Here is a 72,089-nt window from a genome sequence, read left to right on the forward strand (position 1 = left end):
CCATTCTTTTCAATGGTTATCCATAGATTGTTAGGATTCACACAATCATAAAAGTCTATAAATAGTACAAAATAGGACTCTACTGTAATATTACTACATGGCTAGCTTAACCAATGTCAAAACAAAACTCAGTTTCAGCCAATAATAGGAACTGATGAAATTTCCTTACTACTTACTTTAAAAATTGTACCAAACATGATCTGGAGATGATAGGCCCTGAAACCACCCTATCCAAGATCTTGTCAGCATTTCATGGGGCAGGGGTGGTGGGGTGGAGCATTTGATCAGGACAGATACGCTAATTTGTGGTAGGGAAAGAATTTTCATAGGACTATGTACTGGAGAACAATTTAAAAGCTGAATTTTTACCCTATACAGTGTTCCCAGTATGACCCTTGGAAAATGTTCCCCCAAACTGACTGAATTTTTTAAAAGTGCAGAGTGCCTTTATTAATTATGTATCCCTACTATAGCAAAACCAAAATGTATTGTCTCAGTCTAGGAGGATAGATGGTTGAGGTCAGACACCAACTCTAGGGGAAATTTTTGTCTCTCTGCTCGCTCTGGGAAAAGGACCTTTTTTGTCCTTTTCACATGAGTGGGCTTGGCGTGTCAGGGAGACTTCCAGGTGCCTGGATCTTCGGATTCTAGAATCTTCCCTGATTCCAGGCCTTGAAGCTAAGGAACATGCTCCCTTCCAGGCTCTTTGATCTGGGTGGTAGAAAGTCTCTCTTTCTCTGGTTGATTCTCGCTACTTCTACCCCTTGTAAGATATAAGGTGATGGAGGCCTGTCCCACCTTGTAAGATATAAGGTGATGGAGGCCTGTCCCGGGGAACCTCCTCTACTTTGATCAGGGTTGTGTTCTGAGTGGGGATGTGACAATCGGCCCTAATGGTGCCCCATTAGCCTAACAGATATCACAGAGCCTTCTTTTATGTAATCAAGTGTCACCTCATTTACCAGGCAGAAATTGATTTATAGCATATAGAAAAATTACATCAGATCGAAAAATGAAGGACCCCCACACCACAGTTGGAATCATGGCCTACACCTAGACAAATTGACACTTACAGTCAGGATGAAGGGGAGGATACAGTGCAATATGGGGCAAGGCCTGCATATAGACCAATATTTGACTTACATAGACCATTGCCTTCGAGCTCAAGGTTCAGAAGGATACTGAAGGACAAATACATTGTCTGCATGAATCCTTCCAAGTCCACAGGTTCATAAATGTGGATTCCAGGAGAATTGAAACTCTTCCTCGCTAGTAATTAAACTGCCTTTTGGACTACTTGGAGTTAGAAAATTCAGCAAGTATCAGTTCTATTCTGTACTCTTGTGGACGGGTTCTTTCCTGGCTGTTATGTAGTGTCTCTCAATTGCCCCTGTGAGAGAGTCTTAAAGAAAAAACTTGCTCAACTTTGCATTTCCTGGAGTGAGAATGTCAGGCTTCCCTACTGAAAGAAGCCAAAAAGGAACTACTCCCTTGAATAATATCTGCTCATCCCAACCTACTGATGGCCGTGTACAGCATTACCGCCATCATATTTCTCTAGAGGAAGAAGAGAGATGTCCTACTCCTGTATGCAGAGAACATAGAGCTGCTTCAATCTGTCTGGGCAATCAATTCATTCAATCAGTGCCGCTTTTCTGTGTCTACACATTTCTGTTGCCTCCAAAAGGTAGGCACTTCTGCTAGAAGGAAAGTGGGTTGAAGGAACCAAATAATCCAGGATCAGGTAGTCCTTGCAACAAAAGGAGCTTTTCACAGAACTTTCATAGAGAGGATCAGGAAATTCCCAGAAGAAAATTCAGATTGGTTGACATTTGGAAAATCATACTTAAATAAGGGCACAAGACAGTGTTAGGACTCCTTAACCATTATTTTATGAATCCTGGAGTAGAAGTCATCATACAGATGCTCTATGGATGTGTTGAGGTCCAGCCTGAGAAACTGCTTTTTCTGGGAGCACATTGTGATAAGCAGATGAAGCACGGAAAATGTCACAAGCATTTTAAAAAGAGATCATTGATTCAACTTCCCCTTATATGTTTATTTTGTGTTATGAAACAACACCAACAATGATGTCACTATTATTATAATGCTCGGATGTGGCAAAATAAAAATGGCTAATGCTAGTGGTTTCACGATTGAATTGTCAATCACAATTGACTTGTGAATTACAACTGATTGACTATGTGGTCTCTAATTTTTATTTATTTGAAGTGTTTTCTTAGGTATCTAGAAGCTATAACTCATTGGTACAGAGATAATTTTATAGGGAAGGTAATAGAAATTTTTAGAAAATGGAAAGGAAATATGTAGATAAAGGGGGGAAATGACCTACCCTGTATTTACTCTCTGGAAAGAAGTAAAACCTTTAAAATGAAGAAGTGAGGCCATCGAAAAGTCAGTGTACGTAAGAGCTTTTACATTTGAAAGCTTAAAAAAATACACCCTGAAATTTTGGTTATGTAGCTATTATGAGCTACTAGATTATTTGAGGTTTTCTCATCGTTGGCTGTATTTGTATTTGTCTATTTTCCATGTGAATAAATGAGTAATTGATAAGGTGGCACCCATAAAGTAAACTTGTAGAGTCATTTTCATTAAAAAACAGAGCTAATCTTACCGCAGCATCTCATTGGCAGAACAGAGAAATATTGCAACTCACCACAATAAAGTAAATATTTCTACAAGATAAATATCCATTTAAAAATGAAAACTGCTGAACCGTGGAAAGGGGAAGCCACTAACCGTTTTGATACATGTTTCTGCCAGGTTCTAGTCAAACCACAGCGTTGTCCTGTCAAGTTATGGGGCATCCAAAACCTGCACACGGAGGCCTGCTCCTGGGACACCAGGGTCTACAAAGAGGATGACATTTCAAAAGCAGTCCTGTCAGCTGTGTGATTTGTTCCTGAAGCAGAGGCAACAGGACACGACTTTTCCTCTTGTGTCAGCAGTTGTTGGGTTTCCTGTATTTTCAGGTAGTTTACTGTCATTTTGCTCATGAACCCCTTCTCTCTTTTTCTCTTCTTATGCCTTTTCCTTAGCCACCTTCCCCTGGCGCTTCCGACCCCACTTCCTCTGGTGGAGAGAATAAAGGAAATGTCCACTTCTGTCTCAATCTTTCTCAAGACACTGTCGTTACTGTGACACGAGTTATCACATGCGAGGAAATGACTCATAATTGCCTTGGAAAGACTAACAGCTACAGTCTTGGAAATAGAAGTTCAGCAAATAAACTTCAAGTCAGAACATAATTTCCAATACAATATAACTTAATAAATGATGCAGGCAAGCCTGGGGGAGGGTGGAACAAGTATGACATATAGGTTATGTGTGTAAAAATACAGTAAGTCTTAAGATAATTCAATCAATGTAGACCTACAATTTATTTCCTTATGGTCTATAAAGTGGGAGAATTCTGTCCAAATGGCAGTAAATATGATTGAGTAAAAAGAAGAAAATCAGAATAATAGTGTTTAACTTTTAGAGAAAACAAGTTTAAAGGCCTGAAATTGTTTATATACAAGTAAATGCCAGACTGATTAACTTTTATTTGAAATGAATGAGGAAGACATCTTGTTTATTTTTTATTTATTATGATGTGGACTTACTAAAACTGAATTTTATTTAATATCCTCTAATTTGGACGTTACCGAATCAGGTTAGTCTTCACCTTCATTAGTCAAAAATAATGAAGTTTTACTACATAAAATAATGTACTCATCAAAGGAATGAGTGTTACTTTGACTTACCCATATCTGCTATTCACTTATAAAACTTATAGATGCAAAGTTTAAAGTAGATTTTAAAAACATTTATATACTTCTCAAAAATAAGACACCATTTGTCTGAATATGTTTAAAGTATACTTGACCTTAGGAGAGTTGGAGCAATAAAGAAAGGTGAAGTGTGTAAGTCTGTGTGTGTGTGCTTGTGTTTCCTTCTTTAAAAAATTCCAGGTAAGATCTCCTCATGTCATTCTCTACCATGAACAGCCTCCCATTACACAGTCTGAGAGCCAGACTATTGGATTATATTTTTATAAAATAAAATAGACAAAGTCACCACATGTCCCTAATGAAAGCTTAGAGAGGGGGTCAATCAACAACCCTATGAATTATACTGATAAATGAATAGGAGAAATACCTCTTTTGTGTCTCTGTAGCCCAACAGAAAAAAAGCAGAACATTCATTAGAATAATTTTTTAATATATGGAAGGTGATTTCTAGCGGAGATTGAATTACGTGGCAAGAGCACTTTATAAGCCATTAAAGAGTTGGCTCTGGGGAAGATATGTCATAAAATAGGATGTTTTCTTTTTAGTTGTTATGCCCAGAAAAGCCCGTTCATACAGCATCAACAATGAGAGTCACAGCAGAAGGATTTTCATATTGGTGACTGAGGCAACATTTGAAACCAGTGATTGTCCTTTGTCACATCTGAGAGGGAAGGAAGATATTAATATGCACCATTGGAAGAGGAACCACATGGCCACCTTACGCAGATATGGCTTTTGACTCTGTACTCTTACTGCTTTTAGGAAATATCTTTCTTGGTTTCACAGCGCATAAAACTGGTAAAGGGATGAGTTGGTGAAGAGTTAATTGCTACAGAGACATAGCCCTAATTTTCAAGAATAAGAGCTAGAAAAATGAACACTAAAAATATTTTCTTTACAGCTGTCTGAATTATGTAACCAAATCTTATTGTCAGATTGTCACACTAGAGTGGGTTGTGTGTTGTTACTATGTTAGAAGCCGTACTACCAGCATTCCAAATACCAGCAGGTTTCAGAAGAATTTCTAGACTAAGACAAACAGGGAAAAACAGATAATCTGGGAAGCTGGCCGACAGGAAGAAGAACCCAACCTCAGGATTGCAGAGACTGATTAAAAACTTGTGACCTACAGAGGACCCATTCTTGCTAAAATCTTGAAGCACTTACTGATGAACAGCGAGGGTGATAGCCTACAGGATGGATTATCCCGGAACATAAAAGAAACAAAAAAAATCCTCACAACTAGACTAATAATAAAGAGAGAAAACATTAATGTTGCAAAGGAGTTTGATGTCCCTGAATCCATGATCAACACACATGGAATTAGCAGTTATAAGATAATCCCACATATTGTATTGAGAAAATCTACTGCAAAAGACCTCTGTAAGTGTTAAAATGCAAACACGTCCCCCATTACCAACAAAGTGGACAGCCACCCCGCCTCCCCAGAAGAATTCATCTCAGAGGGTGCGGAGTGGGACGCATCTGATCAGAGCGCACAGGAGCAAACAAAGGGGGAGGAACAAAGAGTGAAGCACATCCTGGCCCACCAAACCCCAAGGACAATATTTCTGCTCAGAGCAGCCAATGCACAGAGAGGACCATAGGGCCGGTCCCACCATGAGACATGATGTCCTTCACTGACCCAAAGCCCTATGGGGCACAACATTGGAGACACACTTCGGGGATTGGGCCAGATCTGACCCCACCACACTGAGGTGAAACACTAAGGGTTTACAAGAGAACAGCAGAGCAATGAAGTCTCCAGGGAACACCAAAAATAGACTGTGGGGCCAAGGCATAACACCCCATCAGGAAAACATTCATAAAGGTCAACAAACAGACTTTGAACTATTTATAGGCTTTTCTTTTTTTTGGGGTAATTGGATTTTTTGCTTGTATGTTTTTTGTTGTTGCAGGTTTTTGTTTTATTTTCTATTGTTGCTTTGTTTTGTTCAGTCTTGTGTTTGTGCATATTATTATCTCTGCATGTCTATCTGGATAAGATAGGAGGGATCAACAAGCCAGAGGAGAAAAGAACCAGACAAGAGTTCTGGGGGGATATGGGAGAGGGAGACTTGAGGAAAAGGAAGTGGGTGTTAACAAACTCAAGGACAAGGGAACAACACGTGATTGAAAATTGATGGCAAAGAGAGTATAGAAAGTCTGGTAGGTCTTGATCAAGGGCAATGTATCTGATAGGAATTACTGAAACTCAAATAAAGGCTGCACCTGATAGTGGGAGAAAAAGAGAGTTAAAGGAAATAGAGGAACGAAGTAGGAGGCAAAGGGCATTTATAGAGGTCTAAATACAGATATGTACACATGTAAATATATTTATATATGATGATAGGGAGATAGAGCTATGCACATATATTTATAGGTTTGGTATTAAGGAAGCAGATGGACAGTGGGCCTCTACTCAAGTACTCCCTCAACACAAATACACTCTGTTCTAATAATCCGGCATTCTAAGATGCTCATCTTCCCAACAGGATTGCTGTAGACAAATGGGTGCATAAGCAAATGTGGTGAAGAAAGCTGATGGTGCCTGGCTATCAAAAGACATAGTGTCTGGGGTCTTAAAGGCTTGAAGATAAACAAGCGGCCTTCTAATCCAGAAGCAACAAAAGCCCAGGTGGAAAAACACACCAGCCTATGTGATCATGAGGTGTCAATGGGATCAGGTACCAGGCATCAAAGACCCAGAGCGGGAGGGGGGAGAGGGGAGGGAGGGAAAAAAAAAAAAGAGGACCTGATGCAAAGAGCTTAAGTGGAGAGCAAATGCTTTGAGAATGATTGGGTCAGGGAATGTATGGATGTGCTTTATACAATTGATGTATGCATATGTATGGAGTGTGGTAAGAGTTGTATGAGTCCCTAATAAAATGTAAAGATATAAAAGAGGAGAAAAAAATGATTGGGGCAAAGAATGTACAGATGTGCTTTATACAATTGATGTATGTATATGTATGAACTGTGATAAGAGTTGTATGAGCCCCTAATATTGTTAAAAAACAAAGACCCAGAGCAAAAAACAAACAAACATATCAATGTGAATGAGGCGAGGGAGTGTGGAGTGGAGCCCCAAAGCTACTTTGCAGGTAATTGGACATCCCCTTTCAGAATGATCATGGGGAGAAGACGGGCTATTCAGGGTGCAATATAGAACCGATGAAACATACACACTTCCTCTGGTTCTTTAATGCTTCCTCCCACTCCTGCTATCATGACCCTAATTCTACCTTATGAATCTGGCTAGACCAGAGCATGTACATGGGCACAGATAAGAGCTGGAACCACAGGGAATCCAGGACAGATGAACTCCTCAGGACCAATATTGAGAGTAGCCATACCAGGAGGATAAGGGGAATGTGGAGGCAGAAAGAGGGACTGGTCGCAATGAACTACCTATAACCCCCTCCCAGGGGGATGGATAACTGATAAGTGGGTAAAGGGAGACATCGGACAATGTGAGACATGGAAAAATAATAATAATTTATAAGTTATCAAGGGTTCATGAGGGAGGGAGGGGGAAAATGAGGAGCTGATACCAAGGGCTCAAGTAGTAAGAAAATGTTTTGAAAATGATGATGGCAACAAATGTACAAACGTGCTTGGCACAATAAATGTATGTATGGAATGTGGTAAGAGGCCCAATAAAATGATTATTTTAAAAGGTAAAAATAAAATGGTGTTATGGGGGGTGGGGGAAATTATTTTCCTTACTACTCCTAAATTACAAGCATAAACACACACACAAGTGAACCATGCAGTTTCAAGTTAATGGATTCCCTAATATGGGAAAACCACTCAACAACAACAAAAAATGCAAACGTGTCACTTTAAGGTCTTGGGGACTTGTCCCAAGCCACAGTAATTTCATTCACTTCCTATGCATGGAAAAGCTGGACCTCGAAGAAGGAACAGCAAAGAACAATGAATGCGTTTGAACTGTGTTGGTGAAGAGCCTGAGATAAACTGAAGAACTGCTGGAAAAGTGAACGAGGGTCATCTGTCTTAGAGGAAGTACAGGTGGACGAGACCGGGGAAGAGGACCTGGGGAGACAGTAGTGCATTTTCTGTGCAGGGACCCCCTGGGAGAGGACATTATGCTGGATAACGGAGGACCTGTGCAAAAGACGGCCCTCCTTGACGATTCGCACCTTGGCTGCTAACAATGGGCTCAAACCTCGGAACAGATGCCAGCGTGCTGCAGACAAGACTGGCCAGGGTTTTCCTCTGTTGCGCAAGGGGCCTCTATGAACTGGAGCCAACTCAAGAACGCCCAAGAACAACAACAAATCATGTGGAAAACTTACTCGCAGTCCTTAAAGGTTAAGCGTACCTTATTATCAAATTAGAAATGAGAATTCAACTTGATACCTTATTATCAAATGAAAAAGCAGAGTGTCTAAGTGGGGCGTAGTCATCTCTGAATGTCGGTCTCATTCATACATATGATATGTAGTACTCTGAAAATATGTACTATGCTTAGAGAATTCATAGGGATTCCCTCGTTTTGGTGGGAATGAAATGAAGAGTGCATGAATTGATGAGGAAGGACAAGGAGGGGTTACCAAGAAATTAGTTCGAGGACACCCTTTGGGAGCAAGCATGAACCACAGACTGCTCTCAACTTGCTCGCCGGCGAATCCGGCAGGACAGAGAGGACAGTATTAACTCGCTCCAGCAGTCAGTCCAGCTTTGTGCAGGGACAAGACCCTTTGCTACAGTATCTCCTGGTTGCTGATTGTTGCAGGTTCTTTGAGTTTTCATGAATTTTCACAAATTCGGTATAATGCTGTGAAGATTAAAATGAATCCAGAATAGGAAAAATAAAAATCCAAAACACTGAAACTCAATCAAGTACCATTGGTGCCAGAGTATGAGAAAATAAAGGGTTTACTTTGAGTGGCTAGAAGAATGTTTGAGAACCCAGGCCTTGAGTATATAGGTACCCACCTCCTCCAAGGACAGCATTTAGAAACCTTTAAGTCGTAGACAACCAGATTATGTTGATTCTAGTTTTTGGTATTGTTTTGTTTTTAATTAAAAATATGTTCAATGGAGCTTCCCACTACATGATCCTCTATAGCAGAAGGAAAATTCCAGAATGGCAGAACTCTGAATAAAAATAATTAGCAAAGTCAGGAAAGAAAAGTCAAATGGAAATCTTTATATTTCTCAATAGTTCCTTTGCAAATGAAAGTAGCATATATTTTGCACCTCTCAACAAAAAGGTAAATAATGCTTTTTTTAAAAAAGAAGAAGAAATTAGTTCTTATTGCTTCCTGTGCAAAGTCAGCTAGCTGGTACCCAAAATATGTTCTCCACCTATCACCAGGCAATGTTGTAAAGAGTTTTCCTGGGGAGTAGCTGGCTAGCAGGATCTAGGTTTATAAGCTCCATTACTAAAGTGATGGAGGGATGTCATTTCCAGTGGCTGAGCCTTATATTCCACTCCTCTCATCAACCTCTAGTCGAACACATAGAACTAGGTTAAGTTTAAGAAGCTTCTGCAGCAGGTGAAGGAGTTAAAGTTGAAGTAAGACTTGGAAGAGAGCCACATGTTAACTAGGAGCGGGTACATTGGACTTTGTATAAGCAGTACATTCACTTCAACAATATCAGTTTGCTTGGGATAGTGTCTAAGTATATCTCAATCAGTGTCTAAAGCATCTTTTACTTGAAACTATATTTGGCTTGACTCTGAATTAAATGCTGAAAATCCATTGTCCCTGAAATCAGAAAGGATTTTCTCAGCGGCACAGTGACGTGTCCTGACACTGGTGGTCCAATTCCTATTTCTCTGAATTGAGCACGACTTAACACTCTAGCTATTCCCACACACCAAATCATAATTTTTTTCTTGTTGAAATGTCAAAAATTGTTCAGAATTTGTATTTAGTAGTAGCAAGTTAGAGTGTATAGAGAAAGCTGTTGGTTGTGGAATCTTATTAATATTTCTTCTCTATCATTGACCCTTTGACATTTTGTTTTCTCTAAAGTTGCTATAATGAAACTGGACCAAACAAAAAAGGAAAAGATGTGCTACTGTGTAATAATATCAATATCCAATGGCAGCTATGTTAACATGTCAGACTATTAAAGATATAGAAGTCAATACTTAGGAAAATGACTCTGCTTTCCATCAACATGTTTTTTTTATTTCCACAAGATTATAATAATAATAATAATCTGATTTTATTTATTCTGTGAAATGACAGCAGTCAGCTATTGGAATAGAAATGCTTTGGATTAGAGGAAGATTGGGACTATGCATTTGTAATTCAAACCAAATTCCATTGACAACACCTCACCCTCTAATCTCCCTTCTTTACTTCCTGTGGTCATTGCCCTTTCTTATCCCAGATAAACCAAAGCCAAAGTACGGGATGCCTCATTTTATTATACTTTACAAATATTAAATTATTTATAAATTGAAGGTTTGAGGTAAACTTGGATACAAGAAAGTCTATAGGTATCATTTTTCCCACTTATATATGCTGTTTTTACGTCACATTTTGTTAATTTTCATATTTCAAACTTTCCATAATTCCATTGCACGCCTGATAGATTGCATTGTAGTGTAAACATAACATTTCTGTGCAGTGGGAAGCAAACAGGAAAAGAAATGCATGTCAGTCTGGGTTTTGCTGAGAAGCAAAAAGGAGAGAGAGAGAGAGAGGTGGAAAGAATTTCTATCAAGAAAGTGGCTCAAACAGTTACGGAAGTAGTTCATTCCAGTCTGGTTTAAGTCTGTGGGCCAGATGTTAATCTGCAGGCTTTTCCTGACTCATCTAACTGTCAGGGTTAATGAATTGGGAAACAAGAAGATGAAGTAAGAGGCAGGAGGACAAAGCAGGAAGCGATAGTAAGTGGACCACGGATGGCTGGTGGATGCAGAGGTGGATGAATCCAAGGTTGGCAGGACAGAAGGCAGACTCTGATGGCTCACAGGAATGTGGTGGGCCCTTGGCTCAAGTCCGAAGGATGAAAGGTCAATGAGCTGGATGCCAGGAAATGAGAAAGTTCTCCACAGCATCTATTTATCGATATGAAGTAAGCCAAGAATGTCACCTGAATAAGGGATTGCAAGCTACCCTAATCTTTCCACAATGGCTTGGATGCTCATGGGAGATTCCACCAAGGAATTCTCCATATTAGGTTAGGACACATGATCCAGGAGGCCCAAAGGACGAAGAATCCTGCCCTGGCCAAATTGACATAAAACCTAACCATCACACTCACTTTATTTCGATGGTGGCCTAGAACCTAATCCGCAATATGTCTGAGCTATGCCTGTACAAAAACAGACTGATTCCTCTTTTCAAACCTTCCCTTAAAAATCCTCTCACTTTTCCTCATATGGCTAATTATAGTAACTTGCATTTATATCTGGAAGTACTGAAAGGTGAGCATTGGACTGCTAACCTAAAAGCCAATGGTTCAAATCCACTAGCCACTGCACTGAAGAAGATTGAGGCTATCTGCTCCACAGCAGATTTCCAACAGCAGCAACCTCCAAAAATAGAAGCTACTTAATGCCACTGAATTTCATTCATGTCAAAATAAAATAGAAAAATGAAGGTGGGGTGGGAAAATAGTAAATATTATCATCCTGAGTATAGATGGAAATAACAAACACTATATATATATATATATATATATATATATATATAAGCTTGGCTGTTATATATTATTAATAATATTGTGTGGTTATCAAATCAAATCTTTGCATTTCCTTTTCCTTCTCTGAATATTTTTAAGATCCAGTATTCAACAGGGAAAATATTAGAGAGGCATTCCCTAAAGATAATAACTACAAAATTGGAGTGTAATCTTGGATTTGATTTATTTCTTGTGGAGTCTCTGATTCCTAAATCCTCAGATGATAATCATTGCTTCCAATAGTCCTCTCTTTCTACTGGAATTGTTCAAATGTTCACAGTTGACAGGGAGAACTGGTGTTACTTGATATAGTAAATAATAACATACTTTTACATTTTACTTTGTTCTATGCATATAGTTCTTCCATCATTTTTTTACTGTAGCTTACCCAGAATATCAGCAGAAAAAAGTTCTTAAAGGCATTCACAGTTACATTTCGCCCTAATTACAGATTTCTTCAGCAGTATCTTCTAAAACGCTAAACTTTTTGAAATGGATGTTTTTGAGGTACATTGAGGTGACAGCTATAACAGTGCATAGGACTTTGAAGTGTTTAAAAATTCTTCCCCATAAGATAAGCCTGAAGCAGAATTTCAGGCAAAGGCTGTAATTGCCTGAAAGTGGGCTATTTTCCATGAGTTTCTTCCATTGTATCCACATATACAGCACTTCCCTATTCCAATCTTCACTTTTTCCACAATGTCTTCCCTCCATCAAATAATCTAGAAGCACTAGCACCGAGAAGGGAGATATGTTTGAATAAGAATCAGCCAAGCAATCAATTTTCATTATCTATTAGATGTATTTATCATGCTTTATAAGGAATAGGATGATTACTGGTTGACCATCTCTAGGAAAATGAGTCTTCATGAAAACATTATTATAGAACAGTGCATGCTCAATCTTTTGTTAAAATCCCACTGCAAAATAAAAGAATGAAAATTGCGTATTGTTAAAATGTTAGCAGAGAGTCAAGCATAGTCATGGATATTTTAACAGCTTTATTGATGTCTACTTTGCATGTTCAAAAATCCATTTGAAATACAACATTCAATAATTTTAGTAACTTTACCAAGTGGTGCAATTTTTATCCTAAATCACTTTTAGGACATTGATATTCCCCAAGAAGATACCTCACACTCGTTTCTGGATAATTTCAGTTTCACTCCCAGGATTAGATATCACGGAGCTACTTTCTGTCCCCATAAATTTGCTTTATCTGAACATTTAATGTCAATAGGACCTACGATATATGGTCTCTTGTGTCCAACTTGTATCATTTTGGGGTACATCCAGCAGTGGATCAGCCGGTGCCACTGGTCCAACAGAACCAACACTTCATTCTTCATTGAGTTCATCCAGTGGGTGGTTACATTGGTCCTTGTAATTGGGTTTCTGTCTGAGGGGAGCTGGCCTGCAGCTGCCCGGTATGGAAATCACAAATTTACATTCCTTATTCTTTTTTAATACGTACCTCCTTATTGTTCTTATTTAAGTATTAACTATATGAAATAAAACTCCCTTTCCGTATATCACTTTTTATACTTAAAACAGTCATTCAAGCATTGGACCTGTGGTTCAATTATTGTAATTCCTCATTGGGCGCATCCATAGCTGTATGTGTCCGTACTTCATCTTCCTTTATTGCTGTCATGGTATTCTATTAAATGACAGCGATTTTTAGAGTTATTTGGTCAGGTGCCCTTGAAAGTCAGACAGATTAGTAAGTGAAGTACGCCCTGTTTCCTCCCACAATTAACACAGACAGTTAAATGTTTTAAAAACTTAAAATTCATTGGCTTGTGGGACAACACAGTTTATTCGTGCAATAATTCCATATTGAGATTCTACTACATACATACTACATTGTTTTGTGGGACTCGCTGAACAAATACCAGGAAATTAAGAGTGATGTGGATTATCTGCGTGAATGGCCCCAATTATGATCATTTAGGGGAAACGGCTTTAAAAAATAATTAAACAAAGACATATGTAATTTATTAAAATTGAAATCCATGCTACTAGAGAAAGGTAGAAAAGGTGATAGTGGTGCTGTTGTGATAGAACTCTCCACTTCCATGAAGAAAATCCAAGTTGAATTCTTGGCAAGCGTATCTCATGGGAAGCCTAACATGTTTCAGGGGACTTTCTAGATGAAGGCAGTTTAGAAAAAAATGCCAAGAGACCAAATTCATAAATCAACCAGTAAAAACCCCAAGGGTCATAATGGTCCAATTCACAACTGTTCATGGGGATGGTGGTTAGTGCCAAGGTGTTGGCAGTTAACAACAGAAAAGTACAAGATGCCACAGAAACAATTAATACATATATTCAGTCAAGTCCCAGGCATAAGGAATGGTTTCTCTTTGGGGATAATGTTTACTCTGTAATCTGCAATCAAAGATATTTGGATAGGTCTACTTACAGAAAAAAAATAAGAGTGCTCTGCTCAAAGTGAGAACAGGGCTTGAGAAAGTGACAATGAACATGTTCTAGAATGTGAAAGGATGTGTTAGGGATTGGGAGCTGGGCAGGCTGTGCAATCTCTCACAGCCATTTGGAAGGACTGGGACTTTTCCTTGAAGTTAAAAGGCGCCATTAAAGTACCTGATGTGAATGATGTGATTGTGTTTGTGTGTTTGTGTTTTTGTTTGCTTGTCTGTTTCCATGGCTCTGACTTCTGTGTGGAGAAGAGATAATTGAACAACCTCAATATTGTAACAGACTAGTAAAAAGAGATCACTTCTAAGGGGTTTTGTGTATTCTTTTTCATCTGAAATTTGCGAATCCCCCAGCCTTAGAACATTGTCTGCCACATGTTAAGAACTCTATAAATAACTTTCATATGAATGAAATAAGTGATAATAGGTCTCATCCCTGAATTTAAGAACTTATTTCCTTATAAATTAAAATGGATGGATTAAATTCTGAAGCATTTTCAAGTTTCAAATGTCCAGAAAGGTGACTAAGCCTGAATTTGGCCAGGGAATACATAATTCTCCATGACATGGCCTGAGGAGATATATTGTTGGGTTTTCAAAACCAACTTGCTTTTGTTAGTTACAATCCAACTGGTTCCCACAGTTGGCAACCTGAGTAGAATGATGAAGTTCTAGAAGCCCTCATTACTCTATGCCAAGGAATTAGGATGCCATCTACCTGGCTCTGACCAGAAGAGATCCATCTTTGTACCCTTCCAAAGAGAGGTCACCTCAGAATGTGGAACTTATCCAAAAGACCATTAGGATCACATTCAAGTAACATTGTCCTGAAGATCACTCAATAATGAGCATAGCGGTCTATTGACAGGCAACTGCCAGAAATTTAAGCTGGGTTCAAAATAGGACATGGGACAGGAATATCATTGCTGATATCAGATAGATCTTGGCTAAAGCAAATGCCTACTTGTATTCTATTGATTATGCAAAAGCTGTTGGCTGTGTAGCTACCCTTGAAACAAATGAGAGTTACGGAGCCTTCCATTGTGATCACGTGGACCCTGTACCTGGATCAAGAGGCTGCTATGGAAGCAAAACAAGGGAACACGGCATCGGTTAAAATCAGGAAAGGTTTGCATCAGGTTGTATCCTCTCACCATATTTATTCAAGCTGGATGCTGAGCAAATAATCAGTGAAATCGGACTGGAAGAAGAAGAACACAGCTCTACAAATGACATAACCTTGCTTGTTGGAAGTGAAAATAACTTGAAGTACTTGATGAAGACCAAGGAGTGCAGCCTTCAATACGGACTATAATGTAATGTAAAGAAATTCAAAAGCCTCACAACTCAGTCAATAGGTAACATCATGAGAAATGGAGAAAAGATTGAAGAACTCCAGGAGTTTACCTTGCCCATGGAAGCAGCAGTGAAGAAATCCAAGGTTTCGTTTCATTGGGTAAATCTGATGCCGGAGAGCTTTTCAAAATGTTGAAGAGCAGGAATGTCACTGTCAAGACTTACTTGTGGCTTACCTAAGCCCCTGTGTTTTCAATTTTTATATGCTTGCCAAAGTTGGGCATTGAATTAGGAAGACCAAAGAATAATGAACACATTTACATGACGGTGCTGTCAAAAGAACACACACACATCAATCTTGGAAGAAATCCAGCCAGCATGTTCCTTAGAAGTGAGGAAGACAAGACTTTGTCTCATGTACGTGAGACATGTTGTCAGGAGAGACCAGTCCCTGCACAACAGCACCATTCTTGGTAAAATAGAACTGCAGCAAAAGAGGGAAACTCCTTTATTAGATGGGTTAACCGCGGGTGCGGCAATGAGCTAAAACACAGCAACAATTGTGAGGCTCGAACAGGCCTGGGGAGTGTTTCATTCTGTTAGACACAGGGTCTCTATGAATTGGAGTCCACTCGACAGCAACTTAGCAATCTAGGTACCACAGAAAAAATGTTGCCCAGTTCTGTGCCATCTTCATGATCATTTGTGTGTTCGGATTTATTGCCCCGGCTATTGTGCCAAGGCTATCTCTTTGAGAGTTTGTACTGAGCATTAGTTTCCCTGATTCCCTTTTCTAGCAGTTGGTCCAAAGTAAGCCAGTCAAAATCTTGACATTGTCACTTCTAATGAGTAATATATTTATATGTCTGCAAGACTGATGAATTCTTCGGGTATATTTACTATTCTTTGTCAACACCACAGTTTTAAGGCATCTACCTCATGTCAGATTCACGTTAATGTTATGCTCCATTAGAATCACAAGCCCCTTCACATCATGAAACAAAACAGAAAGCTGAACCAGTGGCCATTTGAAGAAGAATAAAAGACCCAATGCCATTATGGGGACCCTACAGGACAGAGTGGAGCTGCCCCAGTGGTTTCCCAAGGTAGTAATTCTTCAACACCATCAGGGCGCCTTTGAAGAAGAGTACACAAAACCAGCTAGGGATGTGTGTACATGTGTGTGAGTGTGTGTGGTGTGTGTGTCAAAACCTTTCTGGGCTTCTGACTCTTGCTACTGGTAAAATTTATAGAGGAATGTTATTACATCACTGCTGCTCAACACCTGCCGAGTGATGTCTTCCTTCATCAACCTTGAAATTGGTTCTTTCATCTCCCAACTGCAAAATGCAAAAGCATTTCCCTCTGTTCTGGGCAAGAAACAGATCCTGCAGCCCACCACTGCTGACATATTTACCAGGAGCACTAGCTATCCCGTCTTCTGTTGTGGGAAGAAAAAAAAAAAAACTCTCTTGTCTAAAAGACTCCAAAGCAGAGCGCTAACATCTTGAGAAGGCAAGCATACAATGACCTTTTTTTTTTAGTATCAAGTTTTGTCTTTTTTTAAATTTGTTTTTATCTCTGTCTAGAAGCACCTCCTTTTGAAGTACATAGGAATTATTTGAGAATTTATTGGCTAACTACATGCCCCTGTTCATCAAAAGTGTGGATTAAGTCTAGAGCAGCACAGAATGTCCCTTTGGATTTTCACTAGTGGATTACTGGTGCTGATGAACATTTGGGGCAGACCAAGAAACCAAATAAATCAATAATAAATCAATCAATCAATAAATAGATGAGAGAGAGAGAGGTTTATTAAACTCATTTCTAAGAACCTGTTAAAATTAAACGGAATCATTTAATGATTGAATGTGCTTGTTTACATTTCAAAGCTGATTAACTTAAATTTAATCTTTGTTTTTTTTTCTGTCACCATGGAAGTGCTCTGTCCTTATTTTAATTAGACACATTAATAAGATTTTAAGACAACTCTGCACAGAATATTTCAAATTCAAGTGATTGTACCCAAAATGGATCAGGTGACAGTCACATATCATAATGGGCTAACTGAAAGCTAGTGGAAGCTTTCGTGTGGTTACCATTATAATTTTTTAGTTTTTTTGTATTATTTATCTTTAATGTATGTATGCAAATTTTTTCAAAAATCATTTAGAAATCTTAATCCATTTTATCTTTCATTCAGATTGGTAGAACGTACCATAGCTCCCAGAAGCAGCTTAAGATTCGCATTTGAATTTCATACACTGAACCTTTTGCTCCTACGGGAGCGAAAGAAGGCTGCGTCCGTATCCATGACCCCATTCTAAGTGGATATTCATTTCCTATCTGTCTGAACAGAACATAAAAGAGAGTTTGCTGCTGATGTTTTGATAGGCAGACTCCAGCATTCAACAAGTACTCAGAAGACCTTGAACTGTAAGCCATGATTGGCCGATTCTAGATTTAGAGGGGTGGGGTATTCTTTGGCTCAAATTTTAGACGGCTAGGAAAACCATGGAAAGTCATATTTGTTATCTGCATAGTCTTACATATGACCAGTGGCTAATGCCAACATCCATGTGTTGTTTCGTAGAGAAAAGGATGATATATAACAAGTGTTTCCGTATCTAAAGTTTTTAGGCTTGTCTTGAGTCTTAAAATGTCCTAAGTTCCTTTTACTAGTGATACCATTGCATGTGTTCCTGTCCTGTCCGTACATCTGGGGGTCACCTGTGCTTCTACACCTGCATACCAGAACTGGAATATTTACAAATTGGTAGCATATTTCAGAGTGAACTAGAAGGTTCCTTTGAGAGAAGCATTATATAAAATATGACTCTGATTTTAAAAGGTCCAATTTGTTTTAAGTATTCACCAGCATTAAACAGAGACACAAAATTGAACCTACCTAGCCTGCATATTAGCTTATAATGACTCAAGGGGAAATCAGCTTCCCCAGATGGTTTCCCAAGGAAAAGAGGAAATAAAAATAAAACAGTTTTAAAACCAGGTAACTAATTACTATAAACAAATTATTTGTAAACAGTTTCTCTCCTTCAAACAAAGAAATCCGTTTAGCTGAACTGAACAGGCACATTCATTGCTAACCCATGACAGAACCAAGTTCCTAGAAGAATAGTCCTATCTTATGGATTCATCGCGTAGTGATGCATAAGATGCCAAGCTGGACAGAGATCAAGAAACTGATGTTTGCACAAGCTAATTGGAATGGCCAGGCTTTGAGGATGCTGGGATGGGGTTTGTATCACTTTCTGAAGAACAGAGGCTATTGTCTGAATTCTGAGTGTGATTCTGGCTCGCAAATGGCTAGATTCTTCTCCTTTCTGGTAGCTTCGTGTTTTCAGGAGGCTGTTGCCTCTGTCGTCCCTCCCTTGCTTGAAGAGTGTTTTGAATCCACACGAAATGCATTTGGAGAAATTTTCTGAACTTTGTGTCTCACTCTTCACGGCTTTGCTTGCAATGGTAATCAAGGCTTGGAGTTATTTTTTGAGTAAATTCAGCCATGTGTTTTCTTCAAACGCAGCTGTAGATTCTCTGGGTTCATTTGACCTGCTTCTTTTTTGTTGTTGTTATTTAGTGCTAATAGCAGTTAGACACGGAAGGTTTTATTGTCTGTGAGACATGAAGTTAATGCTTTCCTCCAGTTCTCATCTAATCACCCCAAAACTCCTACGAAGTGGGTGTTCTCCCCATTCTAAGAGAGAAGAAGACTCAGATTTCCAGAGGGTAAGAACCTCCCAAATTTCACAGTTAAACTCAAAATACTCATTGCTGTCAGTTTGATTGCAACCCACCCATAGCAAGAGTAGATAACAGAGGAGAACTTGGGGTTTCTGAGACCTGGACATCTGTATGGGGGAAGTCAGCACATCTTTCTCCCATAGAGACTGGTAGGTTTGAACCGCTGACCTCGAGCAGTTAACAAGTCAATGAGTAGCTGACTATACCACCAAGGCTTCTTACATTTAATTGTTTGTGACTAAAAAACCAAAATTTACTGCCAGCATTCAGACTCTGAGCCACAGTGACATGATGGGACAGATTAGAACGGCTTGCCACACTTTCTGAGGCAGTAAATCTTCCCTGGAGTAGACAATCTCATATTTCTCCTGAGGCTGGTGGGCAAACTACTGCCCTTCCTCTTTGAACCCCTGTGCGCAACCCGGCACACCACCCCGGGACTCCTGGTTCATTAGCGAGGGATGGCAAAATGGATTCGTGTCTACCTGAGCTCAGACTCTTGGTTCTCAATACACACATTTTAGAAAATAATACATGATCATGATCCTCATTTCTTTTTTCTCCTTTCCCTTTCTTTTTTTAGGGGATTGGGAGGGCTTTAAAAACATCTCTTCCATTTAAATATTTTGTTTTCTTTCTTTTAAAAAAATCATTTTATTTCGGTCTCATACAACTTTCTTCACAATCAATCCATCCATCCATTGTGTCAAGAACATTTGTACATGTGTTGCCATCATCATTCCCAAAACATTTTCTTTCTACTTGAACCCTTCGTTTCAGCTCCTCATTTTCCCCTCCCTCTCCCCAGGAATATTTGTATACCGTAGCTTTTCTGCTATGCCCCTTTTGCATTTTTAAGCTTACCTCACCAGTCTCATGTTTTACTTGTCCTTTTGTGACTGGCTTACTTCTTTTCTCATAATTTCCTCCAGCTATTCCCATGTGGCAATGTGTTTCATGCGTTCATCACTGCCTTTTAGGGATGCATAGTACTCCATTGTATGGATGTACCACAGTTTTTAATCCATTCATCCATGGAAGGAAATTTGTGTTGTTTCCAACTCCTTACAATTGAGAACGGTGCCGCGATGAACATTGGAGCACAAATGTCTGGCCATGGTTTGCTTCTTGTGTCTTCTGGGTATATGCCCAGTAGGGGGATTGCTGGTAGCTCAATTTCCATCTGTTTTCGATATCGCCAAATTGAGTTCCACAGTGGTTGTACATACCCACAGGTCCACCAGCAGTGGGTGAGAGTTCCTATTACACCATAGCCCCTCCAACACTTGTTGTTTCCTGATTTTTTGAATTGGGCTGTCTGTGAAGGTGTTAGGTGGTATCTCCTTGTTTTAATTTGCATTTATCTTATGGCTAATAATCAGGAACATTTTCTCATATGTTAATGGCCATTCGGAGATCTGCCCTTATGAAACTTCTGTTCAGGTTTTGTTTTAGGCAGTGTTTTTCCGTCTATTTTATTTTCTTACTATTGTAAGCCTTTTTTTTACTTCGTTTTTTTGGTTTTTATGTCATCAGTATAAGAAATCTAGGATGGATAGAACTATAGAGACAGTAACTGGATTAATGGTTCCTTGCAGATACAGCTGGGAGGATGGGGAGAAATGTAGACCAGAAAAGAAAAAAAACTTCTAAGATTGATTGTGGTAATGATTGTACAACTCTTCTTAATATGATTGAACTATTGATTATGTACCAAAAAAACTGTTTATAAACGAAATAAACATGTTAAAATGTGGGCTTAGTAAAAATAATTAAAACTTTAAAAATCCTACTTCTTATAGAAATGAGATATTGGTTACTCGGAGTGAAAAGGATTCTCACTACAGCAAAAGACATTCAAATAGATTTATTCTAAGCAGTTTCCCTATATGCACGCAGAGTACCCATGTTGATTAAAACAAAGAACACACACCCGTGGCTCAAATTAGACTCCCTATATAACAGATGAAGATGGATAATAGAAGATCAGCTACTGGCTAATCTCCCCATGATTGGTTGGATCCCCCTTTCTCCCTTTTACAGAGATAAATTGATATCAGGTAACCAGGTACCACCTACCTACAGCCATGATACCTTTAAAATCTAAATTAAGCAAACCTGGCTTCCAAATGGAGATAAAAGATTAAAAACTTTGGGTGAAAAAAAAGTCACTGGCAGGATTGAGGCATTGATATTTGATTTCATGAGTAAGAAAGATTTTACATCCTTAACATCAAAGTAGGCTATCTCTGAATACTTTTTCTAGTTGACATGCCAAAGGCCAAAATACGGATACCCAGGTCAGGGTGGACTCTGTTCTTTTCCACTATGATAATCAGCATTGGCATCAACAATCATATGTATCTCGTTTGGAAATTTAGTTTGGGTAGTTGCTTTGTTTGCTAAGTAATGCCTAATTCACACTAGATTTCTTCAAGAAATAATCTTTTAAAATATAGCCCTTCCGGGGGTCATCTTTTTTTTCCGTCTTTTTAAAAATCTTTTAATTGGGGCTCATAAGGCTCTTATCACAATCCGTACATACATCAATTGAGCCAAGCACCCTTATACATTCGTTGCACTCATCATTCTCATAATTCACCTTCCACTTGGGTTCCTGGAATCAGCTCGGTTTCCCTTTTTTTGAATCTGGGGGTCATCTTTTATACATAACTGATTCTTCTGGGAGCTGATTCAAGCAATGAATAATATGGTAGTCTAAAAAATAGATGCCTGGCAGTGAATTCCAGTTGTGATGCAAACTTTCTCTATGATGCTGCACACCCTGCATAACTATAAAACCAGAAAAGCTAAACCCACTGCCATGGATTCAATGAGGACCCCTAGCGACCCGTGGTGGCTTTCCTGAGACTGCAACTGTTTACGGAAGTAGAAAGTCCAGCCTTTTTCCCGCGGGGATGCCAGTGGTTTCGAACTGCAGAGCATGCAGATCACAGCCCAACCTGTAACCACCACACCACCAGGTCTCTTTGTGCTTAACTAGCAGGAACCAATTTTCTCTGTGTGGAACACTGAGAATCGCTTCCACCTGAAGTTGCTGGGGGAGAGATGAAAGGAGAGTGTATGCAAATGTTAACCTCCCTTGGCACTGCATGGTCTTCCACCAACCTGCCTCCTCTCCTTTGTTCTTCCCTAGACCACTACTTTCCTCTTCATGTCTCCTTTCTCTTGAATTTCCTTCTCCTCCTCTTCCTCTTTCTTCTCCTACCTTCTCCCTCCCTTTCTCAATCTCTGCTTTCATCTCACCTCATTATATTTCACCTGTAGGGGAAGGCAAGAAAAGTGGTTTCTTAGTTCTGTGGAACTAACTTCTTATTACATTTGTAGTGTCACATATATTTCAGTAGACATGTTAAAGTTTGGGGAATAATCTTTAAATTCCTACTAAGTGATTGGTCCTCCCATCCCCATGTATTATCTGTCACATTTGGAAAAATCTTTCTGCGTGGACAAACTCTGATTCCAGCTACTTATTTTCATTAGGATTGTGTCTTATCTGTTACCAGAGATTTTAAGGTGACTCTGAAATATGCAGCTTATGTGAAATTTCCCGATTTGTATGTTAGCAAAAAACTTTGGGTTTTAGGAAACACCATGTGGATAAACAAAAATGGATCTGATGGAATACATAAAACAAAATGAAAACAAAATAGTTTTATTTTTATTATTCGTGTTTCTAATAGTATAACTTTTTAAAAACTTTTGATGGCAGGCAATAGAAAAAAAGCATATATTGCTTTGTACTAATAACCAATTTATAATGTTTATATTACCTTTCCGAACATTATACTGCTCATCATATTATGCCCAAACAGAAATATAGAGGGACAATATTCAAACGTCCCTGCCATCAAGTTGATTCCGACTCATAGTCACCTAGACGACAGAGTTGAACTGCCCTAGGGTTTCTGAGACAGCCTACCTCTCGTCTTTCTCCCATGGAGTGGCTGGGTTGTCAAACTACTAACCTTGTGGTTAGCAGCCCAACGTGCACTTCATTGGACCATCAGGGCTCCCCAGAGGGACAACTGAGTGGTCAAATACTACTGCTAAACCCACTGGATGGGACACAATGGGAGCAAGCCAGAGCGACACCCAGCGGAGCATAAGACTCAGGTCATAGTTGTTCCTGTGTTGGAATGGTAGAGTTCCACAAATTACAGAACCAAAATAGTCTTTGCTAGTCAAGGATAAAAGAATTTCTTTAATGAGATAAAGAATACTTATGTAAAACTTGACGCTAAACATAACCCAGAACGGTAAACTTTTGAAATCCTCTTGAAGGTAAAAATCAGGAAAGGTTACTGTCTACCACCTTTCTATTCCAGGTGGACCAGCAAGTGTGAGGCTTCTTCAACCTCCCTTTCTCCTCAGTTTTTCTGAGGTCCGTAATAGGGTACATCGACTTTTCAGTTCTGGTTTTCATAAAAGCTTTAATTTGAATAAAAGCTTTCCTCAATCAAAACTAAAAACACAAAAACTTTCAAAACTACTGCTCTGCATGACTGTTATATTATGAAAATGCTTGTCCTTTCCTTTGGGAAAATTTCCCCCATTATTTTTGTGCTCTTTGAGCTCTCTCTCTCTCTCTCTCTCTCCTCTTGCTCTTGCATGTGTATAATAGGCTGGATTCTCTAGAGAAACAAAATGTATATAGAAATGGAGTATACATATAAACAAACAGATATATCGCAAGAAATGGCTCACACAGTTGTAAAGAGTTCAGGTCTGTGGGTCAGATATAAACTGAAAGTTTCTCCTGATCCTTGTAGCAGCAGCGACTGATGAATTGGAAGCAAGAAGATGACGGTGTAGGGCTACACACTGGTGGATGATGAACTGAATGAATTGAAAGCCGAACCGAATGAATTCAAGTTTAGAAATACACTAAAGGCTGCTGGTGATCTACCAGGAGGTTGGCTAACCAGATGCAGGATCCAAATCCAGTAGGAGGAGGAAAGCTAGCTTCCATATTCAGTTTATGCTAGGCTACACCCTGAATGAAACCTCTTTCCTTGTAGCAAGACTGAAGCTAGATGAAGGAGGCATGGCTCTGCAAAAGATCTCACCATGGACTTGACCCCAAATGTTAGAGTGTCTGATGGGGGACTTGGGCCACCCAAGATGACACGAAACCTATCACAATTCTTTGTAGCCATCAAATGTTACATTGAGAACCCAAATAATTTTATAAGTCAACAAAACTTCTAAAACTACCTTGTAAATTATTTCATTCTGTTTTACATAGTCACTATGATAACACTTAACAACAATATAAATACACTAAATCTAATACTGCCTATTTGTTATCATTGGGAGATCCAGGACCATTTCCACCTTTTCCTGGCTTTTTTTAAGGGGAGGAATATATAGATAATAAATGAATGTCTCCGTTACCTTTCGTGACCCTTATTCTTTGTGCGCTAAGATCCTCAACTGATGGACTGAGGCTCACACATATGATGGAAAGTCATCTCTTTCATTGAAGGGCATCAGAGTTAAAACATTAGTCACATTTAAATGGCTTAAAACTACCTTTGAATTAATGCAGGGCTAAACTACAGGGCGCCATAACCTAGTCAAGTTCACATATAAAATTAGTCATCACTAGTTAGTTATCAATGATTACTTATCAATGAGGTTGTATTCTACTGTCACACAGACCAACTCTACTATGATGTGGAAGGAGTTTGCAGTGGGGCGGTGAAAACCAAGGACCATCTTGGAGGTTGACTCGCGCATCCACCAAGGGGGATTCCTTTCATATTTCAGCTCATTTTGCCTTGGACATCGCTGGCAAAATTCTGAACTAAAACAGATGGATCCACAAAATCTATTAAAATACATGTCACAGTCAGGTAACCATTTTCATAAATTTTTAATGACTTTTCAATGGCAAATAGGGCAATATTTATTTATATCTTATAGTTAAGTGCATATAACCATGTTTAAAAGTTCTTTTCTTTTAAGAAGGATACATTTGACATTAGATTTTAAATGATTTTTTTAGTTGGCATTACATGTCACTCATTAAATAAGCATATGTATTTTAAATTTTTTATTCTTGCAAATAAGATGCAATCTGCATTGTCTGGTATGCAAAGTTTTGTCACATTGCAATCTAAATGAAACAAGTTAAATCCCAATTTATTTTTGAGTGAGCTAACTCACCCTAAGCATATACGATAGCCCAGCTACTGACTAGACCATAATTAAGTGCTAATCGCATGGGTGTGCTGTTTTGTGAGGCAGTAAACCAGTTTCCTGAGTGGATAAACAAGGAATTTGAAAGCTGAGTAGCTTAACATATCGAGAAACTGTAATTTTCATGTAGAAAAAGAGCAGACCTACGCTGGTTTTGCTATTAGAGTAAGAGTGAGCATTCTTAAAAAGTGAAAGAATGGGACATTTTCAAAACTGTCTAAGGAGAGGGAGCAATCTTGGCTGTGTGGAGTGTTTTATGTCCTCCCAGTCTCTACATTGAGCGCACTTTTGTAGAAGTCAAAAATAATGTATATGTTTTACTTCTAAAGCTCTTCCAGAGTCGCATTTAAACGCATGAGTTGGAGAACGAAAATGAGATAGTCAACTGGTCCATTGCCAGTCCCCCAAACCCACTCAGACAAATCATTTTATTAATCAATGAAAGGTGACTCCAAGAGGCTACATAACTTGTCAAAGGCCACGTATCTAACACGTAACAGTGGTTACATTATAAATTCTTTATTCCAACAGACGAAATTGAACCATAGTTATATACAAACAATCTGATCCTGGGAGATTAACCTCTGTATGGTTCAATTTGTTCATCAACAAACCAATAAAATGATCCTAATTACAGTCATAAATTCTGCAAATATGGAACAAGTGATGGAGAGAGAATGTCCTCAGAGTTTTTAGTGTAGGAAGGAAGTGATGGAAGTAACATGTGTTATGTGCAGCCCTGGTGGCGCTGCTGGGTAAGCAACGGATTGCTATCCTGGAAGTTGGCAGTTCGAACCCACCAGCAGCCCTGGGGGAGAAAACGGAACGTATTTTCTCACACACAGATTTGCACCCTGGGAAGCCCTATACCTCAGAACCCCGGTCTCAACCGCATCAGGACTCGATATCATCGGTTTTCCACATGAAATGGTGAGAAAACTTTGCATCAGAGCGCAAACAAAACATAAGAATCTGACCCGACGCACGTGATTCTTGTAACCAAAAGCACGTGATTCTTGTAAACAAAAGCAGTTCGTGTTTCGATCACTCGCCGTTAGTTGGCGTTTGTTAGTACATTGTTTAAACCTTTTTCAGCTGTGTTCCAAGTGTTTTGCTATAATGTTCTTAGTTTCTGTGACTTTTTGTACCGGTTTTTAAATAAAAAACATGGGTCCTAAGAAAGAGTTATCATCATGATAAGGAGGAACTGGTTAACCAAGTATCCATATTGTTGATGATAATTTAGAAAACAGTTAAGGAAATGCCAACAGCAGACCACATTAGAGTCGTTAAACGGATTTTTCTTTTTTTTTTTTCCCCCCAGAGAAAGCCAGCCAGGTCCTAGGGAAAAAAGGCAAAGAAGGGGAAAAACTCCTGAGAAGCAGCTCCCAGTCGACTTGAGGGAAGGGGATTCTGCTTCCAAACAATGACTCTCTCCATCCCTCCTCTCCACCTCTGAGTCTGCAGATCCAGATCCTCATCAGTCTCAAGGTAAGGGCCACACTGGAGTTGCTACAAACTCTTTTAATGTTGTGTTTCTTATTTAAATTGTATTATTTAACTCTGAGCTTACTTACTTTGAAATTCCTGTGTAATGTTTTGTATAAAGAGGCAAGGTTAGAGTCAAAACGTGGTGGTCGAGAATGGATTAGTCCATTTTCAGCTAGTTCTTGGGAAAAATTGATCACAGCTCAAAGCTTCTTCTAGAATGGATTAGCGCTGAGGTCTGGGCACTTGAAGTTGCAATTGATTCAATGGAGTTGGGTCTGAGTTTTTGTTTGAAATGGATGTTGTGAGCTCACAGATTCCATATCCAATTTCGTATAGTCCGTCCAGACCTGGAGATTATAGAGAACTTTATATATTATGGTGAGGAATGGCCAGAGGACAGATGTTGAATTGGGAATCTTAAGGAATAGCTAAGGAAATGTATGTAAAGAATATGGCACATACCCTGTCCATGGTAAACACTTCATAAATAATAGCTGCTATTTTTAATTTTACTATTGCCATAAGTCGACTTTCAATCTGCAATTGGAAATCAATGGAACTTACCTCTGATCTCCAGTGTCCTTTTCAGACAGTGAAAAGAATAATTGACCCGAGAGGGGTTTCTACTGATCAATATTTATTGCACACCTACTTCTTTGCCGTATCCTTGACTTCTCTAGGCACCGTGGTTACCAAAAGAAGAAAGTGGGCAAGGGCTGGCCTCCTATTCTGTTGGGGAGAAATCTATGAAACATAAATCAAACCAAACCATTTAGTTGTAAAAGTGCCAGGGAGCAAAGAAACCAAAGGGGGTCATGCAAATGGGGGGGGGTGACAGAGTGATGGGGAAATGTGAAGGGAGGAGTCCTCCTCTTTGTGTGACTGGCCTTTGTTAGAGGTCCTTCAAAGAGGTTTTTCTAAGAAAATGACTCTAGGCGGAGTTCTGAGGACAAGAGGAAGGCGGCCAGGAGAAGAGCTAGATGGATTTCTAGGTAGAGCAGGCTGGTTGGACGCCAGCCTGACGAGAAATGAAGACTTCTTTCCAACAAGTCAGAGGATAAAAGAGAAATACCATATATGCAGTAGTCTACTCATTTGCAATGTGTTAAATATACCCTTGTAGTAGTTTAAACTACCATTCAGTTCTGGGCTTTTTGTAGCTTGCATCTGGGTAAAAGAGAATGAGGTGCATACGATAGCAGTGTGACTATATATATATATAATAGAATGAATATATATATTTCATTCTATTTGGCATACCTGGGAGGAATGTTCTTTTTTGATTCCACAACTTATGTATGGGACACATATCCACATATCGTTGGATATTTGAACACAATGTGGAGGTGTAAAGCACTTTTTAAAATGTATTTACCAATCAAAGTCAAATGTAATTTCCTTAATTTTTCTGTCCAAGCCTAGTTAGATGGCTGGAACTCCATGCTTTGTTTAGTTTCTCCTTTAAAGTAAGGTCAAGAAGTTTTGAAACTCTATGTGGATCCTGAATTGTTGAATATTAACAAAAATAATACATTTTGGCCACACACACAAAAAAGAGAAAATGAAAATGTCAATACAATTCCATTTCCTTTACTAAAAATAACTGAACAAATTAAGACATCCAAACTCAAGGAAAAATACATAAGACATACTGTTAAACAGAAGACAATACTAACTCAATGCTGAGGAAATTTTCTAGTGATTCCCCCATTAATGTGTGTTAACATACTATATGTGAGGAAAGTCTAGTTCGAGGGGGCCACCCCACAGTGGAAAACCTCCGCAGGGTGGAGCTTTCGTAATTCACATTTTCCCACTAGGTGAACATTCAGCAACTCGCTCTGAGGGAGTGTACCCAGTGGCATTGCCTGGGAAGGTTCTCTCTCGTCACAGTGAATTTTTTCATGAAAGTAGTTTGGCTTGAACCTTGTTTTTTTGTGAAGGTCAATTTAAGAGAACAGCATGCAGTTGTGAAATTTTGTTTGCTGCTGGGGAAAATGCCACAGAAACTTCTGTGATGTTGAACACAGCTTACAAGGACAGCGCTGTGGGAAAAACTCAAGTGAATGAGTGGTTTCCATATTTGAAAAAAGGTGAAATGTCTATTGAGGACAAACCTCATTGGATTTTGTTCCACCAGGTCAGACTGTTAATCAAGCTTTCTATTTAGAGGTTCTGAAAAGATTGCATAACCACGTGTGACAAAAACCACGTGCCCCATTTGTGGCAGAGGGGGGATGGTTTTCCAACCACGACATAGCTCCTGCTCACACAGCCATCTCAGTGAGCCAGGTTTTGGAAAAAAAATAGCATGCCTGTCTTGCTCCATGCGCCTAACTCATCTAACCTCACTCCCTGCGACTTCTTTTAGTTTCCGTGAATAGAGAGGGACATGAAAGGATAGAGATTTGATGACATAGAAGAGATGTAGAAAAATGAGGGAGGTGGTCCGCTATCCAAACAGATGAGTTTGAAAAATGTTTCCAAGAATGGAATCGCAGATTTGACAAATGTTTTAAGTGTTACTAGAGAACATGTTGAAGGAGATAAGGTCTTTTCTATAAAAAAATAAGTAAATAGCTTTGTAGTGCCAAAATTCAATGAATCACTCTAACAATTTCAACTCTGTTGCTGTTTCTTTGAGTCAGTACGATTCATGGATGCATGTGTGGTAAAGAATTGCACGCTTCCTGGTCCTGAACCATCTCCACAACCATTGCTGTGTTTGAGCCCAACATCGCACACATTGTGTCAGCCCATCTTGTGCCTATGTTTCACTAAGCCTCTCTTTTATGAAAGAAGCCCCAGTGTTGCCCTTGGGTAATCCTACGCCTGCTGACCGCAACGTGATCGGTTCAAATCCACTAGTTTATCTGTGGGAGAAAGATGCTGATGTCTCTAGCAAAGACTTAAAAGCCAAGCTTGTGAAGGGCAACACAGAGTTGCTATGAGTCGGAACCGACCCAATGGCAGTGGGTTTGGTTCTCCTCTAATTTACAAACTATAATGATGTTCTTCTTCGGAGACCGTGTTCAGGAGACTTGCATAACTTATCAGAATTTGTGTTTTCAAATAGCCTCAGAGGAAATAAAACTCAATAGACTTTCATCCACACTAAGGAGGAATATTGTTCAGCGCTATAGTGCAAACACCGGAAGTGTTTAAATCCACACACACAGTGTATGGTGTGTGACTCGCAGTACAAGTTGAAGACTTCAGAAGAAACTCCACTCTGTTGGCGTCATCTGACTACTGGGTTGTGCGGGGGTAGCTTCTTGGTGGTTACAAGGTTGTGTCACCAATATCTCAAATGCCATCAGGGTCACCCAAGGTGGACACGTTTCAACCAGGCTTCCAAACAAAGACTTAATGAAAAAGGGTTCAGTGATTATATATCTGAAAATTAGTTTTTATAAAAACCCTTAGAACACAGCACACTATTTTCCGATTATTTGCATACGAGCACCTAACCCGAAAGGGACTTCATAGACACAGTGAATGGGCACAGCAGTGAACACACGCGCACTGATTACGGAGACCGTGAGCGCTAGGCAAAGGCTTGTTTTTCGTACACAGGGTTGTCATGAGTCGGAGCCAACTTGATGACAACCGAGCACACATGTGCCGTCAGTAGTTAGTAATCTTCCATGTGTTTGGAGAGATTTTGTACACACGTGTAACGATTAACTATATGAACTTTGGAGACTAAAGAGCCTGAGGTTTAATCCTGGTTTGCCTTTTACATATTTCTATCACTGATACAGTACTATCTCAGTTTGCCCACTTCAAAATGAGTGTAAGGCAGAAAGGGGTTGTTATGGGAACTAAAAAAAAAAAAAAAATCCATGAAAGTAACTCTTTACCGGAGCAGAAAGCGTCAGCTTTTCCCCACAGAGTGGCTGATGAGTTGAACTGCTAACCCTGCTGTTGCAGCTGCGTGCAGTCGATCTCCTGTGCCCTCGATCTCCTGTGCCCCCGGCCTCCATCGTGTTTAGAACTGAAGGGCCAGTCCAAAGTCACACCAGCCATGTGATGACAGAGATGGGATAGGAGCTTAGAACAAATGACATGGTGTTCCTACGTAACATGTCCATTTTATTTACCAATGTATTTCTTTGGTTTCAACAAAATGCAACAAAGCAGAAACGGTGGGGGGGGGTGTTTGTTTGTTTGTTTGTTTTGCTGTGGTGAATGGAGTTAATAGGGAACTTATTTTTTGAATTATCATCTTTCACATTGGCTAGCCAGCTTTTCCCAGGTTACAGTTAAACAGGAAGCTAAATATATATATATCGATAGTAGGCTTGCCAAGGGAGATTCAGTTTAGTCTAATTGGCCAAACACTTTACATTTATTTCTACTAAACATACTTTTGATATGGAGAGATTTATTGCTTCTCTTTTACCATCTAGAAGATAAACACAGGCTGAGATCAGAAGGGACTTCTTGTTCATGAGGGAGATTTCTAGATTGCCCGTTTTTATTTGTATTCCTAACTTGCACAGGGCTCTACCCTGGACCAATTCATTAGGCCTCAAGTACATATACATCTAAGATTTTACTTTATTTTTACATCTTTCTTGGGACAACTGACCTGCGTCTTTGTTTGCTTCTATTTCCCTCTTTTTTGTTAACTGCATTTGTTTAAACCAAGGGCGTAATGGGGCATTTGTATTGCTTAATAAAATTGCCAGAAACTGGCCTCTGCTCACATTAAGTGTGAATGTGTCCCAAGTCATTCTGGGGGTACTTTGAATCCATACTAAAGAACTAGCTGCCATGGTGGACTTCGGACACCACAAGGAACGATCCAATTGGAGCTTCCATTCAATCATAACTGAAAATAGTGCTGCATGAAAATAAGCTCATTTACCAATTAGTAGTTGGGCAATCAGAAGTCTAATGGCACAGTGGATAAGCCCTCAGCCACTAACTGAAAGGTCAACAGTTTGAACCCACCCATTGCTCTGTGAGAGAAAGATTTAGCAGTATTCTTCCATAAAGAGAATAATTGTAGAAACCGTAAAATCATCTCCGAATCTGCCTGACAGCAGTGGGAAGTTTGGTTTGGATTTCAGTTGGTTAATACCAGGCAGTTCTGTTGTGATAGGGAGTCTCAGTGCCTCATGACTCCATGACTTTTAATATGAAGTCTCTTGATACTGTCTTCTAGATCAGTTCTGTATGTGCCCCATAGCCTAATTTTTATTACTTTATACTTTTCATATGGCTTTAATATTCAGCCTCATGCTGTGATAGATCTTTGGTAGGATCCCTTGTTTCCCTAAGGCTCTTGTCCCACTGTATTTCTACTATCTTCTACACCTATTTTATACACAATATTGGATTTTCATAGTGGCTTCTTTATGTTGGTCTCATCTTCCCGTGAATGATGTGGCCTAGAAATGGATTCAGACCTAATATCCCCAAAATGTTTGATCTAGCTAATGTGAATTACTATGTTCTTCATGGAACCTAGTATTTATTTTTTTAAATAAAAGTTATTATCATGATTATATCTGAAAATCCACTTGTACAGTTAAGGCTTACAAAAGACTAAGGTGCAAAGGGAAGTTGTTTTTAGAAAGGAGTCTTTTAAATACTTTTTCTGCTTATTTAATTTTTTCTAAATTGCTTCTTCCCCAATTCAAAATGGTCATCATATAGAAACACAGAGGTTAGGAGATGAAGTTGTTTGTTCCTTACAACTTCTGATGCCCCTTCTTTTTCAAATGTATGGTTTTCTCTTAGGTGTCCAGTGACCACAAAAACATTTGTTGTATCAGTGTCTTGGTTTGTTAATTCTGCTCTAAGAAAAATAGCACAAATAGGGGCTTTCATGACAAACAAACAAATTCTTACAGTTCTGAGAGATTTTAGAGTCTCAGCCATGTTGATTCCCTCTCCGTGAGTCTAGTGACTAGTTTCTAGTGACTACAGGAAGTTCTCAGCATTCCTTGACTAGTGGAGGATAGGCATATGTTGTCTGTCTTTTCCCTGTGTGTGTGCCTCAATTTATTTTTTCCTTTTCATAAGACAGTTCTCAGACACAATTGGGATTAGAGCCTGCTTTCTTCTGGCATAACATAATCAATTTAAGGAAGGAAATTTCCTACCCATAAACAGGGCCACCTTAGCAGGGGTGGAGGCCAAGTCCTCAACAAAACTTTTGGGAGCTGCATAATTCAATCTACAACAATCCCACTTTATAATAGGAGTATTTAAATAAGTTTTTGTTTTTCCAAACCTTAAACACATACACACACACACACACACACACACACACACTCATAGAAAGAGAAAGATTGAGAGTGGGCACACTTTTAAAAAGCTAACAGTGTTTACTAGAGAACCTGTGATTTGGAATCAACTCGATGGCAATGCATTTCTGATATTTGCTTTGTTTTTTGATTGTTTGCTGGAATGACTAACGAACAGAAATATGAAATCTGCATTAAATGTCTAGCCTATTTTATGAGTCTTTTGTACTGAAAATAAAAATAGCAAATAGTTTCTAAATTGCTTGTATTTCCTAAAACATTAGTGAGAATTTGTGATTAATTTTATTATACATTTTAGGTAAGATGGAAACTCTTGTATTAGTGAAAATTACCCCCCAAAAAATCATTTTAGCTTTTGATTGGTAAAAATGTTCATAAAGTGACTAAAAATATATTTTCTACATATGTTGGAAATTAAGACTTTTACTCAGGACTGTTGATATAGCTTAAACAGTGTACATAGGGAGTTTATTGTCTCATTTAGTCAAAAGCAGATAGGCATGTCTACATTTTAGAGACAACTTGGTCCACAAGCTAGATTCTTCCCCCATTCAGACTGTTTCTTTCAAATGGAATGGTAGGGAATGCTTTGTATGATTGTATTCTGGGATTGAGACAACTGATCTAGGTGCGAACATATGTCAAAACAGATCAAAGAGCAAACGTAAAATATCATTTTATTGGGCATTGTACAACTCTTATCACAATCCATACATGCATCCATTGTGTCAAACACATTTGTACATTTGTTTCCCTCATCATTCTCAAAACGTTTGCTTTCCACTTGAACCCTTGGTATCAGCTCCTCATTTTTCCCCTTCCTTCCTTCTCCCCTCTCCCCCATGTACCTTTGATAATTTATAATTTCATGTGGACTTTGTTATTTCTCAGTTAGTTGGCCGCTTGTTTATCTTGAAGCTATAGGACCCCAGGCTTTATATCTTTTGATAGCCGGGCACCATCAGCTTTCTTCACCACATTTGCCAAATAGCACACTTTAAATGTGTGTAATTTATGGTACTTCACACCCTTTAAAAGGAAATGCTGTTATGATTAGAGATAATGTTATATGCACGCTATAGGATTGATGTTTGTCATGAAAAAAAAAGTCAGGGAACAACATTAAGTTTTTGAAATTGTTTAGAGGAAAATTTACAAAGTTCTAGTCTTTAGGGTTTTTTTTTTATATCAACTTACCATGTATACTTGAGTATAAGCTGAACTGAATATCAGCCAAGGCATCTAATTTTACCACAAAACTGCATTAAAAATGTGCTGAAAAAAACCTCAGCTTATACACAAGCATATATGTATTAACAATCTGTCATCAAGGTTTTAAAAAATATTAGGAAGTGTTTTGGATGAAAAATTTCCATTTATTTTCCCAAATTAAGCTAAGTTGATAAAGGGATGGTTGGAGTTCAAGAGGCTAACACTAATCATGCAAATATATCCAATGATTCAAACAACTAAATTATAAATTTAAAACTATATTGCTTAAGAGCCTTTTAAAACTGATAACACTATGTTTTGAGCAACAAATAATCTTTGTTGAGAAATGGATAGATGCAAAGTAGAAAAACATATAGTAACATACTCTTTTTAGTCCTTTTCCTGACTTGATAGGTAGTCATAAAATACAGTTAACAATGTAATCTGAGGTGGGTGGTGGGGACGACCATTCAACCATTATAATTTTTCATACTTTCTTTCCATTGTCTCCTCCTTGGAAAAGCTCCAAGTAATTCTCTGGTAAAGGCACAGAGAGGAAGGAAAATACATAGAAGAGAACTAATTTTTTTTTAAATCTATTACAAGTCTGACACTTAAGCCCTGATATATATTGTCTTCGAATAAGCTCTGAGCCTCATTTCCCCATTTTATAATCAGAAACTGAGGTTTAGAGAAATGAATCCAAGTATCCTTATTTAATCAATATAATAAATGTTACATATTTCAAACTTCAAAGTTCCTGTTCTTTTTCTTACACCACTTTGTTTAGAATTTTCAATCTCTGGCAAAATAAAGAAAAGGAACAACATTTATAATCTTTGTTTAATTCTACAGTTCCGTGAAAACATGTCCAATCAAGAAGCCCCACTTTTCTGTATTGATAACCTGCCCCTTTCTTTTCCCTCTTGCCTTCTCCTTTTTATCTCCAGGTAGACTATAACGATCATAAGTAAATTTATCATTAGAATTTCAAACAGAAACTCTTCTGTTTTTAAAATTATTATTGAGGTACCCTACTACAGTTTTCAAAGGGGTTTTGGGCAAGGATTAAATCACCTCCTAAAATTTCCGTGTTGTAAGGCAATAAGAATTAATATTTTGTGAGTTGTTTCACCCAATTTGACCATATCATTCAAAGTGCTATCTGTTGATTATATTTCCTCTTCACAACAGCCCTTGAGATGATTATTTCATTCTATTTTGCGTATGAGAAAAACAAAACCTAGAGAGTTGATAGGCTCATTAATTGGCAGATTCTAATTCAGAATTAACCATAGCCTAGAGTCTTTCCACTCTAATAAAAAGGCAAAAATGCATGTATTATATTTATGAAAGATTGTATTCCTGGGGACTTTGATTTATAGCATGTTTGATTTTACAAATGTATGATATTGTCTTGGTTTATGCCAGTTCTTGACTAGGTTTTTGGATAAAAAAATAGGACTAAAGATTGTTTCTAATAAGCGCCTTGAAAGCAAAGATCGTAACATTTAATCTTATGTACTTTGGACATGTTACCAAGAGAGACTAATCATTGGCAAAGGTCTTGGGACAATGGTTGGTAAAGGGTCAGTGAAAGAGAGAAATATCATCAATTAGATAGTTAGACACAGTGCCGGAACAAAAGGCTCCAGTGTAACCGTAATTGTGAGAATGGTGGAGGACAAGGCAGTGTCCGTAGAGTAGTTAATGATATAGAACTGACTCAAAACCTAATAACACGATTTCCCACTCTTCAGATTGAGCCTTTACTTATTTTACTACACAAAGGTTATTTTTAAGCAGTTTTATTGACATGTAATTAATGTGTTATATAAGTCAATAGTTCAAATATATTAAAAAGAGTTGCAAAATCACCACTACAATCAATTTTAGAAATTTTTCTACTTTTTTTACCCCATCTAATTCATTCTCCATTTCTACCCAGTCTTTGCCATAATCCAAAGAAACCATTAATCTTGTTACTCTCTCTATGGATTTCTGTATCCTGTATTTCCTATAAAGAAAATCATACAAAAACAATAACAAAATTAGACCACCACCCCCAAATCTCACTTTAAAAAGAGCAGAATGTTCTAAAAACTTAAAACAATTAAAATAGGTGATCTGACGGCGTAGTGGTTAAGGATCGGGCAGCTAACTGTGATGTCAGCAGTTCAAAACCACCAGTTGCTCTAGGGGAGAAAGAGTGGGCTTTCGACTCTTGTAAATAGTCTCAGAAACTCACCAGGGCAGTTCTACCCTGTCTTGCAGCAAGGTTAGAACTCAACATGAACTCAATGGTACTGTTTTTTTGTTTTGTTTTTTGGAGGATAAATTTTAAAATGGGTCAAAAGAGAAAACGTCGGAAGGGCAAGATATGACAAAATAATAATTTATAAATTATCAAGGGCTTGTGAGGGATTGGGGAGTGGGGAGGGAGGGTGGAAAAAGAGGACCTGATGGCAGGGACGTAAGTGGAGAACAAATGTTTTGAAAATGATGAGGGCTTTGAATGTACAGATGTGTGTATTGATTGTGATGAGTTGTATGAACCCTTAATAAAACAATTTTTTAAAAGATGTTAAAATTTAACACAAGGACATCTGTAGCAATTCACTTTGTGATGCACTCTGTCTGAGAGCAAGGTCATTCACATCCTTTGTCGATGTTCCAAGGGAATTTAATGGAATCCTTGTAGGGACTCTGCAAATGGACGTCAGGCTTTCACCGTCATCTCTAGCCTTCTCCAAACAGAAGTTAAGCTCTAAAACAATTCCTTCCTCTGATCTTGGATTTTATTTACAATCCTAGGATCACACAGGCTGGTATACTTATTTTATTGGGCTTAGCTGACTCCTCATTTAGATGACGGCTTGTTTTTTTTAAGATAGGCTGTTAAGACCCCAAGATACTCTTCTTTCTAATAGCTGGACACCATCGGATTTCTTCACCACACTTTGTTTTAGTGCCTATATCTTCAGGGAATCCCTTCAAGAGGCTAACTATAGAGCAGAGCCACATCAGAAGAACTGATTGGTCTTAGATTAAGGTTTGTGATTTAGTTCAAGCTCAAAATATCTAATATCATGTATATAGTGTGTGTGTGTGTGTGTGTGTGTGTGTGTGAATATTCCCATTTCACTTTAGTAGCAGCATTATCAGCTTTTTGAGAGACAATGTAAGTAACTTCCCTGAAGCCTTTGGTAATTTTAACAATAGCCCTATTACACTGGTCACTGGTGCTTCTCATAATAGTGTTAGTGGTACATTGTTGCTGGGTGCTTTGCACCATCCTCCCAGTGGTTGCTGGGCTTGAGTCCATTGCTGCAGGCACTGTGTCCATCATCCCCTTGACGCCCTTCCTCTTTCATGCTGCCCCTCTACATTACCAAGCCTGAGGTCCTTCTCCAGGGACTGCCAATGGTATAGAATTTAAATGACGACTGAGCTAAGAGGAATGTGAAAAATATGGAATGCCTCTGGAATGTGTGCCGTGCTCGCACAGGGGTCTCGATAATCTTCTCCTGTATGGGTCCAGTTTTAGGTGCGCTCTCGAAGAGAGCGTGAGTCTAATCTAAATACATCAACTACTAACAAGGTCTACATATCCAGGAGGAGTAGGCAAGTGTCTGTTTTGGGAAAATTATTTAGTATAAAATTACATATTGTATTCATTTATCTGTCCACTTTCCACTTGTTCTGATTTTGACCTTCTATTAAACAGCTTTCTGAGTGATGAGGGCCTAGGTTTAATCATTTCTTTGTACTATTCATCTTAAAAATGAAAAGTGTGTTGATCAAACGCATACAAAATAGTTTTAAACATTTTTATGATTCAAGTAGTATTTGTAAATATTCACTTCAAACGGGGTGTCTGGTGGTGAAGCATTGATGTTTCCTTAGTACTAATATTAACTTACATATTTTCTACAATTTTAAACAATACCAGTAACTCATAGATGAGAACTAATAAAAAAGGAAAATTTGATTAGATTTCTGCAAATTCTGGCTGGTACTTTATAAGAACTTTGTAATTGTTTTCAAACAATCCTACCCTCTCCAACATGAAGATAAATTATAGACAAAGCTAAACAAAGCTAAGCTAGTGATATTCAACGTTCCTTTCTGGTAGTTTAATTCCACAATTAAATATTTTTCTTACGAGTTCAGTTTCTTACCCCTTGTTGAAATGCAAACATGCCAAGAATTTAACACCTTCAACTTGGTCAGTCCAATATCTACTCAAAGTCAATACATGCCCGCCTTTTGATACAAGTTCTCTTATAAATTGAGCAGTTAGGAGAGTCTGTATGCTGATGGGTGGGTAATAGGGAATGGAAGGGGAGGGGCTTCAAGGAACCAGAATGTTCCTTTTTTTTTAATTTCAGAGTTTATTATGAAATTAATTTTTGCTTATAAATTATAATTTTAAATGTTTGCAAAGACCCAAACTATAGCTTACAGTCCTTATGACATTTGAGTGTTTGTTGGTCTGAATTCTGGTTCTTACATACTTCTTCATTTTGGGAAAATACATCCAACTATACCCTTTAGATATGTGCTCTTTAGGCATGTGTACATTATATAGCCAAATAATGAGACAAAATAATAAATTATGGCAATACACTACCCACCATTATAAGTTAATACTAATAAGTCAGTCCATTTTTGGTTTGTTTTTAATAAGGCCTGTCTCAGAATCAGAATGCCTGAAATCAAGGTCAAAATATAGCAACAAGATAAAAAGATGATCCAGAAAGGGCAGGTACTGGGATGCAGGAGGGACGCTGATGTGTAGTCACAGGGCAAAAACAGGATCAGTGGATCCCCAAGGGTTCTCTTCACCAGACCCCCCCACCTTGGTCTCTCAGAGGTAGTTTATTTCAAAGTTGACACACTTTTTACGCTTTAACTTTGTGTGTTCTCTCTCTCGCTCTCTCGATCTCTTGAGAAAGAGAGAGTTATGGTTCATTAATTAGGATTTTTACCTCGAATTCCTTGCAGGGTAATGGCAATCCCTGGGTTCTATAGGCATAATGAGGTTTATCACTTGGCTGTACCTTGAGAAAAATCCCCCTAATGATAATTCTTTCCAGTATAAAAACTAGATGTCTTGGATTCCAACAACTTTATAGAAACTCAAAAGTATTTTTAAATAATCCTCATGTGACTAACTTCACAAAAACACAGGCTGTTCGATCTTCATGCCTTGGTGCCTGTAGTTTACTTTTAATTCTGATTTTATTAATTGTCTATTTCCCACTGTGTGTTTATATAACACCTTTTACTAGTAGGGGCTAATGTTTGAGAGGAAAGAGATACGAATACTAAGCCCCACAGAGTGTTACATATAGCTCGTTGATCTAATAATCGAAGCATTTTGGTTGTCTTGACCCACAACAATTCTAACCAAATAACAGTAACGACAGTCAGCTGCTTATGCACTTGCCATAATGGAAACACCTTTTTTCACGTAGTTAAATGGTTTTGGAACCTACTTTAATAAGTAAATTTAATCCATCTTCTAGATATGCCTTACTTCATCTAGCTGAAACTCCACAGTTGAACATTAAATTATTTCCATTTTTCCTTCTATTAGCACATACACAAAGCTGTGTTTTTCACACAGATCCATGGTTATTTCCTTAGAGTAATTTCTTAGACGAATAATCACTGAATCAAAATTCATGCACATTATAAAGCATTTGAAACGTACTACTAACTTGATCAGAATAGTTTTCACCATTCTTCAAAATTTCCAAAGGGATTAATTTAGCTTTAAAAGATCATCATCAGTCATAATTGAATTCACAAGTACTTCTCTATTCTGCATAGAAAAAAAGAACATTAATTTTTTTAAGCAATATACTGTGACGTGAGAGCTTATTATAAAGTATGAATTTTCAAGACAAGATAGGTTATTGTTCACCTGGGCAGATTCATAAATGGTTGAGCTATTCAATGGGTGATACTTAGTGACAATCTGGATCAATCTTAAAATGGTCTACAGTGGCATGCCATGAGAATCTGTACGAATTCCATTCTAGCTAATACTTTTATTAATTATTTGCCTAATGTTTAGCTCATATATTTGCATATTATTTAAATATTTAGTCAGTATTTGAAAGAGAAACATAAACTTGAATGCTAAAGTCCTACAGAGTCTCTACAGACCAGATTGTTGAATTAAATTTATTATAATGAAAGTCAACAGTGAAAAGTTTGCAAATTATGAGAGAGAATCAGAATATACTAGCGCAAGATGACAATTGCAAAATTCAAATATGGTGAGGAGAAAAGCATCAGAGAAAAAATTATGAACACCCAATTTCTGGAGGGCTATGGGGGATGGTGGGAACTCAAACCCATCTGCAGAGGGTCTGGTCAGACCCAGCCCCTGGCAGATCCACTGTAGCCACAGGCACGAGTCCCCAACAGCCTGACTCTCAGGCAGAGGCCACTGTCACCTTGACTACACATGATCACACTTGGCCAGCTGACCCCTTACAGACCCAACCTGAATTTGTTTGGGGTCAAAGTCTCTTGCTGGTTCCATGACAGGCATTTCTTCCCTGGCTTCTTGAATGTGGTTGGGATCGTTTCCTTCTTTGACATTATTTGAATGCCTGTCTGTATACTATTATGTTTTTACCCTTACCACCTGAGTGCAACTTTTGGTTGGTGTTTTCTGTTGGGTCTCCCATCCGTGAAGCACAGGAGGAGGGATGCACGATGGTCATAATTGACACAGGAATTACAGGGATGCAGGGGTGGAGGTGAGTGACAGGGAGGGAGAGGGTATTTCAGGAGACAATTGTGAAGATGGGGGGGAGGGAAGCACTAGAATGGATTGCGATTACGGAATTCATCTCAAAGGCAATTTAACCACGGCCGGCGGAATGCTCTAAAATCGCTGTGGGGTCATTGTACAATTCTCCTTGGTATGATCGAATGATTGAACCATTGAATTAAGTGATATGTAAATGACTGGCCAATAAAACTGTTGGGGAAAATATACTAACATATTTGAAAATTAATAAAGGCTTCTATTTTACCAAAGCTACAACAGAGGCAACTGTGATATAGACAACAAGGTCACTGTGATTTAAGAATTTATCCTAGATCATTTAATCTATTTATCTCACACCAAGGACATTGACAGACTAGGTTTCACTCAGAGAAATGTGATTATCTTAGAAGGAGGCCCTAGAAAATTTTGTGGGGTGATGAAATTTCAGGTCAATAAGAGGCACAGCAAATGCGAAATGTGATGAGATTGAGAAAATAAACGCAAGGTGTCATAGACATACATTAGGCTGTCCAGAGAGTCAAAAGGAGAAACATCATTTGCTCCATCACATCGTGGTTCCAGAGAGCTACGCAGAGCAGGGGCGAAAGTACACTTCTCTGTAGGTTGCTTCCCATCCCTTTTCTGTAAAAGGTTCCAGGTTGTCCTATCAAACCAGTGCGTGCCTTTACTCGCAGGTGGTGTAGGAACTCTCCCACTCCCTTTGGACATCATTCCCAGTGACTTCATCCTTAGTCAGTTCGAACTAATAGAAGACACATTTTGTTATTATGATTATGCCTTCTTATCTGTAATTTTACCAATCCAACTTTCATTAGTCTTTGAGGCTTAAAAACACCACATACACACTTACAAATATATTTTAATACATGAGCACTCACTGCCGTGGGGTCTTTACGGACTCCCAGGACTCGACAGGACAGGGTGGAACTGTTCCCGTGAGTTTTCAGGAATATAACAGTTTACAGGAATAGAAAGCCCTGTCTCCCTTACAGAGCTGCCGGTGGTTTCAAACTGCTGACCTCACAGATCGCAGCCCAGGTGTGTAACCACTACACCAACAGGGCTTCTTATTGTAATAAATGCATACATTTAAAGCAACATAAATCAGATAAATTTATGCAAATGATGAAGACTTATGTAACGGTGGAATTTTGTTGGCTTGGCAATAACCCCCCTTGTGGAAGGATCTGAAACATATAGATTATCCCTGAGAATGGGGGTGGTGTTTGCAACTAGACAATTAGAAGGATTGTCTGTGGTCCTTGTCTTTCTTTCCTCTTTGCTCCCCACCCCCCACCCCCAAATATGTTGTGGTAACTAACATCTCATTGGTTCCCAAATTTACTGAAAGATTTTTATCACCTAAATCAGCATTTGGGTGTATATTTTTAGGCAATCTGAGCCCCTGATGTAGTTTAGAAAACTAAAATTATATAGCAGTTTTTAGATGATAAGTCATAAATTTAACATGACAGTGCACATCAAATACTGATCACATCAGCAAATTACTCACTGCAAAACTTGTATGTAGTATGTATGACTAATGATCTAATGTACTCATTAAATAGATAAAAGATTATCTTTCATGCAGGGTAAATCAACAACTACCTGTAATTATCAATCTGGGCAGTCATGGGGAAAGGCAAGGACGCCATAGCTGTGCTTGATTTGGCCTTGGCTGCTGGAACTCTTCCACAACAGAATCAATGAGAGTTCACTGGAAGCCCACCCATATCTCTGGGAAACTTTAAAAGACCTCCGTGTTTTAGAAAATGAAATAATGGGGACAGTGACTATAACTAATATGTAGCATGACTTTCTTTTATTCCTGTTTTTATTTTTCTCCAACCTCAATCAATATATTGGTTGGTTTGAATTGTTTCCTGGGTGGACTTGAATTGGACATTCAATTTTCAGGAGTCTTCAAATGACCATTCGATTATCAGTAGCTATGGAAACTCCAAACTCCTCTACTGAGTACTTGGGATGCTAGGCATAATCTTCTGCCTCTACCGTGGGAAAACAAACCTATCTCTTCATGCTACTCAGAAGCTTCTCTTATCATTAACTTATAGCCTAGTCAATGGAACCTTGACTGTGCCCCCTTGTGGATGTGTCCTTTCTGGGAACAGGAATTGTAACTGATGAGGTGTGATACACTGATTTCATCAGTGAGTTTCTGAGATAGACAGTAACAGAAGATAATCATCTCCTGTTTCTGACACTTGCTTCCCAGATCCACATACTTGATTGTTTGGGACACAGCACCAAAAGGAAGACAGTTGGCTGCTAATCACGTAGGACATTCTGAGGTGGGGATGGGGGATTCTTTCCTTCTGTCTCCACACTAATCACCTTCCCCAGGTTGTTGTTGTTAAGTTCTATCGAGTAGGTTCTGAGTCACAGTCACCCCTATGTACAACATAATTAAATACAGTCTAGTCTTGCCCACTAAATGTTAATTCCTAGGAATATAGGATTGTATCGCCCAATGCCATTGTGGGCATCCTGGGAAAGCCGTAGACCTTATGAGGCCAGTCAAATTGGTTCTGGGCCTTGGGGCAACTATGGGGAAGGCCAAGAGCTTTCAAGGTGTTAGCTAGAAATGGGATAAGAGTAGGGATGGACAAACTTGGAATAGTTTGTTCATAGTGAGTTGAATTAGAAGGAGCACCGGGGCAGTAGTGGACTATCTAGTGAGGTGCTAACAGTTAGCAGCTAACCACAAGGTCAGTGATCCAAACTCACCAGTGGCTCTATGGGAGAAAGATGAGGCTGTTTGGTCCTATAAAGATGCAAATGTCTTGGAAACCCATAGGAGTAGCTGTCCTCTGTCTTTCAGAGTCACTATGAGTTGACATCCACTCAATGGCAGTGAGTTTGGGTTTTGTAAAATTACTATATGCCCTATGGGGAATAGCACTACGGCTATTTAATTGGGAGACAGAATCCTTAAGCATCTTCACATATTTATGACACTGGAGCAGACCCTTGACAATCGTCTCTGCAAGAGATCTGTAGAAAATGTTCGATACCAATTTCATTCATGTACATAGATGTTAACATTTTGTCCTAACTTGTAAGACTTTGATTTTTAGGACAATACAATCTCCCTTTCTTAGGTTGTTTTTTCCAATGGTTTCCAATAACTTAGAAAAGCTTAACCAAGAAAAAAAAAACATCTAACAACATGGCACCATAGTCCGTGAAAGCAGCTCCTGCTGAATGAGTTTGCATATGTGGGTTTTTGTTGTTGGTTTTTAGCTTTCAAGGGCAAAGAAATCAGATGAAGTGTGGGAGCATGACTGGGGGCTAGGGTCACAGGTTGAGAAGGGAGACAGAAACGGCATCTGCCATTGTTCCATTTGGCTATTTCCATGGAACAAATCACATAAGAACTTAGTGGCTTAAAAGAACAACCACTTTATGGGCTCTCGTGGTTTTTATGGGTCAGGGTTTCAGGAGCGCTCTCAGCAGGGCAGTTCCTGCTCAGAGTTTCTCTGGGGCTTACCGTCCAGCAAGGTCTGGAGCTGGAAGAGCTGGAGGCTGATGTACCTGGGGATTTTCCTAGCATCTTCCTCTGCTCATGTCATTCCTCGCATCCTGGGGGTCCTTGGAGAGTACGATGTTCGTGTTGCAGCTGAAAGTTTCTGTAATGACGTAGACTCCGAAGTCACATAAGATTACTGCCTCCATAATCTATTGGTCAAATGCTCACAAGAGACCACTCTGTTTCAAGAGGAGCTACAAGTGCCACTCCTTGATGAGAAGCAGATCTGCATTATATTGGAAGATGCAGGACAAGAGACATTATTGCAGAGGATTCAACTATCAGCCACAGTTATGCTAAATGATCAAGATAATATTCTATTCATGACAGTAGGCTGGCTTTGCTATACCCCATGGCCGTGGGGATGGAACTAAACATGGCTACTGTGAAAAGATCCCATGTAAACTACATATTGATCATGCGTGTGCCACTCCAGGCAGTGCGGATCAAAAGAACAAGGTGTAGCTGGGAGCTGGGACTCTGTTTTCTTCTTTCTTATTCCGACGTAGAGAATCAACCAGAATTCCTCTTGGAGAATATGGCACTTCCTCACATATTTTGTGTGTGACAAGTGAATCTGCCAAGCGGGGAAGTACGCTTGGCAACCTTTTCATATCATGTCCACAGAGTGATGATGTGCATCCAAAACGGGTATCCTAGTCTCCTACAAAGTAGACTTCTCATAACAAAGACTGCATAACACTATATCCAGAGGTTCTAGAAGGTTCTCACAGCTGCTGGCTCACAATTGCACCAAAGAAACACCAGGGATTCTTCAGTGGGTAGGAAAAAAAGAATTTAACAGAAAAAGGAAAGGCTCAATTTTAGTGTATTTAGAAAGGAGAGAATGAGCAAATCTTCTTGTGTTTAACCATCTCAGTAGACTCATGATAAATCAAATCCATCATGATCAATCAAATCCATTTCTTGATTTCGATCTTACCCTTCTTTGTAACATGGTCTGGTCCACAAGAAGAGCTTTATTTCTATTTTCCTCATCGTGACTAACATCTGATCTTTATTGTTACTAGGGAGATTTTTTTTGTCAAAAAAGAAAGAGTTCTCGTTATATTAAACCCCAGGGATATATATTTTATGCTCACAGTGTTTGAGAGATCGCACGAGGGTAACATTTCTTTTCCCATCCATGAATCAAGAGGGTGGTTTTTGAAAACATCCAAAATAGACGAACAAACCGACTGCATTGCTTATGAACTATTCTGTCCATTTTTTTTGAAAATAGCATGGCCACAACAAAGACACACATGTAACAGGTAGAAATGAGAAAATCATATTTTAAAGTTCTGGCACAGTGCGCCCATGCATAGACTGTGCACCTGAAGCACAGGACAGTAGAGGTGCAGGTGTGTGTTTCCCCAGCTCCGTGGGGCCCTGGGGGGACCCTTGTTGTCTGAAGGAAGGCTGCCTAACTCCTCTGCGCCCGTGGCTGTCACCCTTGCTGGCTGAGTGTACCCGGGTGGGAGATTCCGCTGGGCAATGGTGCAGAATGGGAATGCGCGTGGCCTAGCCATCGCTCCCTGCAGAGGGCTGGCTCTCTGGGGCTCCAGGAGCAGAGACCTGCTTGCTTCTGCGATGCGGCCAGCCACTCTGGCCCGGACTGATTCCAGGACGAAAAACAGGATTTCTTTCTGCTTAGGAGAAAGTAGTTTGCTGAGCAGGGAGGGGCTGATTTAGAACTGGGAGGTCTGCTGGTGAGGGGCTACTGCTGGGCGCCCAACCTGCCTATCAACAGGCACCAAATGCAGACTTCACAGTCAAGATGCTCCACAGAAAATAAAAACAGAAACTGAAACGGAAGACAGCAGCATGTCCAAAATATCAGGAGAGGGCACTCAAGAAAACGATGTGCTGAGTGGTGGCGTGGTATGCAAAAAAGTATGACCCTATTTGAATAAAAATATGGTGTATGTAAATAAAGCATAAGATGGTCTCATTTACAAGGCTTGTTTCTGTGTGAAGACGTTGTTGACTAACTGCAAATATTTTCTCCAGGATGTTGTGTAAAGAGCACAAGTTGTCATGTGGGGGGCACCTCTATCTCTTGTCGGGTGGGAGTCTTTTAGCATCGTCATCTTGAAAACCTCGTTCCACTTAAGTAAGTGAATGTTAGCCTGCGTATAGACCAGTAAGCAAAAATAATAATAATCATTCCTAATGTAGACTCCTAAAACCCCACGTGTCATAGTGGGGAAATGATGACTTTGGAATGTCAGCACAGCACCAAGAAATGTCTCCTAAGGCAATTTCCATCTGCAACACCTTTTAAAAAATTAGAGAAATGACCTCGCTTCTAATTCACTTTCCCAACGCTGATGTATTTGCTTTAGCAGTTTCTGGATCTAAATTAAGATTAGTCTCTAAAGTACCTTTTGGCTAAGGAAAACTATAATGATTTTATTACTCTCTCACATGAACCAGGAAAGGGAATTTTACAGGCATGAAGAGGTTCTTAAATAGAGCGGGTAATGGGAGGAAAAGAAAGAAAAGGTAAAATGAACATCCTTCTTCCACGCATTGTTTAGCTTCCCACGTCACAGAGAGAAGCAGGGGAGTTTGCTCACTTGGTGAATCTCATGTTTCCGTTATCAATCCACAGGGTACGTTGCCAACCAGTTTTAAGTTGGAATTGAAAAATGAACTCTGGAGTAATGTCAGTGCGAACAAACGAAAGGGGTGATTCGCTCATCACTGCCTGTGTGTCACTCCCATTAATGTCAGCGGGGGTTAGGTACCCACATGGAGGAGGACGTCTGTTTACAAATGGAATGGATGCCTTACTCTCCTCGTTACCACCATTCCAGTTCATTGGAATTGGAATGGATTCATATGGGATGTGTTTGTTTGCTTCAAAAAAGAGGCATTCTTTGCCAATGGGCTACAACACTGTAAACTTAATTATGTCCCTATCCCCCCCCCCCCATCTACTAAAGTAATGCAGCTGGCATTAAGTATTTATGCTTTTTCTGTGTCTACTACCTAAACGTAAATAAAATTTTAAAAATCAGGCGAAGAAACTGTTCAACTCCTAGCTCAATTTCATCATTTTCTAAAGGCATGCAATGTAGTTGAGTGATGTTAAACTCAACGGATTTTAAATAGAGCCTAAAGTACTTGTTAAGACAAGACATGTTTGCTGTCCACTTAAGCACTTCTTGTTGCTGGTTGTTTTTCCAAAATAACTCGAGTAAAAGTGGTGTCGCCACCGTACTGGGGTCACGCAAAAAGTTGTGACCTGAGCGTGGGTGATTGAAAAGAGGCCTGACTGCGCGTCAGCGACTGCTCGCTCTGGCCTCCTTCTCTCAAAGGAAATATTCTCTGCATAAACTCAAGCAAATCCTCTGCAAATTGAGAAGTGCAGACTTACAAGCTAGCTGCACAAAACTCTCACACAAGCCACAAAAAGTAGGTGCTTAACAAAATGCTAAGGCTGCCAACCCCTTGCATGAATCAATTCTTATCAGTGCACCAGTCAGCAAGGCTAAATTATCGCCAGGGCTTGTGTACTTCCAATACTGCTTGCAAAATGTCAGGAGACACTTCAAAGCAATAACAAGCAATTTAAGAGAAAATGAGTGGTGGAAGGGTCAGGGAGAAATATTGACTTTGGAAAGTCAATTGAATATTTGAAGAGAGTAACAGGTTTAGCTCTTGGGGTCAGGCTAATGTTGTCTTTTTGATCCTAGATAATTAAGCTACAGAAATGAGAGGTCATGAAGTCTTATAGAGTAGGTCGCTGCCAGGCACCAGAGCCCCTCAAAGGCTTCCTGGTGATGCTTTAGATTGGAATCCAGAAGGACAGCGGTTCACAACCACCCGCCTTCCCGGATGTAGAGATAAACAGGGCTTTCTACTCCCATTCTAGGTACAATCTCAGAAACTCACAGCGGCAGTTCTCTCCTCCAACAGGGCTGCTCTAAGCCAGCATCGTCTCCATGGCAGTGAGAATAGAGAGCTGATCAAAGCCTGCTTCTGGTCTGCTCATTCAGAGATCAAGGCAGCCACATCCTATTATGAAAAACTGCGCAGCAGCATTGGTCCTGGGATTTGGACTTTGTCTTTTACTGCCAGGAATGATACTGGTCCTTCGGCTGACTGCTTGAGGGACTCCTATAACCAACCTACTCTTGGAAGTCATTTCTCCCATCTCTGAGTCACACACACACACCCCAACCTGGTAGGCTTTCTTGCAGTTGAAGTACAAACCCTTCATTATGTTTGTTAATTACAATTCCTGTACTTGAATTATATCCATGATAAATGAGCACTGGCATCTATCAAATTAACTTTTTTTTTAAATAGGAGGATTTGTGTCCTATAAAGTGATTGTTTTCTCGGGTGTAACATTTATGTTATAAAAATCAGGGGGTGGGAAGTAGGGACGGAGCGAGCTTTTCCAGTGGCAATTTTGCTTTGCTTATGGCAGGCATCATCCTCACAGATGGACGGCTTAGTTTTTCCTTTTCCACACCACACTCGATGAATTAAGTGGTCACAAACTTAATAATGATGAAAAGTAAACAAAATGCTGTACTTTCTATTTTGATACTAATGCAATCATATGTTGTTTTAAATGTGCCAGATCAGAAACCCTCTTCTCTCGCAATCACCCGTGGATAAGTCAAATGTTCAATTGGAATTAAATCATTTTAAATCCTTAGATTGAAGTAAACTGAAACTGAAGACTTCTTTAGTTCACAGGTGTCATTTCTAATATTAAAACTGGATTTGCTTGAAAGGTTGTTTCTGTTTCTACGTCCTGAACTCCTTTGCTGATTTTATTGGGAAAGTTGGGTCACCAGGGAGAAAACGTCACATGCATCTTGAAGGGAAAAAGAAAACATCTTAATAAGCAAACTGATATTTCCGCCCCAATTTTTAAGTGTTTTAAAACTTTAAATAAAGGCAAGGCTAACACACCTGGATTTTAATACTTTCGGATTAGCAAACAAAACTAATTGGGACTAAAGTGTTCATTATCTCATATCATGATTCAGGTACTTGACTTTACTGTAAAAGAGGAAACAAACTCTTCTGGCTTTTATCAGATTCAGATGAACAAAAAGAATGGCCTCAGGTTCAATGGAGTAATTGCAAAATGTCATTTTTTTTTACCTTTGGGGGATTACTTGCCAAAGTCTCTTCTATAGTTTAATATTTTTGGTATCATCCTACCCCAAAAGATTTTGTATTTTGTTATGGCAACGATCATCATCATCACATAGCAACCCTGGTGTCACAGCGGTTAAAGTGCTCCACGGCAAACTAAAAAGTTGGCTATTCCAACCCGCCAACTGTACCACGGGAGAGAGGTGCGGCAGTCGGTTTCCACACTCACAACCTGAGGAGCCAGGGGGGCAGCTATCGCCCAATAGAGGGGGAAGAAAAAAAGAATCAGCCAGCCTGGCTCTGGTATAGTCATATGATAAAAGATATTTCACATTTAATAAAGGTAAATTATGAGTCGAAAGGTAAGGTAACCTATAATTACTAGTGACTTGGCTTGTGATAGCTAAAACACATCAAAGCGGGCTGTTTCTTATTGACTAATGGATGTGCTCTGGGCAACCCCCCCTCCCCACCCCCATCACTTGCACTCTTATGAGTTTCATGCTGTCAGAGGCCAATGAAGAGCTTATTTATTTATTTTTAACTAAAATGTTTGCTTGCCATTGCATTTTCATGAGACCCGGATGGTTATTCCAATGGGAATTCGACAAAGGGGAGAAAAGGGGAGACTAGCGTGCCTGTGTCTCTCTGCCTGCTGTGTAAGAGCAAGAGACTTAATTTTACGCTCTTCTCTGGCAAAAGGAATACGGAGCAAAGATGACTTTTATTATCAGAGCTTAAACAAACACACACTTTAATTCCTTACCGGAAAAAAGCAAGTGTGTGTTTGCAAAGGCAAATGACCCCCATGCACGATGCCTTTGGAATTCCTAATGCAGAAGGAAGAAAAATCAATAGAATAACGAACTATTACGAGAGAATATGTTTGTGACTCCGTGGTCAGCATCCTCTCTTTTTAAGTTATCAGAGTTCCTCTTTAACCCGAACCTTTGAGTTATTCTCATTTATTTTAAAGCATGTCAGCATGGTTTGCCATAAGACAAGGCATTGAAAGTTTCAAAAAGAATATTTGTGTGTGTGAGAGTCTCCCTTATAAGAAGCCAAAAAAATTTTTTTAAACTGCCTTTGGGAAACAAACTAAAATATATTATGATTGCCTCGTTGAAAAAATGGAAGCCAAACTGAAATTGCCCATTCGATAGCGATGCAAGTTGTAGCTATTATTTAGTGACAGAGTGAACTAGTTCTGTAACGGGGGGCCACAGGAGAACTGCGTTCTCTAAATGTCCTTGTCATCTTTCAAAGGCAATGGTTTCATAATGGGCTGTGCTGTAAGCGGGTTTAGGAGGAGTTTCTCGGCTTGCAAATATTCCCAATTTTAGAAACTCTGTGACTAAGAGTTTGCATAATTAAAACTTACTCTGAAAGTGCTCACCCAGCCCAGAGCCTTTCCTGCTTCCCTGGAAGTCTTTTGTTTCAATTCTTCCCACGTAATGCACCCAGATCGGTTGTTCTAACGAGCACACAACAATATTTTCCATACATACTCCCTGTGTCCGTCTACTCTCCATGCTCTTCTAGCTTCCATTCCTACTTTCACAAGTTTTGTTTTATTTTTAATAACAGTCTGGGTAGCTAGAGAGAAAAGGGCACGAGGGATGGGAATGCTGTCTACAGCATCTCCAATTGCGTTCTGTCATTTGGTCCCAGAACTGTTGGGCATTTTTTCCCCCAAATGTTATTTTCTTGCGGATACTAATCTCTACATGAGTCTAAATAATGCCTTGCCGCTTCCTGAATAACTTCAAACGACCTCGAGAACAACACTTCATTTTCTGTGCAGCATCACCGGGTTAGGGATTATTGTAATCCCCATTTTATAGACGGACCGTTTGAGGTTTAAGTAACTCGGCCAATGCCTGGGAGTGAGACACAAAACTCATCGTTTATGATCTTGATCTCAGATGGACTTGACTCTCAATCAGTGAGCTTCCCCCACCGCCAGTTTTCTGACATCAAAGGTTATTTGGAGCAACTTTTGACTATCAGAAGAAATCTGAACTGAAGACATGTTAGTCTTACTTCCTGACCCAGTTTTAATTCTCCTAGAGTCACTGAAATAATTAAAAACTTCTCTTCCAGTTTGCACTTTAGTTTTCCTATTAATAAGAAAGCTTTAGGTAGACTTTTGTAAGGGCCAAATGTACCCTTGCCAAAAATTCTATCAGTGGAAAACATGCTGAGTAAAGAGCTTTCCCCTTATTGTTTAATTAAATTTATGGATAGTGTTATCTCCATGGCCATCCTCCCTTCGTGGTAGTGTGTGTGGTTAGAGGCATTGAGGACTTGCCTTCAGTGATGACCTCAGGACTTCCAGACACAAAATGTCAGCACGTCATCAAGACCTCAGGATCGCTGTGCTGACATCTAATTCAATTGTACTAGACTTTTTTATTTTTCAAAGTCAGCTTTGTTTGCTAGGTATTGCAATAATAATAGCATCTCTCAACCTATGGTATAAAATGAGATTTTCTTCTTCCTAATGAGGAAACAACCCAAGTAGTTAAAAGAGTTGAAGAATGAGTTTAAGTTCTACATTAGAAAAAAACAAAACCAAAAGAGTTCTGGAAGCTTCTAGAATGGGAGTTCAGATGTCCGCTATAATAGTTTCCGATCATAATATGGGTTTGTTAAACCGAAGACATATAATAAAAGTTTTCAAATGTAAAATTAGGCTAGTTCTGGGAAAAATAAAATAGCATCATTTTAATTTCTTTTGTAAATTCAGATCAGGGTTGAAACACAATAAAGAAAAGCTTTTTCTAATATGTGAGCATTGAGATGTTACACAGTTGACCTGAATATTCTCATTTATAACTTTAAAATTGCTGGCAACCTGGTGAACAGTTTTCCTTCTCAGTCTAAAACTTTCCATCAATTAATCTCGGGCCAATAGTAACTCTTTTTTGTATTTTAAAAATATTTAAGGAAGAAATTAATAGAACTATTTTGCTGATTCTTTAAAGGGAATCGACATATTCTATTACATTTAAAATATTATCCGAGAAATTCAAAAATACACCTTCAAAATGCCCAACTGCCATACATGCTTTTAATCCAGTAAAGAATCCTTACTTTTTGAAACTTAAACCATCTAACAGAAATGCATTTACGTGCTAAAATTTTTAATCCCTAAGCTATGCGGCATCTCTTATGTGCTGACTTTAGCAACATACATTGTAACACTGGGTAGTCCATGATGCCATAGCTCGGTCACAAAGGATGCTACAAATCTAGAACCCAGCGTTGCTTAAAGGTAACATAATCAGAGAAAAGCGTTTAAGTATGTCGCCAACGTGATTTACTCTGATTAAAAAGAAAGTCTTAAAGTTGAAACGGTAAACATTAAAGGTATTTTTACGTTGCTAGGTTTAAGTGAAAAGTAATGGAATTCATAGCTGGAAAATGCTCTAGCAAGTCAGGTACAGACAGTATTCTTCTTAATATTATTATAAGACAGCTCCATGAAAGACAGAAGGTAGCCCTTGTGAATGCATTTGAGATTCAAATACATCTCCTAGTTGGTATATTCATATTCACATTTTATGCAAAACTAGTTTGAAACAATGCATGTGCCCTATTTAAATAAAGCTCAATCGAGCACTTGATACAAGCACAGAAATAAGGCAGAAAAAATAATCAGTAATTAAAATGCAAGTTCCAAGGGGGATACCTTTCAGAAGAAAGCGCAGAAGCACCTGGTTCTAAAAATGTCAGGCGGCTTTCAGAGCTGTGAATGCCATGTGTGAGCAGGTGGAGGTACAGCTTTGTTTTTTTTTTTTTAATATAGCAGTGCATGCCTGTCAATAGCTTCACTATAAAACTGGCAATTTAATGAAAAAATTTAAAGAATCCTATTAAAATGATTTTCTCACTTTTGGGGGGGCCTTCATTTTAATCACTACAAATTGCGTTCTTTAGTAATTTCTCCTCTTCAGTAGTTAGATTGAAGTCACATGTACTTCTTTATGTATTAACAATATATTTCACATCAGCATGTGTCGTATAGAGCACACGGACAGGAATCATAACAATAGAAATAGAACCAAATCATTTAGTGTTTATAGAGGTGGCCCTTTCATTCCATTTAGTACAGACAACAAAAAATTATTATCTCATTTATGGTCATGAAAGGTAGAGGATAACATTATTATTATAAAATTAGTCAAATACTAGTACTGGTCCAAAATATTTTCGAATCTAAAGGAAAATGTAAAACTTTGAAAAAGTCTCATTGTGCTTAATCTTACTTCTCTAGGGTAATGACTGCATTGTCATAGCTCTCCAGTTCGAACTAGTTTAGTTTGACCCCAAAACACCTTAAGCGCTGTTGTGCATTCACTTCACGAGTGCAGAGTTTGTTCTAAGAAAGTACCTTCAGCTCACCTTAGAGACATTCTCAAGAACTCCCCTCATCCCCTGCATGAACCTGCTTATAGGCCCTTTCTGCCTAATGTGTCTCCTCTCTTCATTTTAGTTTTGGGGGATCTTCTATAAAAGCTCTTTAAACTCCTAGCAAATGTAGTCATGTCTGTTCCTGGCTGACAGGTGTGAATTTCTTCCCTCTAATCTTTACCAAGCACCCATTTAGATGATGTAAATGTGTAAACGGTTTTGCAAGTTATATACATCCTCTTGACCACAAACTTATGATCGTGGGCCCCCCGGGGCCAGTTTATCGGTGAGAAAATTGAGCATCACAGCTGCAAAGTGCCATTGCGTTGCTGGTTTGTGAGCTCGTCCTCAGTCCCAAGAATGGCTTTCCGTGCTTTGTGTGGGGAGCTTACGTCTTCCTTGAGCCCCCTTTCTTTTCACTCTCACACCCTCAAATCCTGCCTATTATATTTTCAAAATATACCCCAAACCTGTGTCTTACTATCTCAACAACAATCATCCTCATCCGTGCCCACAGAGTCTCTCACCTGGGATATTGCGATGTATATGCTGGAAGGTGCTATGTAACTATGCTATGCGAGAGCATATGTGCTATATATGTGGTATATAGACAGTCTTTTCTCAACACAGCAGGCAAGGCAAGTGTCCTTGGTAAAACACAAGTGAGATTTGTATATCAAAAACCAATCATGAGACCCTGCACTATCATACTCCTGTCCTCCCTGAGACTCGATCCAAATATACCCACTTCAGTTTCCAAAGACTTGTGCAAAAATGGAAAATGACCACATCACATCACAAAAGAATACGTTATCGCATCGTTATCTAGGTGCCAAACTGTCAAAAACCCTGGTCGAGCCAAGTTAACACAGAACCTTAACCACCACGGTTAGAATTACTCTGACCTCAAACAACAGCATTCATCGTTTTCTGCTGTGGGTTGTCAGCATGAAAAATGACTGAATATAGACAATTCGCTATTATAATGTGAAATGCCAGCTAATGAGATAGTTGGTAAATGAGGAGTATCTGCATACTACTTCTCATTACGCGGGCTTTCTGAAATAGAACAAAATTCATTGCCATCAAGTTCACTACCTCATAGCGACCTGATAGGACAATTAAACTGCCTCCAGCCTCCCAACCCAGTTTACAGAGGTTTTACGTCTTTAATGGAAGCAGAAAAGCTTCATCTTTCTCCAGCAGAGCAGCTGGTGAGTTTGAACCACTGACCTAGTGGTTAGCAGTTCCATGCATAACCCACTCCTCCACCAGAGTGCCTATAAGAAACACACAGGCCCACGCGGGCCTACTCATGGTTCCTTTTCCTTCTTCTGGGTCTGTCCTCGCTGTTTCCGTATGCATGAAGTCTAGCCTGGGATCCCCATTTACAACACAGCTACTTTCCCCACACTGATTACTGTCGCCATTCATGATTTAGGCTTAACCCCCCTTGCCCCCTTTGGTACTTAACACTACCTACCTTACTATATATTTTTCAACATATTTGAATGCATAGTAGTATTAGTTGAGCTGTCTCTGCCTCGTTGGAATATAAACTAAATGAAGCCAGGGTTTATTATTTTTCTATTTCATTTTATCGAAAAGAACAGTGTGTGTCACATGGAGACGTCTTGGTTTCTGAACTGATAACTGACTAAATACTGTAAGCAATATTGTGACTATCCTAATTTTAGTTATAGATGAAGCCCATGGTCGTTGGTGGTTAGTTCTACCTCATGACGGCAGCACGAGTGCTTGTTGAAGGTCACCTACAGGTGCTCGAACCAGCACTCCATGCTGCAATGGAACCGGAGCAAGCATTTCTCGGATGGTGCTTTCCCGACTCCATTATGGAATCTGCATGACGGGGCCCTGTGAGACAGCAGTCAGGTCAACAAAGAGTAAGCCAGGACTCCAGCTGTCCCAGATATCATGGCTCACACCGAGTTGGCATGCCATAATCACTTGAATACACAAGATCAGTTGGAAGACTAAAGAATTACCATATGGTTACGTGAATATTATGTGAAAGACAAGAAATGTGATGTTTGCAAGCAAACAACACCCCTTACCAGCTAGGTGGCTTTAGGAAAGCTTTTTATTTTTCTGGACTTTGGTTTCACTTTTATGCAATGGAGGTAGTGATAGGGAATAAATGAGATTGGGCATATAGCTCTTAAAGCCCTGCCAAGTACTTAATAAGCACTCAGTGCATTCCATCTTGCTATTGAAATTATTATTGTGGTTATTACTGTTCTTTAAGATTGAATAATATGCCAACTGCCTACCCAAGTAGCTCTACGTGATCTCATTTTCCCCAAGTTCTCAACAACATGCCTGCTTCTATCTGCTCACATGGTTACCTCTACCCAAGGGCCTTTTCTCTCTATCTATCTATCTATCTATCTATCTATCTATCTATCTATCTATCTATCTATCTAATGGTTCCCTACCAGCTTAGGGCAATTGTACTGGCCACTCTGTGAATAAAATACACACTTAGTATCCATGCCTGTCCATGCTTTCAGTCTCAGCCACTATCACCTATTCAATGGAATTCCATCAGTAACCCAAGCAACCAGTCACTCTGTTAATTCCCTCTCCTGATTTTTTCCTCCCCTAGCTGAGTCTATAGGACTTCCGTACATTTTATTGTCTGTCTGCCCTAGGAATATAATATACGATAGAATGAACTTATATCTCATCTTTGCCCATTTCCTTAGCACCTCAACATTAAAGGTCTGGAGTGCAGAGCTTTGGACTGCTCGGTAAATATTTGTGGGATCAATAATGAGTGGATGGATGGATGAGTGAATGAGCAATTCGGATACCTGTTTAGGTTAGTAAGTTCAAACATAGTAGTAGAGAAGAACCCATCTCACAGGGAATACTGTCTGCACGAGGTAGAATGAGCATTCTGGAGTGTGGACAGCGCGAGAAGAGACAAACATTTTGCTTAACTCTAGATAACAGATACCTATTGACCATGCCTAAATAGCCCTGGCATTTCCTTGAAGGAGAAATGTGTGTTATTAAAAATGGCGTAATGGCAGATCATTTGGGGCTTGAGTCTCCATCTGTCAGGAAGGGTATTACTCCGGTACATGGCCCACTTTCACAGGGCCCTTTTCTCTAATGTCTCCAGCATATCATTTGACCCCCTAATTACTGAAGAGAATCTGAATCTCAATGCTTTTGAAGTACCTACAGGTAATGTGAATCATTAGAAGCATATGTCATAAAAACTGAGGACATTTTTCAAATCACTTAAATTATAATAATTAATTTAATATGCTTCATATGTTTAAACTATATTTAGTTTCATGCCATATGCTTTCTTACATGAAATGGAGTTCCAGATTTTCCAATTGCTTTTAAAATACAGCCTCCAAATTGGAATTTGCCCAGCACATCAAGAGTTAACACGTCCACTATAGAGAAATGTATTTTAGTACCTGTCATAAATGTTAAGAGTCAAAAAGTTGCTCTTTTTTGGAGGGAGCAGGGTGAAATGACCCACTTTGAGTTGAGCCATATCCTAAGTCAGTTCCTTTCTGCATCCGTGGGTACTTGAAATAGCCACAAATCTGACTTCTCAGTCCAAAGGCCTCCGCAGCCTCCTCTGCTGAGAATATGGATGTCACAGCCTGAGATGGGTGACTGCCAAGGATGCCTAGCTGCACTCTGCAGCCCCTTCTTTTTCCGCCCTCTACAGAGAGACTGGTTTGGGAAATACTTTAGGATTGAAACTTGTGTATTTTGCCCGTGGCTCTTTCTAGTCTCCATCTCCTTCTGCCTTCTTCAGAGAGAAGTTAGTTGTTCTAAAGCTTACCAATGGTTTATGTTTTGTTTAATTTGCTTTTCAACTGTTGCCATTACAAGGCCATGCAACAGTTAAATCATGCCATTGGGGCTTTCATGATAAGTCTGATATAAGGGAAAGATCTCTGACAATTTATACAGTGGCAAATAAAAATTTTATGACATAAATATAACTTGAAGTGGAAATATTCATCAACAAGTACGGATTTCTCTTTTTAGACTTGAGATGATTTGGCTTTTAAGCTTACCCCTTTAAGAGGGTATTTAATTTGTGGCTTGTCTGGCAAATCCTGAAGGGTACATTCATTTTAATTTGCTCTCCCTACCAGTTTCAACAAACGTTGGGAAACTGGGTTGATGATGGGGATAAAAATGAAGAAAGATGACTACTTTGTGACATGACAAGTCATGATTAAAGGTATTGCTAATTATCTGAATTCTACTGTGTCAGTTCTGACGTTCATGAATGTTTTAATGTACATAATTGATGACATCTTTCAAGGAAGCAACATTTGATAGAGGAGGAATTGTTTTTGTTTTTTTGTTGTTGACTTTTGTTATTTTTCCTCGACTCAAGCCTTCCATGATTCTCCAGTTTGCCTGGGAGAGTGGGAAGACTGTGTCCATTGGCCAACTCCCCATCACTTCACTGATAGCGTCCCTTGAAAAATCCTTAGGCATAAAATTATCCTGATATTAATCTAGGAAAACTCTGGCAACTAAAAGTTACAACCACGTACATGGCTAAATTAAAAAAGAAATTTTTATCCCAAAGACATGTATATTTGTTTGGAGATTATATATGTGTGTGTGTGATTTTAATGCATGTGTAAATCCTAGGGAATCTAGTTGACAACATATGATATTCCCTATTCTCTGTTTGTAAACTCAAATTAGCTCCAGAAAAAGTGGTTCACAGGCCAGTGAGTTCCACTGCTGAACAGCTGCATAGACAGGGCTGGCTATCTGCTTCTGGACTTGCTTTAGTTAATGTCCACTGGAACATGAGAAGAAACATAAATAATTTTGCTTTTTGCAAAGACTACTTCATTACAGGCCAGCTGTAACCTTAATGATCAACAGCTGTAAGTATGCATCAGCCAAAAGCAGAGAAAAATTAAAGCATAATGGAGATTTTAGAAATAGACGAATTGACAGGTGTTGGAAGGATGCATTATTGCTTCAAGTAATAGATGATTTACAATATTCTGGTAAGAAATGTTCATAGGAAGAATTAGTTTGTGTTTTTATTTTTCTTTTGTTTCTAAGAAATGCTCTGCCAACTTGGTTGGGAACTGCCTATGTGTGGACTTATTTTTACGTTATTATGTATGCATTATGGAAGAATTGGTCATTCCTGTTACCTTAGAATTGTCAAAGTCTCATGAAAAGCACTTCTGATTTCAAAATTTAACTTACTAATTGTATATGTTTCTACTTAGAAAATAAAATTGAGGCTAAAGTTGTAGCTTAAGAATGCCCTGGGTTTTTCTTTTTCCTTAAAAAATAAGCCAATGTAATCATTTTATAGCATCCTTCGGGTTTTGGGAAAGGCATGTTTCAGCAAAATTTGAATGTTACTTAAACATTTTTATGCATATCAAAAATATTGCTCACAGCCCCACCATATTGTCCTAATTGTTTGATTAAAGGACGTATTGGGTCCAGAATATCAAATAACAGAAACATTTATTTTAAAAGTTTATTTCAGCTCTACAAATGATTATCCTTATGACTTTAGAAATGTAATTTACTCACCGATGATCTAAATCATTAGATTTGTTTTCAAGATAATTGTTTATATGTGCACTTCAAAGTCATAAAAAGCATTGGGGGTCATTTTATGTATAACCCTTTCAGTTCAAGCAACAACAAAATGTGGCCTAATTTCAAATCGCATTTTGAAAGGAATGATTTAGGTTTTAGCTCTAGAGATCATGTATTAACATCTGGAGACAGCTCAGAAGTGGGATGGAAGAAAAGAAGAAAGACAAGTCCCGCGATAGCCTCCCTGTCCATTTTTATTCTGGGAACTGCCAGAGGGTGATTTATATGCATATTTTCTTATAAACCCACAATTTGTTCACTTCCTTGCGGCCTGGTGCTAGTTGTTGTTAGCTGCCGTCCGGTCGTTCCCAACACATAGCTGCGCTCGGACCACAGAAGAACTTGTAAGTCTGGAAAGTCACATTACATTCAGTTGCAGCATCTGCTCTGAGTTCCACGGGGCCTTTACTAGTGTTGTTCCCATCGTCTTTTTCTGTAGACCTACTGCCAGTGGAAATGCCACACTGGCTTCTGGCACCCTTGAGCTGCCATGCTACTGTTTTACAGCACATTGAAAACATGATCAACATGCCAACCTCAAAACAAGCAATATGAGCAGGCTGCGGGGCTGCCCTTCCTAATACTCACGGTGCCGATTACAGAGCTATGGCACCGCCCCCCCCAAAAAAAAACAACAAAAACCATCGCTATCTTATTCGTCTTCAGAATTCTGTTCATCATCTATCAAAAACCTTTCCTCTTCACTTATTTGTGTTAGCCAAATTCTACAATAAAAATAAATGAGGCACTCTGGACATAAATTAACATACATGAAAAGCCGACCCATTTACCTTCTCCCTTTCTTTCTTGTCTCTCTAACAATGAGGCCCATAATGTCCTCCTTGTTCTTGCTATTAAAAAAATAAAGAAAAAGGTTTGCAATTCATACTGCAAAATATTCTGGTAAAGCCACTAGCAAATGCGTTCCGTAAATCAGCCTGGCCCTTACCGAAGTTTTAATTTGCATGCCTGCTTCTCTGGAAGCATTCCAGGGTCTTCTAAGAAGGCATTCCAGTGTCTGCCTCTGTGCGCGGCCACATGGCAAATGCCTCTGAGATCACAGAACTTTTCTTATTTAAGGCCAAACATATTCCCTTTATGTTTGCAGTTCTCAGTAGGAGCCTCACAAAGATTCTGAGAATTACAGGCACAGCGAAGGCAAAGTGGAGTCCAGAGCTTGGAGAGAGTAAATCAATCGGAAGACAAAAGCTGCATGTGCTGATGAAGCGGCCCTCCGCGTAATGCACCTCTCGGAACAAGTCAGACGGCTCACTCTGCTTCAGGAAATGCGAATAGAGAGGGCATATCTATCAGATGATGGACTTGATTAGGTTTGCAGTTCCATTAAAATGTTTAACTGTCCCCTCTGATACGCAAGTGGGGTTTTCCTCTTTTTCACTCTGGAGACACCTACCACCAGTGCTATTTAAAATGAAAGAACTAGCTATTTTAAGAGCATTGGACTTTTCTTTCTTTCTTTCTTTCTTTCTTTCTTTCTTTCTTTCTTCCTTTCTCTCTCGCTCTCTCTTTCTTTCTTTCTTGAAAGGGGGCATTTTTATCTTTCACAAGTGTGCAAACAAAACTTTCAAGCACGGGCTCACTCCATCCAGCCCTACATGCAAAAGGCAGTCAACCTCTGGAAAAGATAAATCACGGCATCAGTTCTGTCTGAGATGCGAAATTACAACGTTGGAATCACATTTAGGACCGTGTGCCAGGGATGAAAAGAACTGAAAGGGAATGAGGAAAGGGGAGATATTTTAAGTGGGTCTTTTCCCCTAAAGACATTGGCAGTATTTATTCATTCCACAAGTATTCATAGGATGATTTCTCTGTGCTCGGCACTCCGCTGTGTGCTGGGGGGACAGAGATGATTACACCACGGTTCATCCTGTTAAGAAACCCACAGTCTAGTGGGGGAGACAGGCATTTAATAGACAATTGTAAAACCATGATGGGAGTTTATGAGCATGACAGAGATGGCTAAGAGTTCAATTTCCTTTCCCCCCACCTCTGCCACTGACCACTACCCATCTGACTGGGTCAAGAGTCTTGTAAAACGTAATCACTAAACTGAGGCTTAGAGATAGGAGTTCACTAAATTCAAATGGGATGATGAAGGGTGATGTTTAAGAGGCCAGCAGAGAGGAACCAGATCAGTAGCTTCTTAAATGTCTATGAAGGACTTTGGATTCTTTCTTGTTGGTCTGAATTGTCCAGATAATACATTGTTGTTGTTACAGTTCTGAATCCCTATAAATATGTTCCTCTTCAATTTACTTTTAAATTAAACTTATTTGCAAAGAAGTTCTCCAAACCCTGAATGCGAAGGAGGCATGCCCGGAAATTCAATAGCTGACAGAGACAGAGGCATGATGGTAGGACAGAGGTGCGGAGAAAAGCATTGGAGGATGGCGAGCCAGCTCTTAAGGTGGTGATTGGAACCCAGAAAGAAGCTAACTCACTCCTTCTGGCCCCGAGTTCTGGAGGACAGAGAAGGCACAACTACTCGAGCTGTAGAAGACATGTTCTCAAGGCAACTAAGCAGGGGACGAGGGTCCGTCATACAGGTAAAGGTGAGGATATGGATGACAAAAAAAGAATGAGAGCACAGGCGAGGGCGGGAGAGCTGACAGGAGTTGAGGAGCATCTGAGGTGAGCTCAGGGTTGATAACGAAGCCCTAGGGAGGGACTGGCCACAAGTGATTTCTTTTCTTGCCCCACTGTTTCCATATCACCCTGGTGGAGCATTGGTTAGTCAAGCTGCTCTCGGAGTCAGTGTGTGATGACAACAATGCCCTCTACCAACGATTGTCCAAAGTTTAAGCTAGAAAACAATCCAATTCATGAGGTGGACAGCAATTTGAAGTTGGTTTTTCACTTGATCTCTGAGCTTGTGTCTCTGTTTCCTCCGCAGTAGGAAAAAAAAATCCATATTTTAAGTGGATGTGATCTTTAAATGAGATCATGAATATAACATACCCATCAGAGTAAGTGCTCAAAAACATCACCGAATGTTGTTACGGCATGGAACTAAATCACCAAGCATGCTTCAATCTATTTTCACCATTAACAATTTTCAATGGAATGTCTTTAGAGAGAAATACGAGGAGGCTGTGTATACCTGTGAAGAGTGACAATCTCAGGAACCCACATGGACAACTTTGCCCTATAGGGTCACTCTGGTCAGAAATGACTCCCTATCAGTGAGGGTGTGTTTGGTTTAGGTAGCGAATGCTTAAATATCTCAGAAGCTTATTTTACCCCCATTTGTTCCCAAGCATTTTAATTACTTTTATCTTTTTAAGATCAGAATCATTAAGACAGGTTATTTGCATGGCACATAATTTAGCCTAACTCACAAGTTGGTAAATTATGGCCAACATGTACCCATAGGCCTATTTGATGAGAGTTTCTGTATCTTGGTCCTCCCCCTTTGTTACCATGGCAATGGGATTGCCATCTTGTCTCTGGGGAAATTATCCTTTTCCCTCCCTACTCACCATGTGCATGGTTTTCTATTAAAAAAAAATCCCACCCCAAATCAATTCATGTACATACACATAGAGGGAGAGGGGGGAGAGGGAAAATAAGTGCTTTCCATCACTCAGAAGTACAGGAAAGCCTTCATATATTTTTCCATGAGCCCACCACTAAAGACTTCATTATGGGAATAAACTATTGGACAGGGAATGAATATTATGAATAGACAGACAGGATGAAAATCCATGATGGCTGATTCATAGGGTGACATTAAGGGAGCTATGGGATCTAAAATAGGAGGATGTGTTTTCCAGACTTCTCGGTCCTCACACGCTATATTTCCTTGCCTCTCTCTCCTAGCTGCGGTCCTTATTCCTCTCTTATAAAACTAGCTGGCCGCAGGGGCAGGGGGAGAAGCGGAAAGACCTTCTCAGAACCTCAGGGAGGAATACCATTGATTCTGGGCATGGTTGCCCTGCTCCCCTTACTCTTCTAGTCATCCAGTCAAAGGTAAGAAAGGTACAGAAATTGGCTAAGGCTGTGTTTAACTCACAACTCACTGTGGCAGAAGATGCCACTATACAGACTGCATTTCCAGAAATGGTTATTTCACTGTTGGTTTTGTCAGGTCCGTCAAGAACTGTGGTGGCCTAGTGGGTGACATGTTGGGCTGCTCACCACAAAGCCAGTGGTTCAAGTCCATCAGCTGCTCTTAGGGAGAAAGATGAGGGTGTCTGCTCCCATAAAGTGACGCATCTCAGAAAACTTTAGGAACCATTCAAGTCTGTCCTGAAGGATCAATTTGAGTCCTAATTGACTCCACAGAAGTGGGTGTTGTACGTTCTTATGACACTATGAAATTAACCTGAAAAAGACGGTCATAATTTTGGTCTTTGTTCCCATTTCTTTCATTGGAAACTTCTATGGTCAAATACTTTTAAGCCTGCCCAAGTTTTTCTGCCAGGAGATAAGTGATCTGTCCAATGAATTCTTATTGAAATGATTAATGATTGTGACTAAGGGAGCTTAATCTCCCTGGGGTTAATGTAATTCAGCTTAAAACAAAAGAATGAATCACTAATAATCAACTTCTGGAGAAATTTTGAGAGAGAATTGCCAGATACCTTTCTGGATAATCCAAGACAATATTCCTTTCCCTGTATTGCTTGATTTTGGTTTTGTTTTGTTTTGCTATTTTAGATTCTACGAATCTTGGGTGAATGTTGACAACAGGAACTTGCTTTCTCACTTGACAATCTCCCCACGAATTGTTCAGTTTTATTAATTACATTTATCAAAAATGTGTCAACATTCACTTTGTGCTCTTTTTGTGTCCATTCCAGTACTGTGGTGTCCCTTTTCTTCCCATCTTCCCTTTTGTGTAAGAATTTACCTTTCTGTCTCATCCTGATAGCTTTTAAGGTAAGTGCTGGTTTTAGAGGTAATATCCTTCATTTTGCTGTTTTCACACCTAACTTACGTGAAGATTATATTTAAGCATCTTTCTCTTAGTTGCATCGTAAGAGCAGTTACGCTTGATTGTAGACAAATTATAAATACTTTCCCAGCCTCGTTGATCTCCATTTATTCATTCTCTGTAAGGCACTCTCACCAAATTACTCCTTAAAGTCGAACTCTATCTTACCTTTGTAAACAATCTTTAAAAACACACTGAAAAATGGAAAGAAAATTCTCACCTAGATTTGTATGTGTAACTCGGGGAAAAAACAGTGAAAATAGTGTCGTAATCTCAATATAAAAATATATCAATTTGTTGATAGATATATAGTGTAGACTCTTATGAAGTACTTGTCCTGTGGCTACATTTGAAAGTTACATCACAGGGACTTGTAGGTACTATGCTTCCCATAGGATCATGTCTTATTCCTTCCGATGGAGATGGGGAAATTCAAGTGTCTCTAACCTGTGTTTTCCCAATTGTAGTTGCCACGTTCCTCCCAATAGCCTCTGTCCTCCCCACACCCATGTGGTTTTTCATCTTAATACTCACACTGTTTTAGTCAGTGATCTATATAGTGCCTGTCGGTCAGAACCACGAACATATAAGTTCCCTAAAGACAAAACAGTTTTTCTTGTTTTGATTTGGTTCCCTGCTGTAATTCCAGTACCTAAAAAAAGGCTCTGCTACTAAGTAAACAAAACAAAAAGCCCAAACACACTGGCCTCAAGTCAGTGTGACTCTACACGACAGGGGAGAACTGCCTCTGTGTGTGCCCGAAGCTGTACCTCTTTAGCAGAGTAGAAAACCTGCTCTTTTTCTGGATTCACTGATAGTTTCCCACCACAGCCCTTGCAGATTGCAAACTAACGTGTAACCACTGTGCAACCAGGACTCCGAAACTGGCCCCAAGTAGCTGGTGAATGAATGAGTACTGAGTACTTCACAAAGCAGCGGCCGGCATGGTGCTCCTTGATAGGGGCCGGACATGATAGAACATGTCAATGCCTGTAAAATCCCCTGCTTTTCTGAGTCTGAATGCCCAACTTGTAATAATAAAAATAAAGAACCGCTGCAATTCTGAGCATCAGCTCTTCCTAATGCTCAACGTTACTGCACAGGTTTGTGAGGTAAACTCGTCTCTGGCGGAGATTTCATTCTTTCTTCTTTGGTCAAGCTTTGTCAATCGAACAGCTTCCAGATACAAGAGGGTGGGCGTGGGGGGGGGGGGTGGCTGTTGAGGTGGGGAAAACCCGTTACCCAAATCAAACAGAACATGACTCTGAGGTCACTTTAAGATTTCAGTCTGAAAATATTAGTTTCTCTTTTAGCTGCAGTGGCCTGAAGTTTGTTTTTCCAATAGCATAATTCTACATAAGAAGATAGAAATCTAAATGAAAAAAGCCTACCTTGCTCATAAAACTGCCTAGAATTTTACTATATTCAATAAAAGCCGCGACTCTCCAGAAATAGCAAAATAAAATATAAATAATGTTTTCAAAATAAACCCTGTGGTATGAACAGCCTTGCCCCCCCAGGCTGTGGGTTCTAAGTGCACCAGGAACAAATGGCAAGAGTCATTTGATGCTAATAATGATCTTGCTAAAGAAATAGTAGAGCAGAGATTAACTGTCACTTTATCTAAGTGAACATTGAGTGCTGCACCTTTTCCCTGGCTGATCTTGTGAGAAGGTGCTAGAAAATGTATTAAAATATGCTCGTGATTTTAATAGGATGGGGAGGACTAATGCTCCCATTTCGCTCCCCCACCACAGAAAAACATAAAGCGTCTGACATGCATCATCAAACTATTTCACCATGATTATCTGTAGGTTAAACACTGCGCTCTGAAGCAGATGGTCAATTGCTAGTCTAATAGAAGGACTGCTAACCTTCCTGTGATCCATTGAATACGCTTTTGATACTCCTTGTGCCAGCAAATTGCCGCAGGTTCAAATAGTGCCCTGTGTATGATAGAGAAAAAGGATAATTGAAGCTGTCAGAACAGCCTCCCTTTTCCCATCCTTTTCCTTTTTATAGGAAAATTGTTCTACTTACATATAATTAACATTCAAGAACACCGCACAAGGGAATACCATGCCTGAATCTCACAACCTCTTCAAAATGAAAATCATAACAATATGTACAGTAAAGAATCAGCAATTGATTTACAGTTCTTAGAGCACACAGTGGCTATTTTCACGACTAACAAATGCTGTAACGAATCAGAGTCCTTTGTAGCAGCCGAAAGATTGTTAGCTCAAATATGGTCATAAATGTACACCACCCATGATTCGTCTATCACATTTCCTATTGAGACATTGTGCAGAGATCTAGAGCCACATAAGGTGGAAATGCTTACAGACAAAATATCATGTAATACCTAAACTTAAATATTTGCTGATTAAATGTACTAGATTAATGATACAGGAAAAGCATAGAAAAAATTCTATTGAGTTGTTCAACTACAATCTTACAGTGTATGTCATCCTTGACACGTTGATATCTCATCCTTCATTTTCCTACCTTAGATAATTAATTTAGGGATCTTCAATAAAGCAAAATATATATCCAGTTTATTATAGATACTGAATGTATTAGAGCTACTTTTGGTATTGAATGGTACAAACAGCATAATTACAACTGAGAAGATATTTAAACAAATGATTTCACAAGGAGCCAGTCAGGTGCAGTGTAGCAACGATGAAACATACAACTTTCTTCTAGTACTTAATTCTACACACACACCCCCACCCACACACATACACTGTCATGATCTCGATTCTATCTTACAAATCTGGCTAGACCAAAGGATGGATACTGGTACAGATAGGAACAGGAAACACAGGGAATCCAGGGCAGATGATCCCTTCAGGATCAGTGGTGTGAGTGGCGATACTGGGAGGGTAGAGGGAGGGTGGGTTGGAAAGGGGGGACCTATTACAAGGATCTACATATAACCTTCTCCCTGGGGGATGGACAACAGAAAAGTGGGTGAAGGGAGACATCAAACATTGTAAGATATAACAAAATAATAATTTATAAATTATCAAGGGTTCATGAGGGAGTAAGGAGTGGGGAGTGGGAAGTGGGCAGGGAGGGGAAAATGAAGAGCTGATGCCAAGGGCTTAAGTGGAGAGCAAATGTTTTGAGAATGCTGAGGCCAATGAATGTGCAAATGTGCTTTACACAATTGGTGTATATATGGATTTTGATAAGAGTTGTATGAGCCCCCAACAAATGATTTAAAAAAAGAATGACAGCACAATGCGGGGGGAAAAGCCCAATCCCTACACCAAAGTGCTCTGGGAAATAGTCAGGTGAGAGAAAATACTTTATGAAAATCAATTTAGCATATTTTTCTGAAATTTCCTTAAGACATATAATTTCAGTGTTCAACAAGAGAATTTTTTCTGTTGTCATTCTAAGCTCCTTCCTGTTTTTGACCATACACTCCTCTAGGAAGAGGTACTCCAGATAGACTTTCAAAATGTGTTGTATCAGAGAAATGGTCACATGTATTTGCCAACATTATTCTGTTTTCAAATTCCAGTAAATCTCAAAAGGAAAAAAAAGGTAGTCCCAATTTGTCAGATAATGTTTCATAAGTAGTATTTGATGAGGGAGGAAATTGAGCTTCTTCTAAGCCTTTTCGTCTGAGGAAAGAGAAGCTGTTTTAAAACAAGAACGAGGCTCACAAGGTTCACATAGCAACACTGAGGAAAGCATCTTTCTGATTCTGGTCTCTGCCCCAAGCCAGAGCATCTTCATCTTTCACTAACGGAGGCTCCCAGAAGCCATCTAGAGTTGCGCCAGCTAGACACATCTCAAACAGAGGCACGGGTGGCTTCATGTTTGTGGCGGGGAAGCAGACGACATGATGATTTGTGGGAAACGGTCCACTCTGTATCCTTGTTCTTAATCACGTGCGGGGGTGTATCGGGCACGGCAGGCCGGGCATTGCCCTGGGTGCCCACTGAGGAAGCGCTGTGTGCAGTTCCCATTTGCCATCAAAGTGTCCCTCTCCAGCTGTGAGAGATCATTCAGCAATTTTTAAACTCCTGGGCACCGATGCTATTTTCTATACATATGTCTCTAAATGGCCACTGTCATACTATAAAGTTCCCAAGGGACATTGGTGCCCTGGTTCCTTTGGGATAATATTTGGCTGCTTTTCTCGATTTCTTTCTCTATGCAAACTCCTTTCTCTTGAATCGGGCTCACGCACTGTTTGTAATTTTTCAAGGGTATCATTGGTTGGAAGAAAGAGTGCTGAGTAAGAGGGAGAGAGGGAAGGAAAGAAGAGGGAAGTAAGGAGAGGAGGAAGTTCGGAGAAGAAGGAGACTCCTTTTCTCTTTGACATCTATGTTCTCGCAGTATTCAATCGCTGCTTAGCTCAGAGGGATTTGTCCGCAATAGAGGCCTTCTGTACAAATATTCAATGACGATTGGCCAGCGGATGAGGCAAACGGACTGCTCTCCACCACCTTGGCAGCACCAAGGCAAACAGCCTCTTCAAAAGTGGCTCTTCCCAGTCTGTCTCCCTACCAAGGAATGTGAGGTAGCGCTCCCAACCCCCGGAGGACGAATTCCTGTCTTCTGTGGTTTTCAGCAAATGATGAAGGGTTGTTTTGCCAATTTCTCAACCTCTGTATCCTACTAGCAACACGTCAGCCTTCCTCCCCCACTCCCCATAAGGTGGCAGGTCACCCATTAAGCACACAGAAGGGGGTGTGTTTTTCCTTTACCACACTATTTATCATATCTTTCCTTGGGAGGGAAAGCTACATGTCCCCAGTCACCTTGCGTCTTCCATGAGATGGAAAGAGGTTTGCTAATATCCTCCCAGAGCCCTCTGATTTCATTCACAATGAGCCGTAAGAACTCAGAGTTGTACTTTATCTGTCATTAATTCTACCGCAACACGCTGCAGCCATTAAGGTGGTTACTTACCAGCGCTCTCGCCCAGGAATCTACAGAACGGAGTAGAAAGGAAAGTTGGCAGGGCCCGTGACAAACGATCGCAGTAACCGGGTGTAAAGACCCCACTCTTCTGACTCCTGGAGAGCTGTGCCCCCCGCGTCAACACGCAGTGCGCAGGGCAGACGTGGTTGTTACCATTTTATGATCCGCTGTACTTGGCATCTGCTCTGGCACTGGAGAGCGTGTCTCCCAGATTGCCATTTTCCGCTGCCTTTCGCTCTGTTAAATATTCTGCAGTATATTATCACTTCATTTTACTTCAGTTATTTCCTTTGACAATGGTGCGGGGCAGTCTGGACTCAGAGTCACTTCCTCTCTCAAACTCAATCTGTCTAAATGTCAAAAAAAAAAAAAAAAGGAAGAAGAAGAAGAAACGGGTAGCACTCTGTAAAATCTCAGCAATCTGGCATTTCTGAGGAAATATTTGATAGGTGTTGCTTCCCTGAAGCTCTATTTGCTAGAGGGACGGGGGTGGAGGGCGAGGGATTGGGGGGTTGGAAATACTGTTAAAGTCCTGTTTAGCTTTTCCTGCAAAGTGATGTGTTCTTGAAAGCCCTGGTCACAAAAGTAGAGATTGTTTTGACACAGGATCTGTTTGCTTGTGTCTTAGCTATCTAGTGCTGCTGTACAGAAATACAGCAAGTGGAAGGCTGGAACGAACAGAATTTGATTTTTTTGTAGGTTAGGAAGAAGACGGACTGAGTGACAAGCCTGAAGGGAAGCGTTCTCTCAGGAACAATGCCTTTCTCTCTTCAGCTTCTGCCTCATGTCTCCTCAGAGATTTCCCTGTGTCCTGGCCTCCCCCCTCCCCCTCACTCTCTCTCTGGTCCCTTGTACAACCTCTTGTTAAATCTCAAAAGAGATTGACACATTACACCCTACAGGAATTCGTTCTCATGAATATAATAAATAGAATTATAACCACAGGCATGGAGAGGTTAAGGTTTATAACGCATATTTTCAAGATGGTAAAGGGCATCATTGGATGGCGGAAAGATGAGGAGGGGTAAATCCAATCCGTAATGCCCGTTTGCTTGTGTGTTTGCATATGGTTCGGGCAACCATTTGATCATATGGACAAAACTGAGAAAGGAGAAACGGCCTATTAGTTCTCTCTTTCCTTCCTCCTCCCTCCCCTCTCTCGCCTCTCCCTGGCAGTCCTCTCCTCTCCTCTCCTCTCCTCTCCTCTCCTCTCCTCTCCTCTGCTCTCCTCTCCTCTCCTCTCCTCTCCTCTCCCTGGCAGTCCTCTCCTCTCCTCTCCTCTCCTCTCCTCTCCTCTCCTCTCCTCTCCTCTCCTCTCCTCTTCTCTCCTTGCTGTAAAGTTGTCAACTCTGCTCACATGAAAGGTCAAATCTTAAGCAAAACGAAGAGGAAAGCCCTGATTGAAGGTTGTGCGAGTTGCCCTTTAGGATCAGCGCTGCCACTGGCTGTTCGCAGGCTCTTTCAAACCATCCTAATTAGGCGATCGATCGGGAGAAAGTTGGAGAGGCAATGCCATACTTTACTCAGCGGGGAGGTTAGCTGGGAAGAATGAAGTCTTTTACTGAACGTACTTTTATTGAGTACTACTTGGGACCTTCCTGAGCGTGGAAACAGCAATGCGTCACTTACCAATCAGACGGAACAACTCACCTTCACAGACACAGGCTGTGTGTATGTTGTACCACGGATTGAATAACTTCCAGTAATCAAGGTGGTCCTTTATTCCTGTATTTGTCTTGGGAAGGGGGTGGGGGGAGTAAATTTTGGAAACAAGTGTAATGTGTTCAGAGAAAGGGCGTGAGAGACGGAATATTGGTCTAGAAACCCACCGCTCCCACACAGTGGTTTTTCAGGCACAATGCTGGACGTTGAATCTGCATGAACTCATGACACCGATTATGCAGATGGCGCACGGCCAGGCAGTGCCCCCTTCTGTTGTGTGTTGGCGGGTCCTTATGAGTCTCAATGTTGCCTAATGACAGCAACTTGAACTGGTCAAGACATCTCTTTGGGCTGCCTCCCCTCACCGCAAGATGGACAAGCTCACTCAGCCAACGATGACTGCTCAAGAGTGAACGGAGCCAGGCTTTGCTGGGCTAGTTATTGTAGGTGCTAGTGTTTTCCTCAAGTGTGTCTTTTACCAAGTCCGTGTGCCCTCTGTGGCCTAGTTGGGATAGTAAATCTGTACTTTGGGGTCTCTTGTTATTCTTTAATTATTTGCCTACTTTCTTTTATAAAATCATTTTATTGGGGGCTTTTAACCCTACCACAATCCAGACACCCATACATTGTGTCAAGCACATTTGTACACATGTTGCCATCATCATTCTCAAAACATTTGCTTTCTACTTGAGCCCTTGGTATCAGCTCCTCATTTCCCTTCCCTCCCCGCTCCCTATCCCCCATGAACCCTTGATAATTTATAGATTATTATTATTTTGTCA

At 39.7% G+C, this 72,089-nt stretch overlaps 1 pseudogene; it reads right to left on the reverse strand.

Annotated features, from left to right (window-relative positions):
* Positions 1-37,644: 37,644 nt before the first annotated feature.
* Positions 37,645-37,745, reverse strand: LOC142449531 (U6 spliceosomal RNA; annotated as a pseudogene).
* Between the last annotated feature and the right edge of the window lie 34,344 nt (positions 37,746-72,089).

The sequence above is a fragment of the Tenrec ecaudatus genome, chromosome 5, assembly GCF_050624435.1.
Source record: "Tenrec ecaudatus isolate mTenEca1 chromosome 5, mTenEca1.hap1, whole genome shotgun sequence".
Classification (NCBI taxonomy): domain Eukaryota; kingdom Metazoa; phylum Chordata; class Mammalia; order Afrosoricida; family Tenrecidae; genus Tenrec; species Tenrec ecaudatus.